Source organism: Pavona decussata, unplaced genomic scaffold (assembly GCF_977016875.1).
Source record: "Pavona decussata unplaced genomic scaffold, jaPavDecu1.1 SCAFFOLD_94, whole genome shotgun sequence".
Taxonomy (NCBI): domain Eukaryota; kingdom Metazoa; phylum Cnidaria; class Anthozoa; order Scleractinia; family Agariciidae; genus Pavona; species Pavona decussata.
In genome coordinates, this window is record NW_028145511.1 from 477358 (window position 1) to 546948 (window position 69591).

The 69591-nt window shown below is 39.8% G+C and overlaps 8 protein-coding genes across 8 annotated transcripts; 4 read left to right on the top strand and 4 right to left on the bottom strand.

Moving 5' to 3' along the window:
* Positions 1-520: 520 nt before the first annotated feature.
* Positions 521-5459, bottom strand: LOC146473220 (uncharacterized). The gene is made up of 3 exons (XM_085118658.1): positions 4955-5459; positions 3197-3362; positions 521-936 (listed from the first exon to the last, which is right to left on the bottom strand). The coding sequence occupies exons 1-3, from the start codon at positions 5429-5431 to the stop codon at positions 536-538; spliced, it is 1044 nt and encodes a 347-aa protein (XP_084974784.1). The 5' UTR covers positions 5432-5459; the 3' UTR covers positions 521-535.
* Positions 5460-9733: 4274 nt separating this feature from the next.
* LOC146473221 (uncharacterized) lies at positions 9734-16350 on the top strand. The gene is made up of 5 exons (XM_085118454.1): positions 9734-10034; positions 14214-14241; positions 14608-14838; positions 15819-15931; positions 16115-16350. The coding sequence occupies exons 1-5, from the start codon at positions 9897-9899 to the stop codon at positions 16271-16273; spliced, it is 669 nt and encodes a 222-aa protein (XP_084974580.1). The 5' UTR covers positions 9734-9896; the 3' UTR covers positions 16274-16350.
* A 2373-nt stretch (positions 16351-18723) lies between these two features.
* LOC146473222 (uncharacterized) lies at positions 18724-24043 on the top strand. Its single transcript, XM_085118659.1, has 5 exons — positions 18724-19070; positions 21217-21244; positions 21509-21739; positions 22279-22391; positions 23260-24043. The coding sequence occupies exons 1-5, from the start codon at positions 18933-18935 to the stop codon at positions 23419-23421; spliced, it is 672 nt and encodes a 223-aa protein (XP_084974785.1). The 5' UTR covers positions 18724-18932; the 3' UTR covers positions 23422-24043.
* Positions 24044-26601: 2558 nt separating this feature from the next.
* Positions 26602-40322, bottom strand: LOC146473223 (mediator of RNA polymerase II transcription subunit 17-like). Its single transcript, XM_085118456.1, has 14 exons — positions 40177-40322; positions 39016-39183; positions 38695-38830; positions 37573-37768; positions 35312-35503; positions 34606-34703; positions 33876-33947; positions 32932-33006; positions 32079-32278; positions 31152-31208; positions 30538-30675; positions 28875-28989; positions 27762-27910; positions 26602-27184 (listed from the first exon to the last, which is right to left on the bottom strand). The coding sequence occupies exons 1-14, from the start codon at positions 40305-40307 to the stop codon at positions 26977-26979; spliced, it is 1935 nt and encodes a 644-aa protein (XP_084974582.1). The 5' UTR covers positions 40308-40322; the 3' UTR covers positions 26602-26976.
* Positions 40317-47797, top strand: LOC146473224 (uncharacterized). Its single transcript, XM_085118455.1, has 2 exons — positions 40317-40430; positions 43825-47797. Exon 2 carries the CDS (start codon positions 44075-44077, stop codon positions 47264-47266), a length of 3192 nt encoding a protein of 1063 aa, XP_084974581.1. The 5' UTR covers positions 40317-40430; positions 43825-44074; the 3' UTR covers positions 47267-47797.
* Positions 47798-49175: 1378 nt separating this feature from the next.
* On the top strand, positions 49176-52096 carry LOC146473225 (tRNA-splicing endonuclease subunit Sen34-like). Its single transcript, XM_085118473.1, has 2 exons — positions 49176-49395; positions 50319-52096. Exon 2 carries the CDS (start codon positions 50381-50383, stop codon positions 51686-51688), a length of 1308 nt encoding a protein of 435 aa, XP_084974599.1. The 5' UTR covers positions 49176-49395; positions 50319-50380; the 3' UTR covers positions 51689-52096.
* Positions 52097-57365: 5269 nt separating this feature from the next.
* Positions 57366-59106, bottom strand: LOC146473226 (uncharacterized). The gene is made up of 2 exons (XM_085118476.1): positions 58563-59106; positions 57366-57884 (listed from the first exon to the last, which is right to left on the bottom strand). The coding sequence occupies exons 1-2, from the start codon at positions 58847-58849 to the stop codon at positions 57491-57493; spliced, it is 681 nt and encodes a 226-aa protein (XP_084974602.1). The 5' UTR covers positions 58850-59106; the 3' UTR covers positions 57366-57490.
* Positions 59107-64380: 5274 nt separating this feature from the next.
* On the bottom strand, positions 64381-66853 carry LOC146473227 (uncharacterized). Its single transcript, XM_085118477.1, has 2 exons — positions 66249-66853; positions 64381-65596 (listed from the first exon to the last, which is right to left on the bottom strand). Exons 1-2 carry the CDS (start codon positions 66284-66286, stop codon positions 65011-65013), a joined length of 624 nt encoding a protein of 207 aa, XP_084974603.1. The 5' UTR covers positions 66287-66853; the 3' UTR covers positions 64381-65010.
* Between the last annotated feature and the right edge of the window lie 2738 nt (positions 66854-69591).

A 69591-nucleotide genomic window follows, 5' to 3' on the forward strand; every position in this document is an offset into this window, starting at 1 on the left:
AAAGAAAACTGGGGGTAGCCACACATTTTTTGTACAAAGGGGAGTTTAAAATATAGGACAATTTATGGCATTTTCTCTCGAAATTGAAGCAAAATTATAAAAAAGTGTGGTTATTCCCAATTTGTTTTGGATTCCAACAGCCGTTGCTAATAGGCCATTTCCGAGTTGCTTTTACATTCATTGTTAACACTCAAAACCCTCTGGCTTTGAGTGGCATGCATACATTTTATTTGGGAAAAAGCTGGGCAAGTGACAGTGATTAATAACCTGTGATCTAGTATATTTCTCTTTTGTTTGGTTTAATTAAATCAACCACTTCTGTGGGATATACGGGCAACATCATTGCTAGGGAATATAACACGAAAGCAACATTAAGCCTGCAGGTTACTGCAGGTTAAGGAATTTATGTTGAGTCAGCAACATAAGTTTTAGTCAAATGACTTTGTCACCCACTTCCCCAACCCCCCCCCCCCTCTCCCCCCTGCCACCCCAACAGAAAAGAACACCGAATGCCAGTGGGTATAATTAAATACTTTTAATTAACTCCAAAAGGCAGCTTCTCCCCCTTCAAGCCAGCTCTTAAATTCATCATAACCACTTCCATCATTTTCATTCTTGTGTTAGCAGTCGCTGATCCAAAGTGCGGTGTAAAAGTGACATTAGGCAATTTTAATAAGGGATGGTCTCTTGGAAGAGGCTCTGGTTCTGTCACATCAAGTGCCGCAGCCTTTATAACTCTAGTCTGCAGTGCATTTGTCAAGTCATCATGATTGACAACTCCACCACGTCCGATATTGACCAGTGTCGCTGTTGGTTTCATTAAACATAGTTCTTTTGCTGTTATCATGTGCTTTGTTTCAGACGTCAGAGGGGTGCACAGCACTACAAAGTCTGACTGCGGCAAGAGTTCTGTTAATGTGCTGCAGTACAGGGCACCTTTAAAACACATACAACACTAAATTACTGAGAAATAAGGTTTAGCCAGATGGGTGACCAGGTCTTCTGTGAGCACTTTTTTTTTTTGGAAAAAATCAGTGAAATTTCACCCAAAACTTTTTTGGGAGACGTGCAGGACAACCAGGTTTCAATAAATAAATATCATTTCTGGCTAAAAGAAGGCTAAAACCTAGGACTGAGACTGATGCTATAAAATGGATAGCTCTCAACCACTCTTTCCCTTGTAAACAGTCTGGCGTCAATATTTCTAGAAAAATTTAACAAAACTGGTCTTAATTAAAACATTAATCTACAATATGAACATAGTTCAGGCGGTGTGCGTCACCACCCACAAAGGGTGTTGGGTAAAAATATGGAAATGGCTCATTTGCCTCTGGTCACGATCGAGTAAACATCTCCCGAACGTAAGACTTAGGTCGACTTACAGTCGCACTGAAACTGGGCATTCATAGTTTGCTTTCTTTTCCAAAAACTATCACTAAAGACAGCAATTTGGCAAATTTTAACGGTCTAGTGGCAGTGGTAGATGCTTCTTGTTGGATATTGACAAGGCAATTTCGTTGAGTTATTCCCGGTTCGGAGACAATCGAAGGCAAGAATTTTTTTATGTTTATTCTTATACTAGTATTAGGTGCCGTCGCGTCTGCTTATAGACGCTTTTTTATACATTTATATTTAGACCGCGAGCGGTCGAGCGGTCTCTTTCTCCTAAGTTCTGTAGCTCAGAGTTCATTTTTGGAATTTGCATAATTTTACTGTCACTTCTCGCGCGTAATCAGTGAGGAAAAAGTCCGACTCCTTGCAGTCTATTTTTCATTGCTTTCGCTCATTTTTAGTTTGCTTTTTTACCTCAGGGTGAAAGTGATCTATATTTCCTTCTTGGATTTCTTGAAGAGAAATAGCATTTGCCCGTTTGCTTTTCTGGTCGGTTTCCCGGGATTTGAGCTACTTGGTTTACACGATCTCTTCATAGATTCTTTATTAGTTCAACAGCTTCCAACGGAAAAACCATAAGGGGTAGACCCGGGTAGACCCCGAAAATTCCAAAGTAGAAAGGATAAGCTAGCTTAACGTGCAAAATTATTGGCCAAACCCAGCAAGAGTAAGTAGCTTTAGCCTCAAGAAATGCAGTAAATCAACGACCAAAACAACATGGCGGCAGGCGCGAGGTCGTCACCTTTGAAATGGCTACAAATGCGAACAAATGCCTCAGTTTAAAAAGTAACCTGACCAGCATTTCGCCAAATTGTTCCTCTAACTTTAAAACAAATTTAAACCGGGAAAAAATGTCTCAGACTTCGTTAAGGACGAAATTTTCGACAGGCTGACCTCTCCAGACTGATGTTCTTGGGCGCGAAGACTACTGATCAAATAACGCATTCTGATTGGTCGAATTTCGTGACGCACACCGCCTGAACATAGTTTAATGGCCATAGCTCACACAAGTCTCCTGTAGCTCAGTGGTAGAGCATCCAAACTAGTAATCTGAAGGTCTTAGGTTCAACTCCTGATAGGGGTGCTTGGATTTCCTATTTTCTGAGTATGCCTGTGTCACTCACTGAATAATAAATCATTCTCAATAAAAAGATTATTTTACCAAAATTACTGCAAATTATTCAACCACAAGATCTCCTGCTTATTTTTTTAAGCAACTCCCCGTTTTTCACGACACAACAAGGCTGTTGGCTAACAGGAACTCGGTAGCCTGGGGCACCAAAGAAAATGCTCAGGCACCTAAATTTTTTGCAGGAGCACCTAACACTTCATATGTTGGGCTCCTAACTTCTTAGCCTGCGAGCAAGCTCTCTTGGGGGTGGGGCGTGGGAGGGGGAAAGGGGAGAGGGTCTCAGGATGTCTCAGGAATTTGTATACAACCCCCAATACTCTCCTTTTTTCCCCTCCTGTCCCCCACCCCCAAGAGAGCTTGCTCGCAGGCTACTAACTTCTTGGCTTTTGGCCTTATGGGCTCCTTGAAATTTTTCTTAGACAACAGCCTTGTGCAAATTTTAATATCAGTCTTTTGAAATTTATTCTGTTAATATTCCATATCACCACTGCCACGCTAATAATACCATGTCGACAATTCAGTGTCAACAATAAAATCACTGATGGCTTGGTAAGGCCATTGTTCTACTTTTTATATCCATGTTTAAAGAAGAAAAGATGGTACAGAGCACTTCCTCAAGCTATATTTCGATTCAAATGCAAACTGAATGGAAACAAATAACTCTTAACTCACCAAATTGTTTCTCATCTGTTTCTCGCCTTTTCCTGTTGTGATAGATAACTTTCATGCCAAAGCCGTTGGCTCGTCTTGCAACAGCATACCCAATCTTTCCCATGCCGACAATTCCAATAGTTGATCCACTAACCTCAGCACCGTAATAGCCATGCAAATGGCTAAACTGTTAACAACAATTCAGAGGTAAAATACCAATGATCAAATTATTAGATGGCCTAAAATTAGTTTAATGGACAAAATATCAGCACATGAAAATGTATCTGCCTCTAATACACTGTCACGTTTATTATTACCATTATTGTTACGTCATTCACTGTTTTTCTTTTCTTTTCAATGCAAAAATACTTAAATAATTCAGACTAATTCAAGAGCTGAGAAAGGAAAAATATAATGTTGGTCAAAGACTTGAATGCTAAGGGGAAATTTGGGCATGAAATTCAAATTGCTCTAAATAAATATATGTTCTAGATAAACTGGCATACAGATCAATAATGTCATGTTGAAAATGTTAAAATTTCAAGAACTATAAACCCACTATATGACTTTTTGTTGTGGTTTTTTGTCAAAAAAAATTGGCCAGTTAATTCTGTGAATTTAAGCCTCAAGCTCGAGTTAGAAGAAAATGAAAATTAACCTGAAACTACATTTCTTGTCCAATAATGCTGGTCTGTTTGCCAAGAGTGATCGGAGAGAAGTCTGGAGCAATTTGAATACAGGGTCAAATTTCCACTTAGCATATACTAGTCCTTGCCAAACACTTCAACGTGGCCGAACACAGTTTTCTAGTATACAGGTGTTAGTAAGCATTATTTGTTGTTGAGCTAGGTCCCTTTGCTATGGCAACACAGTGAGCTATTGACCATCTACAAACAACAGTTTTCCTTCATAATTTTTGAGAAAATGCACTTGTTAGGTTTTTTTCCATTTTTTTTATCTCTTAACAAACTCACAACATACTGAAATAATGACACTTCTTTCATGTAACTTTAACAGATATACGTTTTGCACTTTAATGTTTTGTGAAGATACACTCGGTCAGATTTGGATTTTTGTCTGCAGGCAAGTCACGCTTTAAGAGAACTACTGTATTGCTAAATTTCACGAAATTTTAACGAGTGGTTCCTTAAAAAACAGTTCATTTCCACTAAAACAACCAGTCACAATTTTTTGGTCCAATGCACATGCGTGGCTTTTAATTGGGTTTTTACAGCAAAGATTAAAAGTGTGCAATAAGGCTTCGCTCTTCGTGAAATTGCATTTTTGTTTGATGATGAAAGAAAAAGGTTCACAAATGAGCTATCAGAACTTAACTTTGTGACCCATTTAATATAAAATTAAGGGATCATTTTATCAATGCCACATTTTGCTTACCACAACCCTACCGCATGCTTACTATCATCATTAAAAGAATGACCCTCTCAAGCCTGCGCAAACTGTGTTGGGCCACCTTTAAAGTACTGGTCAAAGACATGACTTTGTTATGGGCCAATGCTGAAAACACTTTCACATGTGTGAAAATGCCGGTGTGCATGTGTTCACTGTGTTTGCAGACAAGAGGCAAGCACAAAATGCGTAAAAAAATAACGCCCTTTCTGTAAGGCTAAGAAGGTCACACCAAACACCGTGACGTCAATCAACGTGACTACAGCAAAGTGGTCACGCATATATGAAAAAAAATATCCATTTATACGGTTCAAGGTATTTTTCGACCATCGAGTGCCAAAGCTTTTACTACGCTATATATAGAGCGAGTACCTCCTCAGTTCCAGGACTTCTTGCAATTCTGTCTCCTTCAACTACATTTCTAGCAGAAGCCAACAACAGAGCGAATGCCATGTCGGCCGTACAGTCGGTGAGAACATCCGGTGTATTTCCAACAGCAATTCCACGCTCGCTAGCGGCCCCTATATCGATATGATTTACACCGACCCCACAGTTACTTATAACTTTGAGTTTTGGAAATGAATCCATCAAATTTGCGTCGATGTGGTAATGCCCTGGTGAGTAGTGTACCAATCCTTCAACTTTCTGGGCGAGCTCATTGCTGATTTCCTTCGCATTTGCTACTATCATGTCGAAATCGTTATCGGTTTTGTCTACGATTTGCTGAAGTTGAGGAGGAAGTTCGATGGCGGGAATGCGGGCCACTAAAGGTCTTACTCGAGCTGACATCGTTTTAAAAGTTAACAGCAGTCGGGATAAAAGAAGCCGCGTTAAATGGCGAAGCAGCATAATATATTTCGACTGCTTTGAAACTCATTGTAGATGGCCGAGAAAAGCTGGGCGCGCGTTCAACTATAGGCGCTGGGGGGTGGGGGGGGGGGGGGGGGGGAGGGGACCGGCAAACGTCGCTTGAAAATACACGTTTGTGTTACTTGTACTACTTTGCGCTTATTCCAATGCGTTCAACTTCTACAATGTGGCCGAACTATCCAGTAACAGAACTTGTGGTAACGGTCTTCAAGTTAGCATAAAGAATGAAAATTTACTGTCATGGATGTGCTCACGTTCTCCATCAGAAAGCTTGAATTGGGGTATTTCACGTTGTTGTTTGGCCGAGGATGGTGACGAAATGTATCAAAATTTGTAATGCACGTGCACAGCATTGTTGCCGTCGGCGTCGTGTTTGCGTAAAGTCTCTTCTCTTTTGGTCGAGAGTCCGCGGTCGAATCCGCAGGGAAGAACTCTAGTCACGCGCGAGAGCGGTAAAGCCGCGAGTAGCGCGGGCGCCGGCGCAACTCGCAAAGTCTTTTGCGTTCTTCCCTGCGTATTCTCGGGCAAAAGAGTCTAGGACCGACAAAGCCCGCAAAAATCCCGTATTAAGGACGGTGCCTCCAAATATTTTAGCTGATTATAATACCGAAGTATTTTTGTGCGGTTTATGACTATGCGGGAAAAGCAGAGCAAGGGCTATTGGAATCCAGACCGCCCGACAGTCTCTGATCCCTCAGACTGTGTACGTAGCAGTCTTTATTTCAAAGTTCCCGTTAGATCACTGTACTCTAGAAAATCAATCCGGCTGCGTCGCATTCTTCGTGTTCTCTGCAGTAGCTCAAAATACTCTACAACATTGTCGACAAAGAGAATGGCCGGTTTGATGTTCAACTCGTTACGAGGATCAGTACAGCACAAAGAAAAACCCTGATGTTCCCCCACGGGAATCGAACGCAAGACCTGTCCCAGTAATTGCATTATCCGCCCGATGAGCAGAAGATCATGGGTTCGATTCCCGTCGGATCGGATAATAATAGGACTTATTCTTTGTTTTGCGCACGTGGTTATCTCAGTTCCGGTCGAAGTCTCTAACTGTCTTTATTATGACACGAGCGAAGAGCTTCGCCGCTCGTGGCGTCGGGCTTCCGCCAGCAGCCGATCGATTCCGATGGCAAGGGTAAGAACGTGTCAAGATAACATTTCTTCTTTTTTCCGCTATAACTTGTGTAATCAATCAGAACCAACCTATTGTTTTTTTGTCCAATCAGGTTTAACTTTACTCAGTGCGCCCTCCACGTTAATCCTGATTGGTTATACTGGTTTACCCTCTATACTATGCAAATCATTTTTGCGGGTTTTGGAATTAGCGAATCAAAATTAACCTGTGAGTTGTGGTGCTGAATTGTCATGTAAGTGGTATTGAGATATTGAAGAGTCACTTTAAAAAATAGAAAAGTAACTAATAAGTTGAAAAGAAAGGGCGTGTTGTAACTGTTTCACTTGCTTAGCCGCTTTGGAAGCCTATATTAAAAGTTTTCGCAAGGTTTCGACATGTTGGAAATCGTGACGAATAGTCGGCAAAACTAACTTGTAAATAGAAAAACTTTTGAATTCAGAGGTCCACACAACGCAGGAATTAAACTTGCTGGTAATTTTGCCGGATCTCTCTTGTGAAAGACCTCGTGTCAGGCGTCACTTGAACGTGAAAATACAAAACTGAATGTAAGGCAGAGTATAGCTCTGGCCCTGAGGAAGACTGATTCTATTAGTCGAAATATTGGTCACTAATAAATCTGCTCTTTTCCGTAGTGCCAGTCTTGCATTCAGTTTTGTATTTTAACTTGTAAAGCTTTGGCGAAAACATGAGAATTGCGAGAAACAATAAGTTCAGCCAAACAATAGACAAAAAGATGACCGAACTCAGCGGAGGGTCTTAACATTTGTGTTATGGCAGTAACAAATGGATCTTCACGTCAATCGAGGAAAAAATATGATAATCGCACTTCTCCTCCAGAACACCCGTCAGTCAGGTGGTAAGGACGGTGCCTACTAATACCGAAGTATTTTTGCGCCGTTTATGACTATGCGGGAAAAGCAGATCTTAGCAAGGGCTATGGAAATCCAAAAAGAAAATTGGAGGTAACCACGCATTTTTTAGAGATAATTAAGCAACAATTATTCTAAAATGCAGTAAAATACAAAGCAATGTATGGCGTTTTTTTTTTTTTTAAATTAAAGCTTTATTATCTCTGAAAAATGCATGGTTACCCCCAGTTTTCTTTTTGGATACCGAAAGCACTTGCTAAGTTCCTCTTTCTCCGAATAGTTTTAAACTGCGCAAAAATATCCCTGTATTAGTGGCCACCACCCATAGGAAACTGAGTATCACGAGATCTGCAGAACGTGTGCGCAGTAACAATAGTAGTTGAGGTTTTATGAAATTGAATATGAGTTTGGGAAGAACTATGTTAGAGATAAAAATGTTGTACCGACCACCAGACAGTCGGCCACCACAAGCTTAAGATCACCATGTGAGAGCAAATTCCGGGGTTATCAACAGACTCTCTAATGTTCATTATGGCTTCCATCTATGATTATTAACCACAAATTTTAATTTCATCACTTTAAAATCTGAAGTTTTCTTAATTTCCCCCAAACTCATCATTTTCCGCTTTTCTCTTCTTTATATACAACTTAATTTTTTCAGTTCCGTTTTTAATCTGACAGATTCATATGGCGCCGTGTTCCCTGCCGTATTATGGCGCCATAGAGCTTAAATCCTCTAAGATATACAAAGATAAAAGGCTTGAAACTTAAAAGAATCCTAGCATGTATCCAGAATGCGCCCTATTAAGTTGTATCAAGGGTGATGAGGGGGTTTGTCGTGCACAAGTCCACACCTGTAAGAATAGGCAAAAAGAATGGACAGGTTTGCATTGGAGTTCAACCGGGAGGCATGCAGTAAAAAAAGTTCTATAGGAGACAATGAGGTCTTATTTTCTGCTTTTGGCATAATTACTATTTTGCTTAAAAAGTATTTGAAGTTCACAGTTAATTGCAAGCTAAAATTAAAGTGGATTTCTTAAGTGAAAATATTGGACTTGTCTTTTCAGTAAGTACTTGTCAACATCGTAAAAAAAATTCGAATTACAGAGTAGATAAGAGTCTTATTACGAATCTCGAAACCAAAAAAGTAAAGATTGAGAATCTTGGCATAAAAGAAAGTATTTTGTGAACGCACATGACCTTTTTCTTGTCATGTGTGAAACGCATAGCAGTCTAAAATGTTTAGTTTTTATGACGTATATGCTTAAAAGCTGCGGTGAAAAATCTTGACATGGACCAATTCACTTTGTCTGGATAAAGCAATGGCCGGACCTTAAAAGCAGGAAACGTAATTATTAAAACCTTTTTTAGCGCCGCATGGCAAGTATAATGGCTTAATTTGTAAGAGAGACAAAATATTTGTCTAGTTTAATTTGTTTCCATTCATTCGACCGAACATTCAAATCACCTGCGATTAAATTTCGCATCAAAGACATACCTCCCTGGCTGAGATATCGTAGTTATATCAGCTGTCGGTTTTTCAGTCCCTCTTTGGTGAACAACCACAGGGGATTTTTTTAATGAAAACTGGACTAATTGGACTTCTGTCGCGTCAAAATACTCTACTAAGGATATTGACAACTGCATGCAAGATATTGGATTCTTATAAAATTTCGTTTGTCTGGTTTACCTGTTTGTTCGCTCACTCAAGAACAGATCGGCAAACAGCTAAAGTCAAAACGGGCGAAAATAGTTACCGCGAAGAAATTGAAAGTCTAGCCTTTTGCTTCATTAAAAACATGTCGGCGAAGGAGCGACTTCCCTCGGCGAGGATGTAAAACCACAAAAACCCACAACACTGTCACCTTTTACATTTGTCTGAGCCAGTAATACAAGAACAAGCAATAATTTATTCAGACGTGGATGTTTTAATTGGAAATAGTGTTCTCTTAATTTCATACCTTACTGAGACGAAGACATATTAATTAATTAATACACGATCCAAATGCGTGAGACTTCCTTTACTTTTTTCATCAATTTGAAGTTTGGAGAAAAATTCTTCAGATACAGAACATAAGTTTACATCCGACTTCTTAAAAGACAAAGAGGAATTAAAAATATTTTAAAGCGTTAAGTACAACAAAAACGAAGTACATGAAATATATATTGGCCAATCAGATTTCAAGTGAAAGAAAGCAGCCTTATTGGTTGCACCGCGTCTTCCTTTTCACTAACCTTTCACCTTCAATCCGGTTGGTGACATTAAGAGGCGAGCTCAGACAATCATTATTCAAATGAATCAAGGCATCCGCTTTTAACTAGAAATCCGCGTCGTAAAGAACCACTCGAGGTTCCAGTGTCTTTGAGGAAGCTAAATCCACCCATTTGTCCCAAGGAAGCAATTTCTTCAACTCTGCCCAGCCTGTTCACAATCGCAATGACACTACTGTACTATTTCGAGACAAGCTTAGACTACCACGGCATGACCTCGAAGGAACTGTACAAGTTGTGGCTCAAGCATGCAAAGTCCGCATTTAAATTATACGATCAAGGAATCATGAAATACGCTTTCAAGGTGGGTCAGTCAGATATTTGAATATTTGCACGGTGCGAATTGTTAACGCGCAAATAATGTAGCGTGTATATTTTTTTTCTAGCCGGTAGACAGTCGCACCGGCTAACATGAGATTTTGTTTTAAATCTGTTTGTAGTTTATATAGCATAAGGCTTAAAGCAAAACACTTTGAGCGCATATATAATTTTTTATAATTGCCGAGATTGAAATAGTCTAGTAGTTCGCACTCCAACATGAATATGCGATTTTATTTAAATCTGTTTGTAGTCAGCGTAAAGCTTAAAGCTTAAAGCTAGCTTAACTTTGTTTATGTAACTGGGCCGGCACTGTTTGTGCTAATATTTATTCACGATAATCTTTCACTGCTAATAGAAACGTTTTACAGACTTTAAGGAATCTGCGAACTTTGCGTGCAAATATTTAATTCGCGCGAACTTATTTTTATCCGATGATATCACAGAGAAATACTTTTATTAGTTTTTTTTTCTGAAATCTGGCCAAACAGTACATGTATTACAATAAATCGATACGGTCGATAGCCGGTTATTTGGCATGACCTTAACCCTCGAGTAATTTGTTTCTTGTTTATTTCAAGAATTTATATTGAGCAGAGCGGTCAATCTGATGTGCAATACTCATCGGTATTGACCGGGTGGATGTTACTAGGATTTAATAATTCTATTTCTGTTCGATAGCAAGTGTATTTGTTTTCAGCTATCTTCGCACTAAGAACGTTGAAATTAAACACTTAACTTGCTGCAAATCGGATTAAAATTAGTAGGTTTCCTTCTTGTCTTGAAAGTCGTGATCCCTACTAGAAAAGTGACACCTTATCAAACCTACTTACGTCACTTGGGAAACTGGTATGAAAAGAATTGAGAATCCAGAAGGTATTTAGCGATAAACAACAAACATTACAACTATATCAGAGTTAACCTTCATTGTTCCTTAATTGACGTTTTTTCAACAGAGCCTGAATAAGCGTTTAATAATATGTGGTGACATAAATTTGAATCAATCGAGCGTTGTTAGTGTCGCCAACCCGCCGTTCCGGCGTTCTGTTGCCGGTATACGGTACAAGGGATTTCAAACCGCATGTTTGGAAGGTCATATATTTGACTCGGATTTCTTTTTCCGAGTATGCAAGTGTCAGTGACTGATAAAATGCATCTTTCTCATGTATCCTCCTACTTTTTAAGATATCAGTTGTTTATGTAATCCACTGTTTAATCTTCTGTTTATGTGCTAGAGGCCCGGCCCCAGTTGTTCAAAGAGCGGATAGTTTTATCCACTGGATAGGTTGCTATGCGGCAAATAAATGTGTGCAAGAATTTCCCTATAGCCCTATAATTTGTGTATAGAGTAGATGTGTACACCTGTATGTCTAATTTAAGTATGGAATTGTTTGGAAACTTGCGAAAAGCGTTGTTTGGAGTACTTTTGGAGAATTTGGTTTGGAGCACCACTGGATGGTGACTTAGTTTGATCCACCCTTTCGGACAATCGGGGCCTGGTCGACAGAACCATCAACTTCACGACTTTGTCCAGGGGAGGAGGGAGGAGGAACGAGGGGGATACTATTCTAAAAGCTATATAGGTATATGCAAACGGGGTATGGTTTTTGAGTCCTTAAGCTCTGAAATAAGGTATAGATTTTGACACATTTTGGTCTGAAATAGGGTAAGGTTGGCCTGGGATTGCGTGTGGTTTACACGAGTAAAATGGCCACTTCAGGCCTGCTCACATGTTTGCCGCTTTCACGCTCGCGCTCGGCGACTAATTTAGCTTCTTGTATTTTTGTAGCAGGTTAACGTGATAATTTGTAGGATTTGCATGATCTCAAATAGGATGGGAAAAATCACATATTTTGGTTTCAAATAGTGTAAGGGTTTCAAGAAGCGCCCTCCCTTCACACCTTGAATTGAATGAGCCCGGTGATAATATTATATTGCTGCAATTAAGACAATCCGGAAACTAATGAGATCCATTTTAAAGCGGGTCTAAATTCCTCCTAACGCACAAATCGTAGGAAAGGCGGTGTTTAAGTAATGTTCGCAAGAAACCACCGTAAAAGAGAGATAACCGTGACATGACTGATAAGACATTATCACGGCATTAGCACGTCATCAAGAGATTTTGCCAATAAGGATAAGATCAGAAGTCAGTGTACAAGTTTCTACAAGTTGCGACATCGCTAATCTAATTCTCTTTATAGTCTGCCATGGGCTCCTGTCTGTCCGTACTAGCAGAGAAATAATAAGATTATGGAAGATATTTCTTGATGTGCCATAGGTAACAATAAAAGCCGGAAATGAATGAAGATCGATGAAGCTAAGCAACACTTGAAGGGGCAGTGCCACGAAGATTTTGCTGCATGTTGATCAAAATTGATCAAATACTTGATAAGAACCCCTTCTTTAACATGAAATTGCCCTAAGAGCACCGGGAGGAAAATATGGAATGATTTCTCCAAATACGATGGTGACGTTGGCATTCCTCATTCCTCATTACGCTCACATTACCCTCAGGAACTTCAAAAAATAGGTCGATGTTGTTTAAGTTGCAATCTATTTCCATCCTAGCTAGCCATCCGCAACCAAAGATGAATAATACTAGTGCGTGTCTGTGCACTTATAGGGTTATTGTTAACAAAACTGGGCGCCATTATTTTAGCGTTTGGATCCATGCAAATATGTTTTTTGTTTATCCAAAGTGACACGAAAAATAGGTGATACTGCGCCCCGCGCGTTTTATGGCCCGGGAAGGGGAGGGGGGGGGGGGGGAGGAGGGTGACTTACATTACGGTGCACATTTGGAAGAGAGTGTGGTTTGAAGGGAGTTTAAAAAAATGAACACTTCCAGACAGTTTCGCCGTCATAGTTTTATGTAGCACACTGGCTTGGTAGCATGAACTGTCTGGTAATTGTCTGTTAATCGGTTTTCATTTTTTAATCACCTTAATATCTTAACTATCAGTTACTTCTTCCTATAAATTGGTAACGCTCAGATTCCCTTTTTTCTTCTGTTAACAACATTATTTGAAAAAAAAAAATTCAAACATGTACTGCACCATGGACTACAACCCACAATGATGGCGGCATGTATTGATGGAATGTTATCTCGCCGAGATGAAAAAAAAAAGTTTAAGTGCTGAAACATATAAGAGAGAGCCACTTGACCAGGATGCCCCTTACTACAAAGTTTTAAATTACCCTTTTATATACCATTTTTGAGAGAACACGCAACCCTTTCATATACCTTTCACAGAAAATGGCACCTCTTTCACATACCCACAGAGGAAACACTGTGCACATCGCTTTGCTATACCGTTGGCTGATTACCTGTTTAAAAGGCCCTATGAAATGCCTCAGGAGAGGATCAAGGGTAACCCCTTGATCCTCTCTTGAATACCTAAATGACAGTTTACTCTATCCTTTTCTATACTTCAACTCGTGTAATACCTGCCCTACCTTCAGCCTGAAAATGGTACCCCTTTCGGGCGGAGACTTCCCCTATAGTTCGTTATAAGGAGTACACCCCCTCCTCTCTCTAGGTTTCATGGGTCCATAATTTCTCAGGAGGCTCACTTTATCATTGCAACATATTTTCTGTGACGACTAAGATAGGGAAGCGTCATGTTGGCTCACTTTCCATTTCTGACAAGGCGGCCTTTGGCCTTTAGTTTACAATGGTTGGCATGATAAAATATTTTAGCTTATGTACTCCATATGCATTTGGGTATTGTTCTGATAAAACACACGATAATTGTGCAAGATTACTTTATCATAATTCGACGGTCAAACGTTGAACTAAGCCAGATCGGCTAGAGATTCAACACAATGTATAACACTGGCACCAGTGTTATGAAATAGTATGAAATAGATGATATGTATACGGTGAAAATTCTCGCCCTTCGCCCTTCGTCCTTTCGCAGAATAAGAGGATGAAAAAGGCACCACTTTCTGATGGAGCCTCCCCCCAGTATAGCCAGCTATATCGATTGACCCCGAGGGGTCCTCCCTTGTTAAGTTCCTCTTGACAAGCTACACTGCGCATGTTTCGCTCCTAAGCCTCCCGAGTAACCAAAAGCCAAAAGCGGCAGATTTCCTCGTTGCGGCATGACAAAAAAGAATGTGAAGAATTAAATTAATCTTAATCTTTTATTTGCTTTTATTTCAGATTTCTGGAGAGAGAAACGTCCTTGGTGGTAAGGATCTCATTAACTACCCTTTCTTTCAGCGACACAAATAACTTGTTAAAACTTAAAAAAACGATGCCAGTGCTGAATTGTTTCCAAATGAAACGTTTTCAATCAACAACCAAACTAGGTGTCCCTTGCGGTAAGTAAGCGATTCTTTGGCCAGTGTACATACATACAATAATTAGTTTACAACAAATAGCATGAGCCGAGGCGGCGTGCTGTATTTACAGGCTGACTACTAAGCGGCTAATAATAAATCGTCCTACTTATTTATTTGATGCTATTAATATAATCGGATAAGAACTCGCAACATGCTGTCTCCAAGTCAGTGTTTCTTCTAAGTTATCCAATCTGCGCCCGCTGTTTTTCCAGTGATGTCAGTGGAATCTCCCTCGGTACTGGACACGTGCTTTGCTGACCTTCCTCTTCACCAGACCCTTGGAGACCAGCTGCACTCACGGTTTACGCCCCTGAGGCAGTATGAAGGATTCGCCTCCGATGTAAGTGAGAGGGCTGGGAACGACACAAAGTTTGAAGAGGAAAAAGTGAGCTTGAAGAAAGGCTTGTTTTATCTGCTCAAGTTTACTGTGGAATATGATCCGGGTAAGATACGAATATGTTATATATCAGCCATAAAGGAATTAGGAAACAGGATGAATTATTAGCTAGAGCAAAATATTCTTAGTTTATTATCAACTGATATAATGGGAAAACCGGCACGGAACCTCGGCAGAACAATTCATTGGGTTAAGGAAGAAGTATAACCGTCGACCGGTTAGCTCAGTTAGGAGACCACCGAACTACCACCACACCGGGGATTATGTCCCCTACTCTTTTCGAACAGTGTGTCCCACAGATTATTAGAAACAAGTGTTGTGAGACAGGACCTACGGTTCATGTATCGCCCTTATCCGAGAAGACTAGAAAGTCTAACCGTTTGCAGATATCATTACAAAGACACTGAGCACTTTCTCCTCAGTTATTTAAAAACCCTGAGTGTTTGTCCGGCCGGAATTTGAACCCGCGACCTCCCGCACGGTCTATCTCTACTTCTGATTTCATCTGTCTTTCACATTCATGCGTGCATGGGTTGGTGGGTAGGTGAGACTCAAAACCGATGGACTGATAGCAGCTGCCAGTGGCGCCTTTACACGCTGACGCCCGATCTCACCCACAGAATAATTGTAGACGTTAAACCGCCATGAGACTAGGTGATATGTGCGGTACACAAATACATGATCATAGTCCAATACTTGGAGAGAATAGACCATTTCCGAGTTGCTGTGAACCTCATTATGAAAGCGAGGCTAAGTGCAAAGCTTTTTATAAAAAAATAGTTTTGTTTGCATATGAATGAAAACTAATTTTCATAACAAAAACTTTGCTCTTAGCCTCGCTTTTACAACGAGGTCCAAAGCAACTCGGAAATGGCCTACTGCTATGGTCACTGTTTGGTACCTATCCTAGTATGCAACGTACTGATTTTTATTTTGCTCTTGTTGACTGACTTACGAGTGTCATTTATCCATAAATATGTTATCTTGCCCACAAACTAAAAACGAATGATTTTTTTGGTATTACAGGAATGACACAACAGGACCTCTTAACGGTCTGGGCCGAGGAAGCGAAAGCGGCTCTGGGTGCCAAAAAATCTGGAGTTGTACTGGACTTGTGGAAGGTGGTAGCAGAACGTAAGGTATCAATGTCCATTAAAACAAAATGAAATCGTCTAATTTTCCCCTGGGATTATTTTCGTGACGAAGATCTTTGGGGTTTATGTCGTGGAGGGCTTATTATAATGGTGGGATTTTTTTGTGTTTCGGTAGTAATAAACTTTCATCACTGATGATATTTTTTTTCTATTTTTCTCGTATAACAGGTTCTAGCAGTTGTTTGTGTACAGGATCCAGCGGAAGTTGACAGGATGTCCTTGGACCTGCCAATCATGAAAAGGATGGGAGATAGGGTACACGTCGAGTGCAAGTCAATACGACCGGTGGAGGAATGGGTCGAGGACCTTAAAAAGCTAGCAGAGTAGACAAAAGATTATTGGATGTTACGTGTTCAACTGATAGATTAGTGAGATAAAATAAAAAAGAGTAGTGTGAATCTTGATATTGTCGTGTTATTTTCACAAAGCGTTTGGTTCCTAGAGCCGTGAATTTTCGATCAGATTCATCGGGCGAATCAGATCGAAGATAAAGTTGTGTCATGCGTCGGTTGAGTTGATAACGTAAATTACTGGCTGCTGTAAACTGAATTAAGAGATTCTCAAGCTCACGTTTCGATACTAGACCTAGCTATTCGTAAGACGGCTGATCGATTCATGATTCTTACGGCGAGCTAGCGCTCGAAACATCAGCGTTTGAATCCTTTACGGCGGCTAATTTACCCTTTCGTGTCTCACATTTTCACCACAGCATCACAGTCAACTAACCTCTGAATCAGATTGAGGCGGCTAACGCGTTCTTCACTCATCGACCGATGCAACATTCGAAAGATGGTTTTATAAATGTATCTTACCTCACAAGCTCCGTTTTACATTTAATTTACCTACACTCTGATAAATCGTTTGTTTCAAAGCATGGCTCATGTCTTTCAAGACATTGAATGAACTGAATGAATTGAATGAATGAATATATCTCCAAATCTTTATGCGCGCTCACCGTACTTAAGTTATTAATTGTGGGAATAGTACGCTTAGGCACATTAACATCATGTGCTAGTGCCTAAATATCGTTTCTGAAATTCCGCAGAAAAAATTTTAAACATCCGCCAAAACTCTCTAAATATCCCAGTCTAGCCTAAGCTGGTAAGGACAAAAATAACTGCACCAGATTCTGTAGTCGAGGATCTAATCAGCAATAAATTGTAGAAAAATAATACAAAACAAAGCAAAGTTGATTTCACAGAGTGTGGTAATCAAGCCTATGGAGGAGGGGGGGGGGGGGGGAGGGGAGAGAAAAATCGGTGAGCTGAGCGCTTTCTGGGGGAGCTCGATTTTTCTCTCCTCCCCATACCCCCACTTGCATGGGAGCCTGTTCACAGGCTACCCAGCACATGTTTTGTTTTGCCGTTGGAGAAAATACACATATTCACTTGTAGGCATTTCAGAGATACTCTTGGAATCAGCTACAATTTCAAGGCCTGACTAAGCTAAATGCGTGAAATTATTTTAACAGCGACTAAAAGAGAATACCGCCAGGGACTAGAACTGTCTCTTTTTCACCACCGTTCCTGACAAGTTACTTCGGTTATTTCAGTTAATCAGTAAGAGGGTCTTAATGGGAGGATAGCTTTGACGGTTGACAGTTAAATCTTAAGGCTTTTGACGGTTGACGGTTATCAAGGGGAAATTTCATCCATGAGTTAAAGTTAATATTAACTTTTATGTCTTTTAATATTAAAAGTTGTACTTCCAGACGGAAGTTAGTTGTGATGTCACTTTAGACGCAAATAAGTGGAGATCATAAGATGAGTATATTTGGGAAAATGGAAATTTGTTTACCAGTTACGAACGATTCTTTGAGAGCCAGAAGTCCGGGTTGAGCAGCTGAAATAGTGATACAGTCGAACCTCCTCTCGTAAGCGACCACCTCTCTTGAACGACCAGTTTTCCAAAAATGCCAACATTTCTCCAGTCAAATCACTAAAGTTGGAACCTCTCGTAGGCGACCGCGACCACTTTTAGAGACGACAGTTTGCAATTTTCTTTTGTTTTTAACCTCCTGTAAGCAACCACTTGTCACATACGTCCTCATATCTATCCCCTGTCGGGAGTTTGACAATTTGCCTTTATAACATAATCACATGTACATTCTAGGATATAACAGGAGACATGAATGTCACAAGGGAGGTACCGGGTTTCCCGAGATAGACTTGTCCCATTCGCCGTATTAGGTGATTTTCCACAGGCAAACCATTAACTTGGATACTGAAATTATTTGGCAACTGATAATTTTGGAAAGTTTAAAAATGTTTTCAAAATTCAAAATTTAGACCCCTTGTGGTCTGACCTCTCGTACGCGACCACCTCTTGTAAGCGACCATCTAGGCTTGACATTTTGGGTGGTCGCTTACGGGCGGTTTGACTGTATTTGAAAGACCTTGAAAACGTTTGACGGCTAATAACGGCTAATAACTGCTTTTTTAACGGTTGACGGTTAAAGTTTAGGCTGTTTGACGGCTGATGGTCAAATGTTAGGCTGTTTGACTGCTGTCGGTTAACCCCATTGACACCCTTGTATAAACAATTTGAAAATTTACCAAAGTTGAGTCAGTAAATGGAAACCTCGATAAACACTCAAGACTGAACACGGCATGAGTCGTACGACGTCTTTCTGGTCTTTGACAAACAAATCAAATATAGCCTGCGTGCTGTGTAACGGGCATAATTTGGGAGGGGGAGCGAGATAAGTGGGAGAATAAAGGGTCTCCCTCCCCTCCCTCCCCTCCCTCCCACCCTCCAGATTACGTGCAAATATTGAAATTCATTGAATCAATTTACGGCCGCTTTGTATTCTCAGTTCTGAGGAAACTTGAATTGGAAAGAAACCGGGACCAGTTAGTTACTAGTAAACTGGTGATAGAAGTCTCAATCAGTTACAGAAAAATTATCCAAATAACCAGTTGACTTCTTCTTCAGTTTGATAGTTTGTATCCAGCCCTTTTAAATTCCACGGTTGTTGCGTTTCAAGATGAGTTTGTTGTATTTGATGGAAACTAGCGTCGAATACAAAGGAATGCCACAGAAAGAGTTTTGTAGGATCTGGGCAGCAGATGCAGAAGCTCTCTTAAAAGCTAAGGAAAACGGTAAAGTACTGCAGATATGGAAGGTAAATTGAATTTGTAATTTCGGCGATATCGTTTGGCAGTTCAGTTTTTGTCAAATCATCTTATGCTGTTAGCTGTAGTACAGTGATATTCAAATAGGCAGTAATTTGCTTATGAACCATTAAGGCACTGACCTAGTTTGAGCTTTGAACGAAAACAGGTCAACTATAACGACTATTTTCAGTTTTACCTGCTGGCGGTATGCGGACGAAGGCTTTTCACATAATTAATGTATGAGCAGTATTTACGGTAAATACTGATCATACAGTCATTAATTATGTATACATTTTAACAGTCAAACTCTGCAACTTAAGCTAACTGTTTGTTAAGAGGGCTAATATCCGCAATGACAGTGGACTGGTGCATGTATAATTAATAACTGACGTTCTCAAAACAAGCTAAAAACATTTCCTGTGAAATGTGAATTTCCAGCTGATACTCGGTGATTTTAATACTGACTTTGTAACCAAGACCAGAAATGCAAATTATGATAGATGAAAACTCAAGGGAATTACCCACTTTTGTGATCTTCAACAAATTGTCATAAGGTGTTAAATTCTTTCGCGTGCATGCTTCAAGGTAATTTATGCAGTTTCAATGTAATTTATGATTCTAGAAAGGTGTTATAGCGTCAGTTGTAAGACGTAGGATCGTAGTTAACATCTCAAGTATTAAAGGCTTTTCTTCCCAGTTTACAACGTTTTCCTGTGCTGTTATAATACAAATCAACAAGAACAACAACAATTTATTTGGTATTCCCACATGAGTACATGGTATTACCTAAAAAAAACATAAAGGGTTTCTCACTAAATTAAATAATTAAAGTCTGCATGTCTATAATCCATACATGAATGGATATAGGCAGCTGATAAGTCTGCAAAGAGTAGGATCAACATTGTTTAAAAGAAAAATAATCTAGAATTATCGTCAAAATCATTGAAATGGGGATATTTTCTTATTATGTCTTCGAAGAACTTTGAACGTAAATTACCGTAAAGGTGAAGCTTATTGACTGCTCCGATACACGTCACTGAGAATTCAGCAACACTGATTGATTTGATGTTTACGAATATCCCGACGAAACTACTCGAACCAAATCGATCGTTTCACTAATCGAACATAATCGAACTCAATCGAACCTAATCGAACGATTGATTTCGATTGAGTTCGGCAATCGAACACAATCGAACTCTCACAAAAAAATTGGAGCAATCGAACCCAAACGAAACCTTGCATGATTGAGTCCGATTAGACAGAGATTAGGTTCGATGGTCGAGGTTGGCATACATTCCATTAAAAATGGGAGATATATAGGAAAATTGCTCGTGTTTTGCTGAATGTGGCAGCTTCTCAGTTTACCTCACGTTACCTCGTACCGATACTTAACAATCCAGAATCCAAGATCAGATTGTCCCCATCAAATTGGCGATCTTGTATAGTACAAAAAAAACCTCAGTAGAACAGACAAGGAACAACAACAACAAAACGTTATCCTGTTGAATCAGCTTCGTTTCAGTTCATTAATTGTTCGGCTTGCAAGATGACTTTGTTCTAAAGACTCTATAGGATAATAAGTCAGCTTTTTTTTAGCATTGCTTGACTCGTTTCATTGTTACATGACTTTGTGCTAAATTGACTTTATATGATAAGCGTGGTGGAACATGCATAAAATGATGTTCCAGTAAAGCTACATCAATCCGTTGTTCGTTTCACCTTATTTTTGGTTGTTCTTGCATGCTTAAAAAGACTTCAAATTTCAACATTTTTTGTCAAGATGCTAGAGCCTAGAGCATCTCTTGCGCTTTTCTCGTACTCCACTGAGGGGCCTCCGCTGCCCGAGTGCATCATAACTCGATATACGCACGCTAAAGCATTGGCCAATGATTAATACATTATACCATGCCCTAAAAATAGGAGCCATTAAATCGTCTTTTCAGTGTTCTTTCTTCCAAAAAAAATCAGCGAGACCTAGGTTGGTTTTTTTTCTATGTTGCTTTAAATAAAACAGTTATTTCACTCGAGCTTGCTGGATATGGTATGTACACGCTTCGTTGGCTATCGACCTAACGCACGCTTGTGGAACAATTGTTCAAATTGTAACTAAGTCCTCGAGCACATTCTCAAGAAATTGTCCTTTTTTACTTTCAGGTAGTTGGAGAACGAAAAGTACTTTGTGGTAAGTTTCGTTCTTTATTTGTCCCCGGAGTTTCTGGATCTTTTAGTAAGATCTCAAAAGAGTCGGCTTGTACCACTACGATCAAGATATGAACTCCACAGATAATGTTTCATTCCTAGCCTGGGCCCAAAGACTGTCACAAATTTAGTAACTACCTATTTCCATTCATGAAAGATAAGTTTTCTAGAGAATTCAATTTTAAGCTTTTACGTATTTTCAATCTTTCATTAATAAAATTAACGCCCTGATTTGTTTTGTATCCAGTAATGAAGGTCGACAGTCCAGATGACATGGACAGACTTTCATTTCAACAACCACTGTCCAAAGAGATGGGAGACCAGGTTCACATTGAGATGACACCATTACGGTCTTACGAGGGTTTTGCCACAGACCTCAATAAAAAAATGACTGGTGATGAAACAACATTCGAGGACTTACCTACCGTGCCTAAAGCAGGGTTGTTTTACTGGATAACGCTCCATATCGAGTACCCAGGTAAGACTGGTGTTCAGTTTTACCTTAAACCGGCACTGTTACGGAGATTTTGCTGCATTTTGATCAAAGCTACTCAAATATCTAAACAGTAGAACCTTTTCTCTAACATAAAATTCTTCGCAGAGCACCGAGTCTTCGGAACTCTGTTGGGTACTTTATTTATGTTCCTTGGTTGGGCCCAGAACAATAACCGACATAGGCCCGAGGTTTTCCGAGCTTGGCCATCAGTAAAGCAATAGTATTCGGAAACCTGGGATATTCCGGGATCCGTCCACGCGGACGTACACGCGCGTCCGGAATATTCCGGGAAGCGCACGACAAGGGTTAAATGACTTCTCTAATGAAGAACAAACTATAAATCAGTTTTAAGCAATTTCTCCAACTGATACACAGGAAGATTGAAAAAATTGACCAATTTTTGAGGTTGTAACTGTATTTGCATCCGAGCCATCCGCAGCAAAAGATAACAAATACTAGATTATGTATACTCGTACGGTAATTGTTAACAATGCTGTTTTAACATTGTATTGTATTGTCAGGAAAAACTCAAGATGAACTGCTGACCTTGTGGCTCCAGGAAGCCAAAGTTGGCATGGGAGGAAAGAAAAAGGGAAAAGTGGTAGACCTGTGGAAAGTGCTAGGTGAAAGAAAGGTACAGAGAATTATTCTAACTTAAAGAAGACATTTCTCCAGTACTGTAATACCTGTAAAATGTCCCCGATTGCTCTCTGAAATTGTAATCAGGAAGCGCGCGGTATACCGATAGTCCGCGATGATCGGGAATGCTTTTCCCCACCATCTTTTCCCCACTCGCTCAAAGACCTTTGGACTTATGCCTGCGTTGCTACCTCACTCCGGCCTAGAGCTCGAAGTATCCAAAGTATAACATTGGCCTAACATAAGAATCCTCTCCACAAATGCATATACATTCCAACAGCCAGACCTGTATCAAGAAAAAGTGTAAACTTTCGCTCGTAAAATTTTCGACTCACCTCAACCATCTGACCCTGGTTCTCCGAGCGTGCGCACTCAGCCAATCTCTGAAAAGTCCTGCAATTTTTTTCGTCTTGCTGAATGTGGTGTAAAGGAAAACCCTCGCGACTTTGGGTCTGGTCATGTTTGTTTCTAGCTACAGTGAAATCCCGATAATACGAAGTAGTTCCAAGGGCTGTGAAACTTTGCGTGTTTGATTCGCTACAAACGAAACCTTCTTATGGCAGGAGCCATAATCAGGGATGGAGACCGTAACAAGATGCCATTTTGACTCGTGGGCTTGTCCCCATGTGTTGTACCAAAAAATCTATTTTTAGAAAAAATTGCGCCAAACCCGCGTGCGTGGACCCCACGCGTACGGTCTCCATCCCTGATTATGGCTCCTGCTTATGGTCAATCTGACTGATTTAATTTTTAAAATAATTTTCGAGAATTTGATAGAACTGCTACTGAAGAAAAAAGATGATAAAAACGGCATAGATGTCACTATTTATAACAAGTTTTTTTTTGGTTTTACCCTTTTGCAGGTGTATATTCTATTTTGTGCTGACAGCCCATATGAAGTGGATCGCATCTCATTTGACCTCCCTATGATGAAACAGATGGGTGATAGTATTCACATGGAAGTCAAATCCGTCAGACCGTACGAAGCTTTCTACGACGACCTCAAGAAAATGGCGTCTAGTTAAAATCTCTGGGAGCGGGGGGGGGGGGGGGGGGGGCGTAACAGACCTTTAACTAGGTTTGTTCACAGTTATTTATGCTCAATGCTAATTCTTTATGCTCAACAAATTTCAGTATTATGCTCCTGATGCTCCCTAAAACTGTTCTTTTTCATGATTTTCCTGGCTTGATTGTTGAGACAACTCATCCGAGGAGGCAGCGACAATGTTGTAGAACTGGAACTGCTGAAGGCCATGTTTTTGTTAATTTATAACCAGGCCTGGTCTTAAAATGTGGTACCTGGGCCGGTGTCTTGTGTGGGAATTCCATGCTTTTGGCAAAGTTTTTATCAAAAACAAGGAGTCGAAGAAACTTTGCACTATTATCCCAGCATAATGCTCAATTCTTTTGCCTCACTATTGTGTTCAAAACATTTCCCGGGAAAATGTGGACAACCCTACCTTTTACGGCATTTGAGTGCAAAAGGCACGATCATCTAAGCAATTCTAGGGGCATGGTGCTTTAATCACTATGGCGCTTAAATGGCTGTATTTTGGTGGATTCTGATTACAAAACTATAGTTTTTACTAACTAAATCTATTTCTATGACAAAACTAGCGAAAGAAAAAAAAACTAACAGCATCAACAGTAACCGCGGGCATGAAAATTGCCGATCCGTGACATCAGGCTCACAGCTGTGGAAATGGACCACACATGGACAGTAGCCGACATTGTAAAAGAATAAGATTAACAGTATATAACCCTACGATCCTTTCATCAGCCTTTTGTGTAATAAACGATAGTTAACGACAAGTTGGTACAAAAATCACAGCCTTTATTGTTTGCCGGAAAAATCAAGACCGCGGAAGAGGGATAGGCGAAACAGGAGGCCACCCCCCTGATGCAGCTCGCGGGTGGGTTAGACTGTACTAGCGAAACTCTGCTATGTAATGCCAAAAATATGCGACCTCAGTCACGCGAACGCACGCCACACTTGCTAATGATTAACTGACACTACATATGCGACATATTATATACAACCATTGGTCGGAAACCAATATCCGCGGGGAGGGAGGTTTTAAAATGCCCAGAGCGTGGGTTGACTTTTAAAAGATTTTAACTGCCACAATACCAAAAACAATAGGCCATTTCCGAGTTGCTTTGAACCTCATTATGAAAGCGAGGTTAAGAGGAAAGATTTTTATGAGAAGATTAGTTTTGTTTGCATATGAATGAAAACTAATTTTCATACGAGAAGGTTTGCGCTTAGGTTTGCTTTCATAATGAGGTTCAAAGCAACTCGGAAATGCAGCCAATAAATTGCATTTTTCAGGTGTACATTCTGCTGTGTGTTGAGAGCCCGCCTGAAGTGGATCGTGTCGCATTTGACCCTCCTTTGATGAAACATAGGGGTTACAACATACACATAGAAGTCAAATTAGTCAGACCGTATGAAGCTTTCTACGAGGACTTCAAGAAAATGGCGTCCGATTAAAAGAAAAAGTAAACAGCATTCAAAGGCCGATTTAGACGGTACAACTTTACAAATGCTTACGACTGTCACATGCGCTTTCTAGAGCGCGCACTGCTCGCGTAATGCAAAAAATCGCACACAACTCTCGTCATTCAACATTGCCTATACCTACGATTGTCGTAGGATTTTGAAACATGTTTAAAAATCCTACGACATTTTTTGTGACGTACACGACAGTCGTAAGCGAGTTGTAGGTTTGATTTACACAAGACAATTCGTGTCATAGGCCTGTCGTGAACTAGTCGCATGCGACAAAGTCGTACCGTGTAACTCGCCCTTAAAGGAAACGAGTTTCTGCTCGCGATAGCCGGTAGTTGGTTAGTTCCTAGGCCTCTGTCTGTCTTTTATCTCGGTCAATTCGTTTCGGGTCCCGATTTATTCACGAGGGCCTGGGAGAAAGCCGTTCAGAGACAAGACAAGGCCAATAGTAAATTATTGTAAACAGCGTACAAGAGAAATGAGGTTTTGTTTGAGATAGCGTTTGTTTTTTCTTGTCCTTGTTGGTAAATTGTTATTGATAAGAATTCCGTGATTAGAAAACATAAAGGAAAATTATGAATAAAAGTGTCACCAAGTTGCATCAACACCATTGCATTCTTTTGTGCGACAGAGAAGTCATATCAACAACTCCTGCTTCGACAGCCGTCTTTTTTAATCAGAGGTTCCAGACACCTCGAAACAATAAAACCTCCTGGCCGCTTTCATCTGTTTCTCGGTGTTTTGAACCTCCGATGAAACACTCGCACCATTGTTGATGTTTTACATAAAATCTCTTTCATATTCATCTTTCACGGGTATATTATGAGCTCACAATATGACCAGCTCCCAGTTGGCTTGATAGCTCAGTTGGTAGAGCACTGCACCGGCATCGCAGAGGTCATGGGTTCGAATCTCATTCAAGCCTGAATTTTTTCAGGCTTTTTTCGCAACTGCTTAAGTTGCGTACTAACTGCGAGGATCTTTCTTCTATTTGAAAAAATCTCTTTTGAGAAAAGCGCTAATGAATCCATTGGCTATGCAATTTTTATAGCACTTGCATGTAGTCGGTAAAATCTGATGGTCAAACGGTGCATGGCCCACTCACCGACATTTACATGCAGGAAGACAGAAGAAGCGGATAACATAAAGTATCAAGTCATTCAGGAATGATTGGAGTGGAATTTGTCAAGGCAAACATCGACGGATAGAGTGAGTTTCAAAAGAATGTCGTAACACCAGAACCAAAGTAATTTCTCTAGTCAATCACGTCAAACGTAAACAATGCATTGAACCAATCAGAATTCGAAGGGAATACACGTAACAGGCGCCAAGCGCGGGAAAACGCGTGCGAGAGATTCACGATTGGTTTTGGTTTTTAATTCTCATTGGTTGATAAAGTGGCCAGAGTTTTGTCAACCAATCACGGAAAGTATGACAGAGCCTAGTAAAGCAAAACCAAAGCAAACGAGAAAGTATTTCCGACACTCAAGTGAAAACCGCTCTTGCCCCTTCATTTATTCGGGCACTTATCGCGCATGTCGTACAACTACCCAGAGCCCAGAGCTTACAGCATCCACTTGTCTGGTTTAAAAGCACGTGGTGGAAGCCACACAGCTGGGAGCCAGGAGAAAAGGTTTCCATTAAAACCGGCCTAAAGAGAACGTGGTAAACAGCAAAAGAAGACGATCACACAAATGTTTAAAAACAATTTAATGACTTCTTCTTTTTCTATTATTTGATACTGTACATTAAGATGCGAATACTTGGATTTCATTTTCTCGACAGCCATTAACAGGCCGTTCTAACGCTGCTTGTTGGGCGACACCGGTGAAGACATAAGTCCGGTTGCACAAAGCATCTTAAGAGAAGTGACAGTTTTTAGCGAGCATTTTCTGCGTTATAAAATATTTTTTCTCGAGCGCTATATTGGATCACTCGGCGGTTTACTGAGAACGGAAACAACCAAAACGCCAGAGAATCCTTTGGCATGTGAGAGAACGACTACAAAAACTGCCACTTGTCTTAAGTTGCTTTATTCAACTGGGCTCTGGAGACGTATTTACGAGTATCAGTACATTTCAATAGCCAGTAACAGAAACAGTTTCTGTACAAAAGTTCTCCCCGGCATCTTTGCATAGTGCACCTCCTTGAAGTCTCCACCTAAGCTCCCCCAGTTCATGCTCCCTAGTAACTCTGGTGCCACTCCATTCGGAACCTGAGGGCGCCTGACAAGAATAGTCACACCGCTGGCCGGTCCTGTGCGGACTGCAATAGATCTGAAACAAATAAAAGTGACGTAAAATCATTTTCGGGGTCTTTTGAATTTGGCAAGCGAAGAGTTCGCCTACTTATTGCGTTCGACGTAGAAAGAACGCACTCCTAATACAGATTGGAGTCGAGATTGTATGGGACAGTGAATCAACGAATGAATGAATGGCATCCCCCGCAGATTTTGCAGGGGCGGATGACATCATCACCAACTTGGCAAAGGAGAGAGAGCCTGGGATCGAGATCATCGAACGCACTCCCCAATCTTTGATTATTACGAGTTCTACATTTGAGCGGTTTCAATTGAGAGTCGTAAAACCAAAACCAAATTAATTACTTTGGTCAATCACAACCGACGTAAGCAGCGCAATGAACCAATCAGAATTCGAAGTAAATACAAGTAACCGGCGCCAAGCGCGGGAAAACTCGTGCGAGCGAGGCACGATTGGTGTTGGTCCTGATTGGCCGAGAAAGCGGCGCGAGTTTTGTTAACCAATCACAGGGCGTAGTAAAGCAAACCAAGGCAAATGCAAATTACTTTCGACACTCGACTGAAAACCGCCCTAAAAGGGTATTAATACTTACTTAGCGCCATTAGGCGATTTTACCATCAGTCCTCCAAGGTTACCCTGTCGCTCTTTTGGCCCAGTACCCACGTGACGACTACAGTGGATCACGTGCCAGCCCAGGCTCTGCGCAACTGATTGGGCCACTGACAAGCGATGATTGCAGACCTGTAAGAAGAGTTAAAGCATTTTTGACATCAGCTGATTGCTTGGTTGGTCGTGGATAGTAGCTCTCAGACGGTAAAAATACCGAAATCAAATGATTCTCAGCAAGACGACTTCGGGATATTATCTGACCCTGAAATGCTCTCGACCTTGACAACATTCATTCACATTACCTTGGGGTCTTGTCACGTTGGCTTTCCAACAACATTAATATTGATAGACACAGGCATACTTGGATAAAGAAAATCCAAGTTCTCCCAACAGGAGTCGAACCTAAGACCTTATGATTACTAGCTATGATGCTCTATAACCAAGCTACAGGAGACTCGTGGGAGCTAAGGCCATTAAACTATGAGGTTCATGTGACAAACATCCTGCATACTGCTAGGATTGGAATGTCATGTGCTGCATATGCGCAATGAAATAAATGTAATGGAATATGTTAAGCGTGGTCAATAAATAAGAATGATGTATAATCAGTAAATGACACAGGCATACTCGGAAAAAACATCTGAGTGTTCCTATCAGGAGTCGAACCTAAGACCCTCTGATTACTAGTTCGGATGCTCTATAACCGAGCTACAAAAAACTTGTGGGAGCTAAGGCCATTTAACTAGGTTCATGTGACAAACATCCTGCATACTGCTAGGATTTGAATGCCAATGAGTGGCACATGTGAAACAAATCTATGTTACGTTTTTAACCTAGGTAGTGAGTTAATGATAAGTGACACAGGCATACTCGGAAAACTGACTGAGAAAATACATCCATCATTATATCTTATTCACCAGGCTAAGCACATGACATCACGTTTCTTCCACAACATTAATACAACATTAATATTATTGAAATAGCTATATGCAACATTTTGTATGCAAATTCATGGGTGGACACAAGGTACATGGAAACTGCATTTGACATTGCACTGGAACAACAAATGCTAACTACAAATGGTAATGTATCTAACCTGGCTAAGAATAAAATCTTCAAGATCTTGAGCATGATTAGATAAATCTAATGTCATTCCATCATCGTTAACAGCATGGATCCCTTGCACTCCTAGATGCAGCTGAAAAGATGATCTAAAAGCCAAACAGCAAATCAATTAATCAATCAATCAGGCCTGCAATAATTGGCAATAACAATAACACTCAAACTTCTGTGGAGCATTTATATGGTGAAACAGGCCAACCAACAAAGAAATTACTGCTAAAGGGAACCTCTGCTCTGAAAACAAATGGACGGTAAATTGTTGGAAATAGTGTCTAAATTCTAACTTTTAGTTTAAGAAGTAGAAACAACATTCAAGTGTGCTTAAAAGCAGATATGATTGTCACCTATTTTCGCTTTTAAATTTCCCATGCGCGGCCATCTTGGATTTCACGACACCATTGCGTTGCCGTTATTGTTAGTAAACAGAGGTTCTTTAGTGTGAAACAATAGAGAACAATAGCGGCAACGCAATGACGTCATGAAATCCAAGATGGCAATGCTCAGGAAATTTAAAAGTGAAAATCATATCTAATTTTAAGCACGCTTGAATGTTATTTCTACTTCTTAAACTAAAACTTAGAATTTAGACACTATTTCCAATTTACCGTCCATTTGTTTTCAGGGCAGAGGTTCCCTTTAGTGCATAAAAATTCGATGACTTGTTCCATTTTTGTTCAAATTGGGTGTACTTTAAAGTCTGGCCTAAAAATGTACACAGGCCCTTTTTGCACTCAGCCCTTCAATGTTTTTGTGAAAATTCCCCTGCGAGTATCCGGGCTCGAGACTAACAGTAGCTAACCAGCCACAGACTAGTAAATATTCAGTTTTGGACAGTAAGTTTTGCTCTCTCACTAGCCATTTTGGCTGGTAAAAATTGTACAGCAATGCAAGATCAAACAAAAAACAAAAATTATTAACGCGACTCGAGAGAAGGGAAACTAATTAAAACAAAGACTGTTGGCTGATTTCACAGACTTCACTGCTTTAATTAAAATAAGAAGTCAAACCAGTTATAATGGAAGAAAACGATTCACTTTTCCAAGTTTTCATGTTACAAAAGACGACATATGGCAGAATATTTATATTCTTCCTGCCACATGTAAATGAAAAGTAAATTGTTTTGGCTAGTAAAATCAGACCTGTTACAGCTACTAGCCACTGTTAATAACATAGCTGGAGATGTTCTTGTAGAAAGTGTGAATCCATTTAAGGATACTCGGGCCAAAGTTCATGAGGTCTAGCACCTTGAAAAGGTAATCCCATTCTAAGGAGTCAAAGGCCTTTTCAAAGTCTAAGAAAAGTATCATACCCTCTTTATGTTCACGTTGTTCAATTATATCTGAAATTACACAGATGTTTTTGCCGATATATCTACCTTTGATGTATCCTGTCTGATCCCGCTCTATCAAATGCGGAAGAACCTTCTCTAAACGCCTTGCAATACATTTGGTTGCTTATTTATAATCTACATTTAAAAGCCTGATAGGGTGCCAGTTTTTCTATTAAAAATTGTGCTGTTAAAAAAAAAAAGCTACTAGCCCCTGGGCTAGTGAGCTAAGAAGTTAGCCTCAAACCCTGAAGTATGGATCTCCAGTGCCTTGCCGCATAACTGTTACCCTCTCACATACAGTACTAACCTTGCAGTATGTCCAACCTCCTGAGATGTGATATGAATGGTAGCTAATGAAGTTGTGTCGCAGCCAATAACACTCCAGTGACAAGTGATGCACGGATCAGATAGCCGTGACTTCAGTGAATCAACCACTTCTACAGTCCTATTGACATAAATATATAATTATGTTATACGGTTAAAATTTTTGTTTGGTTTGGAAATTATCAAACCAGTTTTGGTGGTTTTGACCTTGTCAAAGAGCTTAATTAGTTACACCTGCCTTTGTTATCGGTCATGGCTCTTGTCAGTGTCAAGTTTTCCCTGGGTCAACATATTGTACTTCTTTCATTTCAAAGGTCATTTGGGGTCTCTCTTTGACAGCTTTACCCACCCTTACCTCCCAGGGAGGGGGGGGGGGGGTTATTTCTTCTCGTGCTTGTCATCAATATAGTTTGTTTTGCCCCAAACTCCTCTGCAGTGTATTTCTTGGTGTGGACTTTAATGTTTACCTTCTCTTGCCTTACATTCATGATCATCATAATATGGAACAGGGGAAACTAAAATTTAGGCTGGTTGTAAAGTTTCAAAACAAATGTACACCACAGCATGCAACAAGAAGTGTCAGGACCTACCACCTACCTTTTCTGAAGGACTTTATGTCTTGAAATATTAAGCACTGCTTCTAAAAGACCCTCACTGCCAAGACAAAAGAACAGAAAACAACTAGGTTAACAATACATGAATTACCATGTTTCAGGAGCTTTTACCCTGGAGGCTTTAATTGAAGCATTGCATATCATTCTTCAAATTAAAGAGAAAAAAAAACAGTCCTTACAGACCTTCCTCATTTACCATAAAATTAGTAAAAAGGCCAAGTCTGAGTCTTGTGAAGTCTGATAAGTTTATTAACGTTTGTATGAAGACAGGCAAGTTTTGCACAAAATCTGCAAAAATTCCTGAAGTTTTGTAACTACATCTTCCCTATTTTTTTAAAAGACAAGACTCTGTTGTCAAATTTTGCCTTCATTGCTAATTTTAAAGTGCTCTTTCCAGCAGTATCAACGGTTGTAACTAGTGAGTTATGTAATGTTTAAAAAAATGAGCAGGAGTGTTTTATCGGGTTTTAAACCACAAGGCGCAGCCAAGTGATTTTAGACCCAATAAAACACGTGCTGTGAGTTTTTTTTGAACAGCTTCAAAAACATTCGTGGAAAAGCGTGTGTCAATAGAGTTCATAACAATTATGCTTTTGTGAACATTGGAAATAGGCATACGAGAAAAACACCGCATACTAATGGCGAGTGTTTTATCAGCTGATAAAACACCGCATACTAATGGAGAGTGTTTTATCAGCTGATAAAACACCACATACTAATAAGGAGGAGGTTTATTGATATAAAGTCACTACACGTGATGTATTATCGACCATTTGATAGGTCAATGGGCTTATGAATTATTAATGAGTTTCTGAAGTATGTATGAAGTGAGCACTTTACATGCAAAGATGGCCATGTATTTAATTATTATTATTTTACCTACCACACAGGACATCTACATTGTACACACCTTTGTAGATCTGGAGCGACCTCAGCTGCCGTCAGTCCTGATGCCCCGGCCAGACACAGCCTTTTGCTGCCTCCCTGCATGGGATAGGCAGTAACAGGTCGAGGGGTTGGCAGTGCATGAGCCTGATGATGACGCTTTCGGAGGAGAGAGTGAAGAGCGTACTGCAGAGACTGGTCAGAAGGCACTGCATCCTGGCTTACCTGTTTCATCGGAAATATTTAGAGAGGTTAACGCCAAGAAAGGTGTTAGTTTTTGTGGTTTGAAGTGAAAGCTCAAAATAATAATTATTATTTATAATATTTATTGAAGGGCTCAGAGCAAAACCAACCTATAGTGCATTTCAGATTGCTTTTTGTTGTTTCAGCTCAGATTCACCAAAGGTTTTGCATGTGGCCTTGAATTTCCTCACGAAACATTGCTCCAATGTTTTATCTCAGTGCTGCTTTGCGCCTTCATTTGCAATAAAAACCTATGATTATGGGAAAGATTTCTGTTTTCCTCACAAAACAAAGCGCAAAGCAGCGGATACATGATTGTATAACATTGGAGCAATATCAGTTTCCTGAAAGAATTCAAGGCCATATGTAAAAACTCCAGTGAATCTGAACTTAAACATCAAAAAACGATCTGAAATGTGACGTAGGCTGGTTATGCTAAATGAGCCCTTCATTACGTCTCATGATTGTGTCACATATCATACACTGTAGGTGTGGATCATGAAACAATCGTGAGACAAAAATAATGATTAATTTTAAGCTATCTAAAAGAGTTTGAGGTTATTTTATATTTAGCAAATGAAAACTGTTACGTACATGTAGATATTTACTTCAAACCAGTTTGCAAATTAATGTACCTTTGAAACATGTTCCTTGTCCGGATCATTTTTCCGTGAAATGTATGTTATACAAAGATCTGTTCCAGGAAAAATCTGATTCACAAAAAATACTCATGATTACACATTCAGAATTTATAGCACTTCAAACATAATAATTATAAACAGTTGAACCACCCTGTGTAATCTACTCTTGAAAGCAAAACCTCCCATCAGTGAAAAATTAATACCAAAATATTAACATTTGAATCATTATTAAATAAATATTATTTGGAACCTCTCGCAAGCAACCACCACAACCTTTTTGGCTGGTGGTTTGAAATTTTTTTATTGTTTTAAACCTCACATGAGAAACCACTTGATACAGGATCAAAATCAAAGTCACAGAAAGGAAGGGTGCTTATCTAATAGAATTAGTACAAGAAATGTTACCAAATTCTCCAAATTCATGAAAATTTACTGAACATTGTGAAATATCACCCTTCTAAAAATCATAATAATAATAATAATAGTAATAGTAATAATAATAATAATAATAATAATAACAACTACTTATATGGCGCTTATCCAGTTCTGTTCTAAGCGCTTTACAAAGTTTTAAAAAATCATATCTGTTTAAAATAATTCGAAAAAAGATGAGTCTTAAGTTTACGTTTAAAAAGATTTAAATTGTCACAAGAACGGATGTCGACAGGTAGTTTGTTCCAGAGTTCTGGGGCTGAAACAGCAAAAGCTCTGGAGCCATACGACTTTAGATTATAGTTGACATGGCACAGGCGAAATGCGTACGACGACCGGAGCGTTCTTGAAGTTGAATAGCGGCGTATCAGGTCTAATCATGAAACTAAGGGGTCCTCAAAACATTTCCAAAATATAAAGGTATTTGTGAGATGATTCAGCAGTGCTTTTGTTAGCAAGGTTCAAGACTTGATAATGTGTTTGGAGCTAAACCTTTTCACACCCACCTCTGCTCTGATTTCATTTGCCATCACAAAGTGTGGTCTGCTTTCTTTTGTGTTATATGCTTCTTGCGAGAGCTGGAATAAACCAGATCATAATGTCATGTCTACATCATTGAACAGTTTTTACAACCAGGAAACCCTAACAAACATCAAGACAATAATTTTCAACAAAAACAGCTGGGGACCATATTGTTGTTGTCGTTTTTCAGCTACAAAAGAGGGCCTTTTATTTAAGGAGGGAAAATTATTCAAATGAAAAAATTGTTTCAGATATTCTTGCTTTTAATCAAACCTCGTAACTTTTAATTTTTATTAAAGCAAAATGATTAGCCATTAAAACAGAATTATAGAGAATTGGATCATTGTATAATGCAATTCATAATCTAATTCCAGGGATTTAATTGGTTTATCAGACATGGTATATGAGCCATTATACTATTGCCTGAGAAATAGCGACCATTAAAATATTGTCTTCTGGTTGTTCTTGCAAAGCAAAATCAGCGAGATATAGCAATATTTCTTGTTTTTAATAAAACATTATTAATTCCACTCCCGCTTATTGGATATGAGATGATTATAGACAACTCAGCACTACCTGCCTCACTGGCTGTCTATCATTTGATATCCAACGCGCTCTCATGAAATAATAAAGTGACGATTACTAATTGGGTTGGAAACGTAATCAACAATCGACAATAACAACAACAGTAACCTGTGAATCTATTTATCTCACCTGAACAAAAAGTTCTTTACAAAACAAGTTGGACTGCGCTGACTCCAGCTTTCGTTGCCAGGACGGCATAACTGTTGACAGGTTGTCACGGTAACCACCTAATAGAAATGTGTAAAAAATTAATCCTCATAAACTTAAAATAAGTAGGAGGTTACTACAACAGTTTCAAACTGCTTGTTTTATGCTTGACTTCGGCTTCTTCTTCTTCTTCTTCTTCATTTTTTTTTTGGGAGGGGGGAAGGTTAATAGTAAGCTTAATGTTTCAATTTTATGCCATTGTGAACGCTCATTGAGTATTAATATCCTCCCAAAGGAAGCACTAGTATCAAGAACAATAATTGTTCTTAAGTAAAACATGTACAAATTATGAAACAATAATGCTTTATGACACAGTTGGTGGGCACTAACATGCTGTCATCATCATCATCATCATCATCATCATCATCATCATCATCAGTGTCAACCTCACTGTTGTCATCATCCTTTACTACCCGCCTAGATTAGCTCTAGCTACTTGCGGGTTAGTGTTGTCTTTGAATTTTATGTTAAACATTTTTTAATAAACTTGAAACTTGAGAACTTGAAACTTGAAACTTTATACACTCAGCGTCAAATACAGTGCCAACAAAGTTGGCCTAAAGTACAACTAACCAAAAGAAGACCTTGCAGTACATAACTGGACTCAAAAAAGAGTTTGAATACTTACCTCTCACAGTGGCAGTTTCTATCTGCTCTCCAGATGTAACAATAGCAACTCTGAGTTCTGCCTTCCCCTCCAAATCACTACCAACTGTCACCTCTAAAGCTCTGCTAAGTGCCATGGACTGTTCAGCACTGTCCTCAGCTTTGGTCGCTTGAGTGACTTCAAATAATCCTGGATTTCTGAACTGTGAACCAGCTGTACAGAAAAAATGACCCTTAGTAGTAGACAATGTACACAATACATGTACAAAGGCTTTGACTGTTCACAAACAGATCTCTTAAATCTTCAGTTTGGTGCAACCTGTAATTAAAGGGCTGATGCCAGCTCTTTAACCCCTTAACCTCTAAATATCAAAGAACAAATTTTCTATCTTGTCCCCATAGTGTTCTTATAAAAGTACTGGGTCAGGAAATTATTACAATATCTTGGGTGATCATACAGTAAATTCTCATGACCTCTGGGGTCAAAAGGTGATTTGGACGCTCACATTTAGAGGTCGTGAAAAATTTGACAAATCATTTTGTTTCAAAATTCTTGGTATAGTTTGATAGCCAGCTCAATCAGGGTTGTAGCTAAAAAATTTGTCTGCCGGTTAGCTGAGAAATTGAGCCGGCTAAAGAAGGCGCCAAGTGCCTTCTACCATCGGCATAGCCGACGGAGGGGTAGGTATGGGAGGGGGTCACCCCCTCCCATTAGGGGGGTAAGGGGGGGCCTCCCCAGGAAATTTTCAAAATTTTAATTCAATTTGGTGCACTCTGGTGAAATCTAGGGGCTCTTTTATGCAAAAAGAAACAACCATTAAAGAGAAGGTCAGCTGTGGTGCCGCAGTTTGAAACGTGTGGTACGGAGATTCACCCTGAATTTATTCAAAATTTTCTCCCTCGCTTTGACGTTTACATATTTCCTTCGTGTGGCTTTCGTTGTTTGGCGTTCCTTGACGGCTCTCTACCAGGTCTGTTCACTGTGCCCCTAAGGAGAATGACAGACCCTCTGAGTAGACAGTGCTTTGTTTTACTTCAGTTTACCAATCTATGCTGTTTTCTTAATTCTCTTTTTGGTGAGCTCACTAGAAGAATAGTTCTTTATTTAAACACGGTAAAATCCATCAGGAGTATAAAAATTAGAAATAACCTAACTCTCCTAAACAAAATTCAAAACCTAACTACAACTAATCTAATCTAACTAAAACCCGTTTTTCATGAATGCCGTGTATACTCTAACGTTAAAAGTGAAAATACGTGCGTAAGATTTTCAATATTTAGTTAACATTAAAGTAATGAGAACGAAAGCTACATCGCTTTCCATTCATTCCGAAAAGATAAGTGCTATTACGTTTGCACTAGAATATCAGAAAATCGATTCTTATAAAGCTTAGCACTGCAAACAAAAGAGCTGTCCACTCGGTCGTTCAGCTGTTCATCCAGTTTCGCGGGTTCGTTCACTCGGTTTCTCGTTCGTTCGTTTTCGCAGGCGAGCACTCGGCGGACTGTTTACGTCTCTGGTTTTTGGTTTCTGGTTTGTTCAGTTGTTCCTCCGTTTGCCCAGTTCTTCTTGCTATTCATGAGCATAAGCATGTTATAAACAATAAAATTTAACCAATTAAAAGCTGTATTAAAACATTACGAAGAAGTTCCTCATCCTTCTTCTTTCTCCGATCTGACACGAATACCTGGTAACAAACTCGTTCCCAATCTTTTGCAACGCCTTGAATGCGGCCACCAAGCTTCGTGTTGACAAGATGGCGGACGCAGAAAACGGAAAGAGGACATGGTAAACAAGTTCTCTAAACAAGACTTTATTTTTATTTCTTTATGGCATCGATACTCAAAGTAGTCAGGAGTTTATTCAACCTTTTCACATAAAATATATTCTTCTAAATCGAACTATTGCTAGTGGGTAACTAAAGAACTGTTCATTGCCCTTTTAACCGAGTGTTTGCCACCCAAAATTCAGCCGGCGATGACCTCTTTCCCAGCCGGCGAATTTCGCCGGCAGCCGGCGCTTAGCGACAACCCTGCTCAATAAGCTTTAATTTGGCCTAGGGGTTTAGGTATCTACAGTTTAAACCGGACGCTCTACATCGCTTGGACACAAGACACCTTTAAAGGTATACGGTAACCTTAATACACAGTCAGGTAGTTTCATAACTGGCTCAGGTGAGAACTCCATGTTGCTCCAGTGTGATCTCATTTCTCTTCATCCAGAAGGGGATAGATCATGTGACACTGTACAAGGTTGTATTCAGTATTGGGTGCTAAATTTACCTGATCGGTATGTCAAATCTCCCATTATGGATGCTCCTGTTCTTTTTAATCTCCATCTCTTTCGTAACATCATGAGTTCAGAGTGGAAGTCCTTTACACCACTACCCTGTCCCATGCTATGATCTGACCTTTCCTTCACAGCATCCTCCATTCTCTGGGCTCCTCGAAGGAGGACATCTGCAGCACTGGTTAGATTCTATAGAAAAATGTGCCGTCAATTACCGGTATATCAAATAATCAGTATTCAGTTATGGTGAAGTTGGTTGTTACAAGTAGCAAGGCTACTGCCTAACAGAAGTCCGGTAGCCTGGGATGCCCACGAAAATGGTCTGGGTGCCTAAATGCTTTGCAGCAGCACCTAACACTTTTACATTTTGGGATTTTTACTTCTTGGCTTTTGGCATTGTGGGCTCCTTGTCATTTTTCTAAAGGCAACAACCTTGCAAGTAGTCATGTGCCATCATGCGGGTAACATTTTAAGCTCGGCCATGAACAACAAAAGTGTAATGTTCAGTATATTAACGCCAAGTATCACAAAAATTTGATGTCATTTCAAAACCCAAAAATGTTGTTTGACAACAGAAACAAAAAAAAATAATTGTCTAGTTTTGTTATAGTGCAATAAAACTGTTGATTAGTGCCTCTGGCCAGAGACAGAGTATGTTGGAATGGATTGAAACTTGAAAAATGTTATGCTAATACAGCTGTATTTTTCAAGTTTTAATTTTGTATTTTTGTTTCCAAAATGTACTAGAACAGAGTACGAGTTGTTCCTGTCAAAAATTGAGCTGATTTCTCTCCTCTCATTGTCCTAGAATTATTTTGAAGCAAAGTGAAAGTCTTATTATTTTCACCATTGTTAACAAAAGAGGTCAAAAATCCCATGATACTTCCCCTTTAACAAGCACATGTATGTTACAAGCATGTGACAAAGAAAGATACGAGTCAGTGTTCTCTAACTACTGGGCTACAGCTGCTCTCTGCTGACAAAGGAATCAAGTAAATGGTCTCGCTTGCCATTCTATTGGTAGTAGTGCACTAAAAAACACAGAATTATATGTAAATTATGTACTGATGGTACAAACATAAACATATTAATATTTTGTTTTTTATATACTGTACCTTCTTTTTGGTAATGAGAGAGAGTGTTGGTTTAGCAGTGGCTTGGTTCTGGGAAACTGGATCCAATACCAGGTATTTCTTGTCGCGTACTACATTTAGCACATCTGATAATACACAGATTTCTGTTAACGATTTCCTGTGTATAGAGAGAATAATACAACTTAGAATGGAGATACAATGTACCAGAATTCTTAAATTTTTTGTTTTCTTGTGCTAACTAGAGCTACCGTTATTTATTCCCTACTAGGATTACAAAATTTAAAACAAAATGAATTCCAGTAGTTGTACTCAAATGACACCATCATGAAAGTGGCCTGTTACCTCAAGTTTTCTCTGACAGAATCCCACGGCCAAAGAGATGGCTGAAAGGTTACCAGTGACCTCTCCTCGTCCTCCTTCTCTTTGTCGACCTCTTCATGCCCTTTCACATCTGATAAAAAGTCAATCTTGTGTGCCAACTTAGCCAGCTTCTCTGACATGGACAGCTGCCTGTCAGAGATAAGATTATGAGATTAAAGATCATATATTGACGGAATCCCAAGGTCCTCAAATGCTCAGTAGCAGTTTGGGCAAAAACAACCAAGACCACATGCCAGTATATACCTTGAAGGCAGTGAAAAAGGTTGTTGTACCTGCTTTGTCCCAAACCCAGTTAGCATTGTCTGAGGAGGGGGGGGGGGGGGGGGTTCAATGACTGGTGTACCAGGGTGCATTCTGTGCACGTCCCACACTGAAGATATGTCGAGAGTTTCAGAGTTCTACACCAAGCAGCTATAAACCACCTAATAGACTCTAAATCTTACACCAGGAGAGAAATACTGGATATTTTTGGATAACAACAGTCCATTCAACGGCAGAAGTTTACAAAATCCTAGGTAATCTTATGTCAGGTACTACATGTACCTCCACCTTATGCTGCTTTACGCCAAAGACCACAATTGTGCGCCAGTACGCCAAGTGATCTAGAAACCCACGCTAAAGATCTTTGGCGTAACCTACATAAAATGCAGTCAGGCAGTGGTGTATAAGGTCCCTGGATCCCTTAAATTCAGAAATTACTATCTGGATCATAACTTGGTAAGCTGGTGAATTTGCTCAGACACAATCTTGCCCACAGGGGAATTAACTCACCTGCACCATATAATCACTCAGAAAAGGGAAACAGTCAAATTTGGCATCATTAGCAGCTTACATGTATCAATTGGCAAATATGTTATTACTTTCAATTTGTCTCACATCTCATTGCTGGTGTTTTGGAGAGAATTTCTCCCTTTCTTCATGTGGGTAAGTTAACTGTTAACTGGTTACCGGAACTATTTCAAATTTTCTTTAGAGATAAAGAGATCACTGACATTGACAGCTAAGAGGAAGGGCAAATGTTTCTATGTACTGATCTAATCCGACTTTAGAATCACTCAGAAATCGCAACTTCCAATGGTCAAGCAGGCACCATATTACCCGGATCAAACTGCTATTACTTACGGTACATATTTCTCTTGTCCATCTCTAGAAATCTCTTCCACCTCGTTTTCTAGAAGACTTTCAATAGCAATGTCTACAGCCAGACGAGACGCCATTTTGAATTCGGGCAAACATGATGCACTGTTGCGCATGCTTGGCTCCACAGACGCTTGCTTGTGGTATCGCGGGCTCTAACCATGCCCGCCTGCAAAAACAATATGGTGGAAAAACAGGTGTTAGCGGTACGGAGGGGTTTCCTTGTGGGCGCCTAGGAGGTAAGCTTAAATTCACTGCTTGGGAAAAAATGAGATCATTTAAACAGTGTGTAACTTGTGTATTTAGTACACAGAAGCAATGTTTTCGTCGTTGTCTCATTCAACACTAAATCCTCCGCGATTCATCAATGTCTGCCTGTTGTCAACAGGTGTGGTTGAAAATGTATTTCCGCCTTTCAAAAAAACTCCGCACCCGCTTTTCTCGTTATTTTTCTCTTATGAGAATGTTTTGCATACTTTTCATTCGCCAAAACCCAAAGCATGAGAAGGTAAAAAAATATATATTAAATCAAAAATTTTATGACTGAAATTAAGGGAGATCAGTATTCGTACGTGCAAAATGCTTTGGAAATGTTGGTTTTAGGCTTGGCGTTCAAAACTGTAAAGCTCAGAATCCAGATCTTTTATTCTTCTGAGAGAATGCAAAGATCTTATATAAACTTAAATAAGATCTTTGGTGATAAAGTGAAGTAAAAAACACTGCGAAGTTTCAAATGAAGCCACGATTTTGTAAGCTTATTTTAATTCAAATTAATTATACCGGCCACTGTGATAAAGAACTATACATTACATCCCCCAAAGCACAATTTCTCCTGTGCCATTATTGTTGCCGGTCACATTCTGTTTGAAAATACTGATAGCTTGTTATGGAGTTTATTACTTTCAGTATAGAAGTATTGTCTAAGTTAAGCCTTAAAAAGCATCAAAGGTGTTTTGATCCAAAGATTGAACAATGATTCTTCAACGTCGTTCTAATTGTAAGAAATATATTGTATTGATCAGACCTATAGGAAAATATGCTGAATAGCCACCAACATACTAAAAAGAACTAGACTACAATATACACTCTTTTTTTATATATATAAGAACGTCTAATTTTTTCATGTGTCATTTTATCTGTATTTATGCTGTTCATTTTAAAAATATTTGGTTGGAATAAAAATGTTCTTAACTGACTCTCAGCCTGGGTAATGTTCTTAGTATGTTCTTAAATTTTAGTGAATCTTACCCTCAACGTTATTATAAAAAAGGCTCTTATAAAAAAAAGAGTGTAATAAAGTAACTTAACATCTTTAGAGGAATGAACTGCTCAGTAGCCATTATTTCAATTGGTTAAATTTTGGCTTTTTTTTTTTTTGTCTTTTCAAAATACATAAAGGTGGAAGCACCTTGCACAACAGAATAAACAGCACCTGGGAACTACTTTAAATATATATATACACCACTGTTCGGGTTCCTTCAGATTATTTCCTTGGACTTGGTAATATGGTCTAGCTGTAATATTCAATAAAATTGTAACAGATTAACAGACAATGAGAGCCCATAATTTTACTGTCGCTTTGCGCATGTGATCTGAGGAACAAAGTAGGACTGCTCGCAGTCTAATAAGTTCTTAGAAGATATATATTTTTATTTTCACTAGATTTTATTCAGTAGTTCAATTACATTTTCCACTGTTGTTTTGGACTCCTTGTCAGTGGGGTTCCTCTTTCTCTTGTTTCTCTGACTTTGAAATCACATTTTGACTTAAAAGTGAGAGCATTTTATCTAAAGTTAATCATAGGGCCAAGTATTATTATTATTATTATTATTATTATTACTGAAAATTCTGTCTGATGACAAGTTATTATTATTATTATTAAATTAATTTGTTAATTTGTTACCGTGAAAGTAGCAAATCCTGTATTGCTATCACATCTATACTACCCCCAATCTCCCATTTTTGCGTGGCATTCATGATCCCACCAGAAGTGAAATTTCAATTTTTTACACAATTTAATTGAGGACAATTTTTTTTATGATGTTCATACAAGAACAAAAATGAAGATTTGATCACGTAAATTAAAAAAACTTTGGTCATGTACGTCACTTCAACGTTAAGATTAGCAGTAGTGAATCTGTTCCGTTTTAGTCTTTTGGGGGATGGTGGAACCAGAGTGTTGAGGTTTTAAGTCACATGTTGTTTATTGATCAACCACCTCATGACAGACATGAGTGTTGCTGAAAAGAATTACTTTAAAAATTTAAAAGATATAATATACATGCTGAGGTCCAAGGAAAGCCTAAACTAATCGTCAAATTCAGTTTTCTTTCAAATTACTTGACTGGTTTTTGGAAAGTATAAATAGATTTCTTTGGCTGCAGATGGCAAGCATGGAAATGGGTTCTAACTTGAAAGGAATTGGGGCCATTTTTTTTTTTTTTTTTAATATTATGTCTCGGAAAACTCCATTCATTAAAACTGGTTTTAGCTTATAATTTCTGCCTCTGAGAAAATCATTTTAATAATAAAAAAAATACCATTTCTTCCTCAAGATATTCAAGGAAGTATATTTGGACGATTTCATCATAGTAGCTCTTTTTCTTTTTTTAGTTTTTTTTTTTTTGGCTTTCTTGTGCTGGCTAGAGCTAATGTTGTTTATGTCCCACTTGGAAAATGAAATGAATTCTGGTGTTTGTAGTGAAGTGTTGGTACCATGATAATGGCCTTGCACAATTTCGTTTTTTGCAGGCATATTTATACACAATTTACCTTCCCTAGGTAATGTAGAAGTGATAACCAGTTTAAGATAAGAAATATATCAATAAATGGCCTTCAAGTTAAATGGCCGGAGATCATAACCTATTGTTTTTTCAGTTTTATTGGTAACTCAAACTGGTTATTCTAGTTACATGAGTATTGTAATATACCAGCAATTTATAAGCGATTTATCTTTTTTTGGCAAGGGAGGAGCTTTGAAATATAAATTTCAACTTATATATGAAGGCATTTTGCCAAAGTATAATCTGGAACAAGAGCATATCATTCTGTATCATTTTGTTTTTCTTTAATAACATTGTGCAAATTTTTCCAAACCTGGAACAATTATTTGAATATAAATTTCTTATATCATTTTAATGGCAAAAAGGTGCAGTATTTTGCAAATGAGAAAGTTGTTTTTCCAAAAGGGGATTCAAAATGTCTAAGAAAATTTCTTAGTTAGATTTGTTTATTTAAAAATTTTACATTAATCTGTGAGCATCTCTTGTCAATACTTGTCTTATTATTTTCCGGGCTATTTTTAGCCGTGACACTTGTCTTGGGTTTATTTCAGCACTCTGGGAGGTCACACCACCGGATAAATTGTCATTTACGCGAATAAATTGGAAAAGTGACTTGAACTGAAACAAATTATCCAAGAAACAAAGCCGAATTTGCATTCTCCTATAGGCAATTGTTTATAATAATATTGAAATAATCAAAACAAATCAAAACATGCCCCCGCGTACAATCCTTCATTTGGCACAAACTTTGAAAGGCAACCCAAATGAATGCTTTCAATGGATGATATCCTTTGTTTATTGTCTTTCTTATAAACACAATAACATTTCCTTCTTATCTATTTATTTTCAGACACATCCATTACTGAGTGAACGCCAAAGATCAGTCACCGGAAGCGATCAACTGGAACCAATAAGCTGTTGAGTTGGCGCCAAAATCGTGAGTGGAACAGCTGGAGGGTGTGCCACGTGACATGATTAAAAACAACACATTTCAACGCTATTGTGTAGGTCATTTCAAATTCAAACACGCAGTAAAATGAATCGCTGGTGATCTCAACTGTTGAAAAAAAAAAACGCTTGTGTTCATATTTGCGACCGACATGGATGGTTTGTATCTTAAAATAACCCAGGACTTCGCGCCGGATCCGAAAGAAGCGAGATTCGGTGGCAAAGACGCGCCGATGGCTGTTGAAAAGGGTGACATCATTTTTGATGTTCGCAAACGCGGTGATGGATGGATGTACGGCAAGAATTTAAACAGTGGAAAGACGGGAAAATTTCCTGAGAGTTGCGCGGCCAAATTGTCGGGGAACAAAAATGGCAGCGGATCAGACAGCCCTGATTCTGACAAGAAGGTTGACAAACCCGCTGCGAAGAACGAAACAAGCAAGCCCGCGTGGCTTCAAGACCGAGCCTCTAGCACGCCTACTGCCAAAAAAACACCAATTTACCCGAAACCTTTCGCCGGAAATATTAGGCAACCTCCAGCGAAAAGCGATGAGACGAAGGAAACGTCGGGCGATTCAGGAGTGGTGGAAGATTCACCCGAAGGCAATTATTGTAACGCTGATGACGGGCTAAAACCACCGAACCGCGACGCTCCAAAAACCGGAAATATAAATGTGAAGGACGATAAACAGAAAGAGCTTAGGAGTGTGCCGAGATCACTGGCGTCGAGTCTTCAGACGGTTAACAAACAAAAACCAGAAGCGGTTAAAGTCAGCGAGCCAGTGAAAGAGGAGAAGGAGCCTGTGAAAGCGACTGGAAGGCCGTTTAGGTTGAATTTGGGCAAGAGTGGTGAAGAGTCTAAACCCACAACTACGGAATCAAAAGCGCTTCCGAAGGTTACAAGAAATTTTCTGCGATCAACCCCCACGCCACAAAAGGCGTTGCAAGAAGATTTGGACGAGAATTACGAGCCTGTTGAAAAGAAGAGCGACAAGAGAGGACCGCTGTTGTCCAAATCTGCGCCTAAGTCGTCTCAAACGAAGAAGGATCCTAAAGCAGCTGATATTGGAACGGCTAAAATTAAACCGGTGGAGAAAACGAGCGAGGAAAATCAATCAAACGTGACCAAAACTAGCGCTGCTGGGGGTGCTGAAGTTAATATTCAAGACAACCCACTTTCGAAAGACGAAGGCAGTATTTACCAAGTTCCCGGTGTAGTTGGGCCTCCGAAACCCGTTCGTAATCTCGCGTCAAGCTGTTCAGAGTGCAACGAGCCGCATATTTACGAAGCGCCGATGCATTACTCAACACCGCCAGGGTCGCCTTCAACGGATCAGCGAGACGGCCATGAGATGAAGGTCGAGAAACCGAAAGAGAGAAAACGAAAAGGCGGCTCGACTAGTCTGAAGCCAAGCTCTTCGGTGATTAGAAAAACCAAGGAACAGATCAAGAATCGAATGGCTTCGTACGAGGACATTGAGATGGAAGGAAGGCGTTCGGAAGAGAGTTTGATGGAAGCCGAGCGCGCCGCGAAAGAAACCAAAGAAAAGTTACTCACGCCGAAGAAGCGACCGAAGATGCGCATCTTACTCGGCATGCTTTTGGGCTTATTGCTGGGTGTGTTCATGTTTTTGACTTTGTACCTACTGGCCAAATTACACGTTGTCTCTTGTGTCGTTGTTACTGTGATAATCGGCCTTGTTGTGGCAACAATCTTCGGGTTTCTCGACAAGACACGACTACAGTGCATCGTTCTACTCGTCTTTCCAAGTTTGTTCGGCTTGGGCGGGAAAATTTCTCTCTGGCTGCTTATCACGTTTTTCATCGTTTCCGGACCGATGTGTAACTTCATTGAAAATGTACGCATCGCTGCCGTGAGCCGAGGCTGCCTGATGAGCTCGGACATTTTAGCAGACAATAGCAGTGTTAATCCTTCAAGGATTGTCATTGTGAATAAGAACAATCGAGCCGTTGTGCAGCGAGTACAGAAGTACGAGAACATATCGCAAACGCTTCAGAATTACATCAACTATTCTCTATTGCTTTCATCATTTGATAGGCAGGATTCTTTGACGGGAGATAATAATTCATCATCTGGGGTAATTTGCATGAACTATCTTCGCCGTGCGCATAACATCTGCTCTTCTGAGATCAAAAACATGCACAACGAATGTACACGGTCGCCAGCGTTCGCTGGAATTGGCGATTTGAGAACAAAATGCGAGCTCATCTCGCCGAAAAACGCGTGCGATCATTTCTCGAAGGCTCACATTGCAAGCACGTGCAAAGACATAAACACCGTGAATACCAACACGTTGTTGCGAATACAGAAGATAATGAAACAGAGCCCTGAACGAATGTTAACAAAAGAAAAACGACAGGAGGAAAATCCCGCTGGTATCCCTCCAAGAAAGTTTTGTGAATTTATCGCGATCGTCGAGTTGCTTTTGCCGTTGTTATTGTTGCTGGTATTGTACGAAGCGTACAGGTATCACAAACTCTATATCTCCTGCAATGAATTCGACAATCACTACCTCACGTTCCGTTTCAAGTCCATCGAGGACATGCGCAAATCGAGCGGCGCCGCTGACCTGCTAGTACCGCTGAAGAAAGCCGAGCTCCAGCAGTTTGTTCAACCCACAGCCTGTCAACTTGCAGAGCCAGAGAAGAAAAGCTTGCTCATGTACCTACTGATATATTTAATTTACTTGCTGTTTGCATTGATGGTAATTCTCCTGGATTATTTCTTCTATGTTGTTATCACCAGGGAAGAGCCGCAGTCCAATATTTCCGAGCAGTGTGATGGAAATCTCAAGAGGCCTCGAGAACAGTACACTATCATCCTATCAACTCTGCTCGGCGTATTGTTGCTGATCATTCTCATGCAAGCCTTTGTTCTTCGTTTGCGCCGTTTGATCTCATCTCGTTTCTACCCCAGACGAGAGAGAAAACGCATCGCCTACCTGTATTACAAACTGCTCGAAGAGCGCAAGAATTTTTACAAATCTGTCATCGAGAACATGAACAACTTCTCTGAGGAAACCGAAATGCTAAACAGACTTGACGCAGTTTTGGTTCTCTGCAATAATTTCAGCTGGATCAAAAGACTGCTCGAGTTTGTAGGCGTGAATCTTCGCCGATGCGCCGTTTGTGGTGTGGGCCTAAACAGAAAGTATTTACTCTGCGATACAGAAGACTGCGATGTCATCTACTGTCGAACGTGCTTCTGGGACTTGGAAAACAAGTGTCTTGGGTGCATGCGCAGTAGCAAGATGACGTCAAGATCGTCGAGTTTCAATGGCCAATCACAAAGGAAGAAGAATGATTACGTCAAACCTGTGTGAAGATACAGGAGTCCCAGAGAAACATTTCAGCCAATCGCGATCATCTCGCACAGAATGTTGCTCTCAGCCGCTTGCTTATGCCTTGCACAGTCGCTGAAACTGAAAAAAAAAAATTGTGAATATTTAAGAAACTGAGGAAAAGGACATGGATTTTAACGTAACATGCGTCAAAAACCAACAAGAAAAGAGTCTCCTATCACTCGTTTCGCTCTTATTTAATTCTCAAGTGACAATGAAATTAGCTTTGTTTTGTTTTCGTTGCTCAGGTTTTTAAAACTACAGCTCAAACTGAACTCAGAGCGTGTAATGCTTGCAACTAGCAAAGCCAAAGAAGAATCGAGTTTTTGCCGTGTATGTTAGAGAACAAACAAAGGATAATTTTAACGATAGGAGCAAGAGAACATTTAATGCGGAAGGCAAAAATCATATCCTGCCCCCAAACATTCTATTTGCGAACTAGATTTCTCAGTTCTTTGACAATATTTCGGGGAAATCGTGTGAAATAGAGTTCAATAAACAGATAGCCCAGAATCCAAGGTACTCTGCACTCTAAAGTCAGTTGTTTCTGTGGTTAGAACGGTTTTCAATTGAGTGCGATAAAACCAGAGTAATAGGCCATTTCCGAGTTGTTGTGAACCTCGCTATGAAAGCGAGGCTAAGTGCAAATCTTTTCAATTGAAAATTAGTTTTGTATGCATATGAATAAAAACTAATTTTTTATAATAAAAACTTAGCCTCGCTTTCATAATGAGGTTCAAAGCAACTCGGAAATGGTCTAATCACAACAGCGCAATGAGCCAATCAGAATTCGAACCAAATACATGTAACCGGCGTCAAGCGCGGGAAAACGCGTGCGTGTAAGTCGCGATTAGTTTAGGTTTTGCTTCTCATTGGTTGTGAAAGTAGCGCGAATTTTTCTAACCAATCACAGAGCGTAGCAAAACAACCAAAGACATTCGATTGCAACCTGCGCTACTGGACTGATTTGCAGGGGCTTACACTGAAATACGATTTATGAATTGGGGCTGCAATTACGGTGCTAATGTCGTTCGAAGAGTACCCCTGTTTAGCAAGGCCTGAAACTATGTTGCAGAATAGGCCATTTCCGAGTTGCTTTGAACCTCATTATGAAAGCTAGGCTAAGTGCAAAGTTTTTGTTATAAAAATTAGTTTTCAAATGCAAGCAAAACTTAATTTTAGCACTTAGCCTCGCTTTCATAGTGAGGTTCACAGCAACTCGGAAATGGCCTATTGAATAACAAGTCCATTGTTCACTGGTACCAAAAAGCATTTTGGCGGCGACTATTGGTAGCATAAGAAGGAAATACCCTTGAGAGAAATATCTGAAAAACTAAGTTAAATAAAAGTCAGAGCTGTAGAACTCTTCATAGTCACTTAGCTCAAATATAGTAACGAAATCAAACCGTAAAGGTGCTAGTAAAACCCCCCAGTCTGAGTCAATTTCGTTCCTGGAGCTCGCGTTGCCCGTTTAGCCACCGATAAGGACAGCGAGAGCTTGGGAACGCGATTGTTGCTTCACAGACATGGAAATAGACACGCGTTTTCTCGAGAGCTTTCCTGGGAAAAGTGCACCTCTGGGATGGGGAATAGAAGAAGTGAAAAGAAAGGTGGTACGGACAATCTCTGCGGTTCACCACCTTGATTAATGCGGTTGACAAAAGCCTCTTTACGCAAGTGCTGACCATTTTGAATAATTACGCAGTGAACTCACACAAGTCTGGAACCGAAAAAGATCTGGAAACCGTTGTCGGGAGCTAGGGCTCGTGAACAGAAACTCGAGAATTTTTCCACAATCAGGGATAGGGAGCTATTTGTGGTTGGCAGAGAATCCCATAAAGGTCATTCACCCTTTCTTTCTCGACCTGTTTTACACTACACTAATTTGATCCAGAAACCATTGCCCTCCTGTTAATCCTAAAAGTGACTTATTATTAAAATACCGGAAGTCTGGGCTGGGATTCTATCACTCAAACAATTAATCGAGACATTTTGAGAATTAAGTAAACAGATGATAAACTTGTCATCAGACAGAATTCTCAGAAATCCAATACACCCGACTTCCCCAACCCGGCACGCCCCAGCAAATCCGGCAGTCTGGGGACGAGGCTGTTTTATCTGGGGTAAGAGAGGCAGAGACCGATACAACGTAGAATTACGGTTTAAAGGTTACTATATTTCGGCTGGCCAAACCAGCCTTCTTCAGGTATAATGAAAATTTACAGTGGGACACACGCTTATATAGCTGACAAATATTTGCGCAATAGCGGAACTACGTAAAACTAAATTGATTGACAGTAAATATGAAGCAAATGAAATAGTAGTAACAAAAAATAAAAAATAATAAAAGGAAAAAGCTAGTACATTTCTTCGCGAATATTAAGGCCATGCGGAGAGAGTGTTCTGCCTTTTGAGATTAAAAAGGCTTCCCTGGCCTTACGGATTGAGTCTCGGTTAGAGTAGACTTTTTCTATGGGGATTAATTGCATGTCGTTAGCGGTGTGGTTAGGAGCGGTGAGGAAGTGTTCTGCGGCTGTGGTGGGTTTAGATTTAGTGTTAGGGTTATCTATGGTGCGGCGGTGTTCATTAAAGCGGTCTTTTAAGCGTCGTTTAGTCTCTCCTATGTATTGTAAATTACAGCGGTTACATTGGATCATGTAGATTAGATTTTTTGTTTCACAGGTCAGGTTAGATTTGATAGGGCGCGTTTCACCAGTGGAAAAGAAGGTGTAGTTAGTGAGACCATCGGAAATGTATGGGCAAGTGGCGCAATTTTTACCGCAACGATAGGAGCCGGAAGGGAGTTGTGGGTGGGGATTAGTCGAGTTAGAAGAAAGTTTAGCCGAAACCAGTAAGTCACGTAGGTTAGGAGATCGTCTGAAAGCCACAACAGGCAAATTTGGAAAAACCTTTTTGCAGCGGTCAGACGAGTGCAGTAAATGATAATGTTTTTTTATGATGTTGGAGATGTGAGGAAGCGATGGGTTAAAAGTCGTAATAAAAGGTACACGCGTAGGTTTGTTCATGTCTTTAGTTTGTAAAGCGGGACCGCGAAGCTAAGCTCAGCGGTCTTTTCATGAAACTTCAAAATCCAATATGGCGGACGGTCAGCCAGCTTTGGAGGAGTTGAAAACTGAATCTCCAGTGAGCCTTTTTGCCTGTTATGACAAAGTTTACGTCTGGGATGCAGACGATGTCTTCAAGTTACGGTCCAAGCATCGCATAGTTGGCTCTCTGATCGGTTCGTTACCTCGCAAGCCAAGACAAAACATTGCTTTCTCGTTACCTCTTCTGCTCTCACAAGACGAAGCCACGTTGTTACTGGACAAAGGATACGCTAAAATCTTTGATGTGCCAAAAAATATCCCGACACCGTCGAGTGAGGAAGTTGAAAAGTTTAATGAGCTACGCCAGGATAGCATCGTGAAACAAATTGAACAATTTCAGAGGATGCAAGAAGAGAAGAGAAGAGAATTAGCTGAAGTTATAGAGGAGGGAAGGCGAAGAAAACGTGAAAGAGCTGTTGTAGAAGCCACAGAGGCGATAAAGGAATCAAACAATGAACTTGAGGAAGAAAGGGAAACAAAAGAGAGGAACGATTTGGATCAGTTGAATGTGGTTTCTAATGAAACCGACAACGTGAAAGCAAAGAAAGAGAGAAAGAAGGAGGCGAAACGAAAATGCAAAACGGGAACTGATGAAGAAGAAGGCGTGCTGTCAAAAAAGCTAAAGAGCGAGGAATGGAATGATGAGGCTTTCTTTCAGCATTCTGAAGATGGGGAAACTAGAAAAATGGAAGACTGCAGACAGTCAAATGTGAGTTACAACAAAAGCTGTGATATCAGTATGATTGAAAATAAAGAGGAGACATGTAGTACAACTGCTTCTCTCCAAGGAACTGAAGTTAACCTCTCCAGTACAAATACTGAACTGCAAACTGAAAACAGCTTTTCAGAAAAGACTGAAATTCCAAGCCTGTCAACTGATTCAGAAGTTAATATTGAAGAACTGAACACTTATTCAGAACTTAGAACTTTGGTCCATATTCCAACAGCGATGCCACAAAGACTACAATTTCTGCCACCTGCAAACTGGACTTATCCTGAAACAGATGGTGAAAAGCTACGTTACCGCGTGTTTTTAGACCTTTGGGAAAGGGGGTATTATTTAACATCGGGTGTCAATTTTGGAGGGGATTTCCTTGCATACCCAGGTGATCCTATGAGATATCATTCATTTTATATTGTGATTATTGTTCCCTGGGGCAAGAGGATCACACCATTCGAGATGATCTCAGCTGGAAGACTGGGTGCTAGTGTAAAGAAAACAGCACTTCTTTGTTCAGTGAATGGCGACACTGATCAAATTGTGTACACTTCTGTCAAGTGGAGTGGAATCAGCTAAATGGTGATAAAATTTAGCTCTTTCTGTCATGACATTGAATGCGTAGTATTTCTTTCTCCATTTACAAACCCCAAGTTAAAATGAGAAGCTACTAAGGTGTTACAGTGTAACGCGCCTTACCGTGGCCACCCAACAAACTTTTTTTTACAAGTTAGCCATGAAATACAAAACAACATGTTTTTAATAAATTATTTGTTGTTGCGTCACTTGCCTGTTAGACCTTGCAAGGAGGCGTGACCATCAATCAAATTCGCATATCGTGATTGGCTAACTTGTAAAAAGGGTTTGTTGGGTGGCCACGGTAAGGCGTGTCGCACTGTAAACTTGCATCATTATTGAATTACCAGCCTCACAATTATCCTTACCACACCACTGCACAATCAAACATACCAGTCTTGCAATGGGAATTTAAAAAAATGATCACCATAGATACAAAATTTAAATACTTTGGTGTTTAAACTAAGTCTCATATGGAAAACTGTGAGGAGTTTGTTGCTATTAGAGCTTCAAGGGTTCAGAGCTTTAGAATGGTAAACTCTAGAACTATAAACTTTAAAATGCTGAATCTTACCAAAAATCTTGCCAAAAAATTTTACTCTTCTATCAAATATGAGCCAAATACATATGTAGTAAATTTTGAACACATAAACTACACCTGACCATAAAATTTCCAATATATGCTTTGGGGCCTCTGTGGGTAGTATTGAATTTATTTTCCCCATTGAGGATGTTTTCAACTTAACTCATGCAAGTTTGCCAAACTCCAAGATCTAAGTTTTTATCTAGAGATTTTAAGGTCTTTCAAAAAGTGTCAAAATACATATAATAATGTATGGCATTTTTTCCAAAATATTGAAGCTTGATTACATCTAAAAAATTTTTGGTTACCCCCAATTTTCTTTTTGAATTTCAATGGCCCTTGCTAAAACCTTCTTTTCCTGCACACAGTAGTCATAAACCAGCAAAAATGTCTTTTGATTAGTATTTACCATAGACATGTTCCTTAAGTAATTAGAGGTTCTCAGAACATCCCAAGATGCACAGAACATGTTTAGACGCTGTGGTAAAAAGAGGCAGCATCCTTAATGTGATTGCAATTTGACTTACATGTGAGGCCCTAGTCTTCTTGCTGAACTCTTGCCAGCTTGTACAGGATACCCTAATTATTGTGAGCCCATTTTGTACACTGAAGAAATGGAACACTCTTTAAAGTGCCCATATCGGAAAATTTTTTATTTTCTTATCTGAATCTAAACATCACCCTAAGAACTTCAGTGAAAAAATTTTTCGATTTGCATAAAACGCGAATTTTTTATGAATTTTACAAATCTTTAAAATCCTATTTTATTGCGGTCCACCCGCCCCGCTGATGAGAATGCCGACAGGCTCACAATAGGGCCACGTGACATGGTCTGTGACGTACATTCAGGAACTCTCGAGTCTATGCACTCACTTGACCTTCAGTAAAGTACATTCGCGGCAGAAAGAAAATCGTCAGATTCACCGGTAGGAAGGAAAAACCTAGCTCCAAATAAGTATATTCCATGGCAGAAAACTTATCTGACACGGAAAGTGAGCAAACCGCTGAAGAAAGCAGCTAGGACGAATTTGAAAGCGTCGAAGTCGAGGCGATAGATGGCGTCCACGAGACAAGTAATACGTGTGAAGATAATGATACACTCGAACCGTACGCGGACGAGCCGATAGCAGACGAAGAATGGCTAAAAAGATATCGCAAGGAACAAGAGGAGAAGCGACGACTCGAGGAAGATTTAACGAAACGCTTGGAGAATAGAGTGCGTGTTAGTGGATGGTAAAGTTCTCACCTTGCATTTTGCATACGCGCTCTTCATTATCATCTGTCAAAACTATGGCCAAGTACTCACAAACATTCGAACGAATTATTTTCCATGTAGATGTACTTGTGGTAACTGTAGCCGTGATCTGCTAGCAAATATCAGCGAGTGCTACTGCTCCAAGGAACTCGAAGGCAATTGGGAAGCGCTGACTAGCGACATTGTTCTCGCGGAACTACAGGAAGGACACGTGTTGAACTGTGATAATAATAGCTTGTCTCGTTCTCTGAAATTTCGGCCGTAAATTTAATTGTAGAATGGAAGTTGTTAGCTTGTCCAATGAACAGGTTAATTTCCTTTTTGTCACTGTCCCACAGTTTACAAAATCCATTGTATCTTTTAGGCGCATACGTCTTGCGAAATGTTCGAAGTCTAACAAGAGTTGGCGTCTAATGTAATTCGTGTCTGTCACCGGTGTCGGGACAAATTTGAGCCCTTTAGAAATAACGCTAACAGGCTGTCGCAAAGTTGTTTGTTTGAAAAATTCTTCATGAATTTCTCGTGTTTTTCTCTTTGTATCTCAATCCATTTTTTTGCCAATTTTTTTCTGCGCTCTTTGCGCTTGTTATTTGTTTTGTGCCCTTTTTTATTTTGAACCCCCGTTGTGGTGGTTAGGTTTTCAGAGATAAAGCTGTTATACTTTTCAACATTTTTATTGTTTGCAGAATTCTGCAACACATGTGCGTACAATATTTGTTTGAGCTCGTTGAATTCTTGCTGCAGTTTATCTACCTTATCTACATCGTGGTTTACAATGTTTTCTGTGTCCGCCGAGTGCGACCGTTCTCGCATCGATCTATTTACATCAGTGGTAGCATTTGTGCTAGTATTTTTTGAGAGCTTGGTCTCAACGAAACTTCGCGGATCTCACGATCTATGAGAATATATACCAAAACAATTACGCTATATTTTATAAAACTTGCGACTGAGTTAACAGTGAGGTCAAACTATAAACCTCAGAAGGTTACAACGCTTAGAATGTCACAAGCGGGTGTGAATATTCAGCATCGAAAGCTTACCATTCGCTTTTCCCTGCTCCTCTTCGAAGGTGTCTCTCGGTCTTCGTCTTCCTTTCGCTTAGCTGTTTTAAAGGATAAACACAAACGCGATGTCATCCTACTTCAGTTCACGTTTTAAGTTTAAACCTGAATTCATCAGCCTTGTGAAATCCTCGTCATTGAAGTGCATCGAGCACAAGGACGAGGTCTTTCCAGGCGCGCGTCCACATCTTCCTCCGCTCCAGCATAAAATCGATCCATTTCTTTCGCCTCCTCAGTCTTTGCGGGCATGTAGTGCCAAAGAAAGGAATCCTGTGCATGCTTATTCCATTTGCTTCGTCTTTGATGTTTCCACATCTCGCTGCAACACATCTTTCCGGCATTTTCGAGAAACGTGCAGAAATACCGCGACTTGTTTTCAGTGAGATCCAGAGAAAGGCTGAAGTCACGTGTTCCTGAATCTACGTCACAGCTCTTGCTAAACCGAGAGGAGACTAATGCGAATGGTGGGCCAAAATGGCGGCAAATTTGAACGTCTTATAAAATTCATAAAAAATTCGCGTTTTATGCAAATCGAAAAATTTTTTCACTGAAGTTCTTAGGGTGATGTTTAGATTCAGATAAGAAAATAAAAAATTTTTCGATATGGGCACTTTAATTTCTGACGTTCAATCCTATAAATGTGTGGATTACAACAAATCATTGCAGCATATTGTGCATTGTGACGATCCTTGTTTAATTGGTAGTTTTTCTTGCTCACTTTCATGTGGTGATTTGCCCGCGCCCAATGCAACTTAAAAATGTTGAAGCAATTTGAGATTTAAGGGTTTTTTCTGTCACACAATAAACCTCAGATTAAAATTTTTTGTGTGACACAAGCATTTTAAGTGTAATTGCCGTTATTTTAGCCTCCTACACCAACGTTCTTTGGATCGTAACGTCACGCAATCCTCCCCACGTGGGAAGGATTGCGTGACGTGACGAGCCAATGAACTCGTGCGTATAGTAGGCTATTATTTTTTAGATGTGGAAAATATTGGTGTCTACAATGCACGAAATTCTTGCAGCAATTTCACGTTTTGACGGCTTTTTGACGGTGATGTCTGGTGGCATTGTTATGGATTTGGAAAATTTGTTGGAACTTTCGCCCAGTCAACAAACAACTCTTTTTGGTGACAACATTTCTATAATGAAAAAAAAAATCAACATCAAACCTTCGCAATATATTATTACAACCACAGCACACTCAGTCATCAAAGATGTACACCAGAGTAGAAAATAATGTTTAATTTCAATCATATGATGCGGAATGCTATCTCACTCTATTAAAAATATAGTCCATATACATGATCATTTGTGCACCGGTTTGGTCAACAAATTGTCTTACAAGCATGTCTTACAGATCCCAGACTGTCATGTTTTGCAATTGAAGTCAGGGTATGGTAAAATAAGGAGACCACGCTCATTCTCTCACATCTTCCAGTTGAATGATTTTGTGAGTTCAGTGACCTTTTCTTCGATCTACTTTCAACAATCTCTTTTTGAAAATTAAATTTACTCTACTTCTCTCAGACTGCGATTGGTCCCCTTCTAAACAGTTGGACAGGTGAGTTATGACTCGAGCCAGGGAAAGAACTGAGTGGAGCACTGGAGCGAACGAACCGAATGGGAGTTGGGCTCTTCTCGTTTTTTCTTTCATGCATGATCAGTTGACCTCCAGCCCCGCCCCCCTCAAGCCTTAGTGATCTGCTAAGTCGGTCAACTAAACTGACCGATTGCGCAACATAAAGCAATAGACGTGTTGATAACACCCAGAATATGATGCTCTAGAAAGCTTTGCAAATGAATGTAACATTTCATTCACTAGTCATCATTTCACTTACTTTGCCCCTTGTTTCGCCTGGTTCAACGACTCTCCCGGTCAATTAACTATTCAGAACGGAATTGCAGGTAGTCTATGCTTTTCTTTCTAAATAGCTTGCGTAAATTATGATTAAATCACATCATACCGGCCCGAGCCTCGATCAAAATAAAAGATCGAGAAAACTAGTAAAAGAAAAAACTAAAATATAAAATTTGTCATTTAACGAAATTCACTTGCGTAGCTTTACCTACATAAAAACGTATCACTGTTTGGTAAAGCTCTACCAAATAATTATACTGTGCCATACTTGGCTAATTTTATCAAAACTATCGATCAATGAATAAAATACCGTTTTAGCCGGTTTTTACCTGTCCACCTAAATGCAACCAGCCTTTTAAGTTACTTACTGCTCTCGGTAGTGATGTCACATAACAACATCTAAACAAATGCAAAGGTACTGGGTAAAAGTGATGTCACATGAAACGAGTTTTCGTTAAAAGTTGTTATCAAGTAACATAGCGCGCAGAAAACACGATCGCGGCTTATTCGCGGAAACACATTACAAGTCTTTTATTCATCCGAAAATACTTGCAGCAACCTGCCGAAAGAAAACGTTTCGAAAAGCTACGTGCCAATGTGCTATGTTGAGTTAAAAATCGTGGTTAAAAGTTATTCCCTGTACAAGACCTTAAAGCTTATCAACGAATTCCATTTGACGAGAACTTTGAATTAACTAGTGACAAACGTTTTTGCTGATACAGTACCAGTAAGAAATACAATTATAGGAGAATATTGAGGACACACCCTCTCCCCCCGCACCCTCCTTCCAGCCCCCCAGCCCCCACCGACCCCGGGCGTCAGTTCTAAACCTTTTCATTTGGACTACCTGCTTACTTCCACGGCCAAGGACTAGTGAGGCATCGTGGGTAACCTTTGTACCGTGAGCAGGAAAAGCCGAATGGTAAGAGACAATACGTACTGAACAAGTCATTCCCACAACACAGATCATGCTCGTAACAGCCACGATTCCAACAGCAGTCGCCACAAACCCATTTCCAACACCAACACCTCAGACCGCACATTCCTAGGCCGAAACATTCGAATTCGGATCGCTCTTCAGTGACGTGCAACGCTTCTCTCGGTCATGCTGGCCAGTGGTCTTGTCTTCCATGTGAAGCTCAGCTCTAAGCTCGGATGGAATCTCTACATCTGACTGCTTTAAAAGAAAGAAGCACAAAACGTGGAATGGCTTGAGAATCTCCAGCCGTGTGGAGTTGTCACCCAACGCTGCTGACACAAGCTCCAGCAGTTGAACCTCTGGAATGTAATGCAGCTCATTCATGGCTTCTAGAAAGTGTGTTTTCAGAGCTTCGCGTTGTTTTTTGCCATTTTTGGACTTGGTGAACTTCAGAAAGGCTCTCAGCACTTCTGGCTCTTTCGGAACTTCGCCAGGGACGTGAAACATGGTAGGGGTGTTTCTGCGGAACGGGACAAAAAAAAATCGAGTTAGCTGGTGGACAGTTGGTGTTGAAGTTCAAGTACGCTTTGCTAACAATTAGAAAAAACTTTGTGGTTTTAATTATCTTTCCGGGGAGTGTGGGTGGGGAAGGTACTCCTCTATGTGAGCACTATAGCCGGTTTAAGCTGCCTTGGTCTCACTGATAGGGTACAGATTTTAACCATTTTCGGTCTAGAAGTCTGAAAATGGTTATGGATTCTAGAAACCAGGTCTGAAAATGGGTACCGAAAACTGTTTACTAGATTGCAAGGTCTGAAACAGGGTCAGGGTTTTGAGAACGGAACGCACACCCTCACCAAAAGTTACATGGTGTGCCAACTCCCCCCGGAATTTTCTCACAATCACTAGTCACTTTTATGGTGCAATTCTTTTCTTTAATAAAAGCCTTGGGATAAGATCGTTTAGTTTGGGATTTTTTTTTAGGACAAAACAAAGGCTGAGATCTAAGGGGCGACGTTTTTACTTTATGAAATAGAGTTCGACTGTTTATCTGAGTCAACTTGTGGCAAAGGAAAGAAAAATTATTAGCAGGGAGGTCGAGGTAGCTGATAATAAATGACTGAAAATATGGGGTCAAATCCAGAGTAACTTGAAGTTTTTGGAGTTAGCACAACTCTACTTTATTAAGTTAGCTCACCCTATAAAAGCCTTCTCCAAAACTTGATAGAAGAACATCCCTGGACCAAGTTCTTCGTAATACACGATAACTTCCCCTGTAGTTGTCTGTATCTTCTTGGAGCCCTTCTTCACATCAAAGCAAACTCCCAGAGTCTGATTATACTCATAGCACCCTTTGACTTCTTCCTCGGAATAACTCATCAAACGAAGTCGTTGTGTTACTGGCGTAGAATCAGAAATTACGACAATTGAAAACAGAGTGACTGTAGCTAGAAGCACTGATACGATAGGAGATAAAGTAGCCATCTTGAAGTCTGTGAAGTTCTCGAAGTAAAGTGGCCTGTATACTGAACAAGAAGTTAGCCCCGCGTCTCTTTTATAGTCTTCACACTACACAGCTTAATTTCCTTATTCTCCAAGACAACTGAAGTTATGGCCAAAACGTCCTCTGCACGACTTATGGCTTATACGCTTTTACCTATTTATGCACTTACGCATCACTCTTGTTAATGATCTTTATTACTGACTCTGTCCGTGTCTGCAACGATTATGGATAAAATAAATTTTATAGTCTATCAAGTTATGCAAATGTTTTGATATCACAATAAAAAATTACCATAGCGTGACATTCTCAGAAAAAACAGGAAGTTGTTTGGGGGTTTCCCTATGAAATGAGTCATCAAATTGCTTTTGTTTTCAGCCAACAGAAAGTGAAAGTGCCTGTTCAGTTATGTATTGTCTATTTTTTAAAGGGAAACATAAAATGTATTCAAGATATATTATCCTAAAAATAGTATAGAATGATGTGTATTAATGAAATTCGTGAAAATTTAGGTCAATTTGCTGACTATGCAATGTGCCCTTTTTGCCCAAACTTTTAATATCAAAATTAGTATTACGTAAAAATATTGAGGGGCCGTAGCCATATGAAACATTTTAACTAAAATTAGTTTTTGTTTGCATATGAATGAAAACAAATTTTCGCTTTCATAACAAGGTTCAAAGCAACTCGGAAATGGTCTATTACTCTAACCAATCACAACAGACGCGAACAGTGCAATGAGCCAATCAGAATTCGAACCAAATACATGTAACTGGCGTCAAGCGCGGGAAAACGTGTGTGTGCAAGTCTCGATTGGTTTAAGTTTTGCTTCACAGTGGTTGTGAAAGTGGCGCGAATTTTTCTAACCAATCACAAAGCGTAGTAAAACAAGACCGAATACGTTCGATTACAACCTGAATAACTGGACTGGTTAACAGGGGCTTAGACTGAAATACGATGTATGAATTGGGACTAAAATTGTACGGCACTAATGTCGTTCGAAGAGTACCCCTGTTTAGCAAGGCCTGAAACTGTTGCAGAATTGAATAACAATTCCATTGTTCACTGGTACCAAATAGCGTTTTGCTAAGAAATATCCTTGAAAGAAATCTCTGAAAAACTAAAGTTAAATAAAAGTCGGAGATGTATAACTCTTTATGACGAGGTCCCCGTAAACTCAAATCCCGGGGAGGGGGTACTCCCATATATGGACTATATAGGTACGTGCCGCGGAATAGGGTATGGTTTTTGAGGTTCTCGGTCCTTACATATGGTATCTTTTTTTACCCCTTTTGTTATATTCGTGCTCAAATTTATAGTAACGAAATCAAACAGTAAAGGTGCTAGCTAAATCCCCCAGTCTGCGTCAATGTCGTTGCCAGAGCTCGTGTTCATCATCATCATCATCATCATCAATCTTTATTTACCCTCGGATTGTAGAGTAGCTTAATGCAGCTAATGTCTCGTGCCCGTTTAGCAACCGATAAGGACAGCGAGAGCTTGGGAACGCGATTGTTGCTTCACAGAAACGCGTTCTCTCGGGAGCTTTCCTGGAAAAAGTGCACCTCTTTGATGAGGAATAAAAGAAGTGAAAAGAAAGGTGGTTCGGACAATCTGTGCAGTTCACCTCGTGGTGTCGAGTTGTCAATGCGGTTGACAAAATCCTCTTTACGCAAGTGCTGACCATTTTTAATAATTTACGCAGTGAACTCATCCAAGTCTGGATCGGAACCGAAAAAGAACAGGAAACCGTTGTCGGGAGCTGAGGCTCGGGAACAGAAACTCGAGAATTTTTTCCTCGACCTGTTTTACAGTAAATTTAATTTGATCCAGAAACACATTACGCTCCTGTTAATCCTAACAGTGGCTCGGGATGAAAATACCGGAAGCGGTGGGCTGGCATTACTTCTTCAAACAATAATCGCGACATTTTGAGAATTAAGTAAACAGAGCCTGAGGATAAACTTGTCATCAGACAGAATTTTCAGTGGGCTGGATACCTTAGAAATCTAATATAATTACGTTCAAGAAATAAAGACCGATGAACTGAGCTTCGCGGTCCCAAGATAAAATAACAGGCAGGTACAAAAGTCGGACCGGATCAACTCGGAACTGTTACGCTACGTGATCAATGTGCACAACACTCACCTCGCCCTCTTTGCTTTCTCACAAAAAAGCATCGCCTGCTGTGAACAATTAGCAAATATATACATTCTTAATTACTGAAACTATCATTTTGGTGAACGGATACAAATTCACTGACAAAGATGGCCTAGATTTTACCTTCATCTGGGTCCATGATCGTGGAGATCGACGCGGCGGGATCTCGAGACGAGTCCGAGAGGAACTGGAACTTAGAATACAAAATGGCGGCTTGACTACGTCACACAGCACGACACGGGGAAACGTCGCGAGTCTTTCTTAATTTGGCCCATTTTTGACCGGAATTTTAACCTGCAAATGGGTTAAAGTCTCAATTTCATTTAATTTTATGTTTTTTTCATGATCCGAGGCGATCCAAGTTGATCCGAGTTGATCCGACCCGGACTGGCAGTCGAGTTGATCCGGTCCGACTTTTGTACCTGCCTTAAAATAACCTTGTCCCCAGGCTGCCGGATTTGCTGAGGCGTGCCGGGTGGGGGAAGTCGGGTGTATTCAATCTCGATAGCTGTTAGTTAAATGAAATGATGTGGTTTTTAAGCCATCTTGAACTTAAATTAGATTTCTAAGGTATGCAGCCCACTGAAAATTCTGTCTCCCAGGAACTGAAGTTAACCTCTCGCGCGGAGTGCAAATACTGAACAGGAAGCTGAAAACAGCTTTTCAGAAAAGACTGAAGTTCCAAGCCTGTCAACTGATTCAGAAGCTAATATTAAAGAACTGAACACTTATTCAGAACTTAGAACTTTGGTCCATATTCCAACAGTGATGCCACAAAGACTACAATTTCTGCCACCTGCAAACTGGACTTATCCTGAAACAGATGGTGAAAAGCTACGTTACCGCGTGTTTTTAGACCTTTGGGAAAGGGGGTATTATTTAACTTTAGGTGTCAATTTTGGAGGGGATTTCCTTGCATACCCAGGTGATCCTATGAGATATCATTCATTTTATATTGTGATTATTATTCCCTGGGGAAAGAGGATGACACCATTTGAGATGATCTCAGCTGGAAGACTGGGTGCTAGTGTAAAGAAAACAGCACTTCTTTGTTCAGTGAATGAGGACACTGATCAAATTGTGTACACTTCTGTCAAGTGGAGTGGAATCAGCTAAATGATAATTAAATTTTACTCTGTCAGTGTCACAACATTGACTGCATGGCATTCAATCGCTATTCTGAAACCCCAAGTTAAAATGAGAAGTACTGATCTTTGCGTTAAACTTGCATCATTGTTGAATTACCAACCTTAAACTTTTCCTTACCACACCACTGTACAATCAAACATACAGGTGATGCAATGGGCATATAGGAAATGATTACCAGAGAGACCAAATATTAAATGCCTTGATGTTTAAACTAATTCTCATAAATAGTAGCATTACATCTATACAGAAAACAGTTAGGAGAATGTGCTTGTTGATATCAGGGCTTAGCTGTAGAATAGTAAAATCTGAAACTACAAACCTTAAGATGCCAAAAAGCTTAATCCAAAGCTTTAATCTTCTATTATATATGAGTCAAAGACACATGTAGCAAGTTTTGAACATGTAAACTACTCCTGACCAAGAATTTCCAATATATGCTTTAGTGCCTCCGTGGGTAATACTGAAATTATTATCCCTATTGAGGATGTTTTCAACTTGACTCATGCATGTTTGCCAAAATCCAAGATCCAAGTTTTTAACTCTGGGGATTTTGAGGTCTTTCCAAAATGTGTTACTTATAAAAATACATAACAATGTGGGGCTTTTCTCTGAAAAATGGTTACCCCTCCCCCCCCCCCCCCCCTCAATTTTCTTTTTGGATTTCAAAAGCCCTTGCCAAGACTTTTCCCACAGAATAAACCACACAAAATGTCTTTGAATTAGTAGGCATCTTCCTTAAAAATTATCAGAGGTTCTCAGACCATCCCAAGATGCGCAGAACATGAGTTATACGCAGTAGTAAAAAGAGGCAGCATCCTTAATGTGATTGCAATGTGACTTATAGGCTCTAGTCTTCTTGTTGAACTCTTGCCAACTTGTACATGATACCCTAATTATTGAGAGCCCATGTTGAACACTGAAGAAATGGAATTTTTTTTTAATTTCTGATGTTCAAACCTATAAATGTTTAGATTACAAGAAATCATTGCAGCGTATTGTGTACTGTGACGTTCTTTGGTTAGCAGGTAGTTTTTCTTGCTCACTTTCATGTGGTGGTTTGTCAAATGGCAACTATTAGATGTTGAAGTCATTTGAGATTTAAGGGTTTTTTTCTGTCACACAATAAACCTCGGTAATAAATTTGTTGTGTGACACAAGCATTTTAAGTGTGGTTCCAATTTTTTTACCCTCCGACGCAGACGCTCTTTGGGTCCTAACGTCACGCAATCCTCCCCACGTGGGAAGGACTGCGTGACGTTATGATCCAAAGAACGTGTGCTAAGTAGGCTACCATTTTTTAGATGTGGCAAATATTGGTGTCTACAATGCAGGAAATGTTTGCAGCAATTTTAACGTTTTGACGGCTTTTTAATGGTTATGTCTGGCGGCATTGTTATGGATTTGGAAAATTTGTTGGAACTTTCGCCCAGTCAACAAAAAACTCTTTTTGGTGACATATAAACGTTTTTATAAAAAAAAAATCAACATCAGACTTTACAATATATTATTACAACTACACCACACTCAGTCATCAAAGATGTGCACCAGAGTAGAAAATAATGTTTAATTTCAATCATATGATGTGGAATACTATCTCACTCTACATATGTGATCATTTGTGCACCGGTTTGCTCAACAAATTGCCTCAAGCATGTCCTACATATCCCACACTGTCAGGTTTTGTGATTAAAGTTAAGGTAAAATAAGGAGACCACACTCATTCTCCCGTGTCTAATAATGTTTGAGTTCAGTGACCTTTTCTTCGATCCACTTTCACTGAACAACCTCTTTTTAAAATTAAATTTACTCTACTTCTCTCAGACTGCGATTGGTCCGCTTCTAAATAGTTGGACAGGTGAGTTATGACTCGAGCCAGGGAAAGAACGAGAAGAGCACTTGCATGACGAACCGAGGGGGAGCTGGGCTCTTCTCGTTTTTTCTTTAAATTTTCCTTGCTCACTCCAATTTCGTGTGGTTCACGTCGCTCTTTAAGCTCTCCCGGTCCTCCGGGATCCAGAACGAAAATGCAAGTAGTCTACGCTTTTCTGTCTAAAATAGCTTGCACGAATTATGATTAAATCACAGCATACTGAGCCTCGATCATTTAAAAATCGAGATACCTGGTACGAAAAAATTAAAATATAAAATTAGCTATTTAACGTGGTTAACTTGCATGGTTTTACATATCACTCTTTTTTAAGTGTTCTACCAAATGCTGCGTCTTATAATTACATAAGTGGCTAATTTTATCAAAACTGTATCGATAAATGAATAAACTGCCGTTTTAGGCGGTTTTTATCTGTCCACATCAATGAAACCAGCCTTTTAAGTTACTACGCGGAGAGAAGAGATGTCACATAACAACCTCTAAACAAATACAAAGGTACTGGGTGAAGGTGATGTTACATGGAACAACTTTCCGTCGTTAAAGCAGCATTGTTGCGTTAAAACTAGTTATCAAGTAACTGATAGCGCGCGGACAACGCGGCTTATTTGCGGTAAAACATTACAAGTTTTTATTCATCCGAAAATACTTGCAGGAAGCTGCCGCAAAAAAAAAAAAAAAAATTCAAAAAGGCGTCCATGTGCTATGTTGCGTTAAAAATCGTGGTTAAAAGTTGTTCCCTGTACAAGACCTTAAAGCTCGTGAACGAATTTGAGTTGACGAGAACTTTGAATTAACTAGTGACAAACGTTTCTGCTGATACAGTACCAGAAAAAATACAATAAGAGAATATTGGGGAAGTTGCTCACCAATCAAACCCTCCACCCGCAACCGCCAACTAACCGACTCCAGGCGTCAGTTCTCAGTAAATTTTTCATTTGCGCTACCTGCTTACTTCCACGGCCAAGGACTAGTGAGGCATCGTGGGTAACCTTTGTACCGTGAGCAGGAAAAGCCGACTGGTAAGAGACAATACGTACTAAACCAGTCATACTCACAACACCGATCATGCTGGTAACAGCCACGATTCCAACAGCAGTTTCCACAAATAATTGACCAACACCAACACCTCGGACCGCACATTCCTTCACATGTATTCGAATATGGATCGCTCTTCAGCGACATGCAACGCTTTTCTCGGTCATACTGGTCAGTGGTCTTGTCTTCCATGTGAAGCTCAGCTCTAAGCTCGGAGGGAATCTCTACATTTAACTGCTTTAACAGAAAGAAGCACAAAACGTAAAATGGCTTAACAATCTCTAGGCGTGTGGAATTTTCTCCCAACGCTGCTGACACAAGCCCCAGCAGTTGAACCTCTGGAATGTTATGCAGCTCACTCATGGCTTCTAGGAAGTGTGTTTTCAGAGCTTCGCGTTGTTCTGTGCTATTTTTGTACTTGATGAACTTTAGAAAGGCTCTCAGCACTTCTGGCTCTTTCGGAACTTCGCCAGGGACGTAAAACATGGTAGGGGTGTTTCTGTGGAACGGGACAAAAAATAGTTCGAGTTAGCTAGCGGAATTGGTGCTGAAGTTCAAGTACGCTTTGCTAAAAATTAGAAAAAACTCCGTGGTTTTTATCATCTTTTCGGGGAGTGGGGGTGGGGGAGGTACTCCTCTATGTGAGCACTATAGTTTGAGCTGCCTTGGTCTGACTGATAGGGTATAGATTTGAACTATTTTGATCTGGAAGTCTGAAAACGGTTGTGGATTCTAGAAACCAGGTCTGAAAATGGGAAACTGATTACTAGATTGCATGGTATGAAATAGGGTCAGGGTTTTGAGAACCAAATCGCACACCCCCACCAAAAGTTACATGGTTTGCCCCCCCCCCCCCCCCCCCTTAGCTTCTTTAATAAAAGCCTTGGGATAACGATCGTTTAGTTTGGGATTTTAGCCAACGTTTTAAAAACATATTAAGGACAAAACAAAGGCAGAGATCTAAGCGAGCGACGTTTCTGAAATAGAGATCGACTGTTTATCTGAGTCAACTGAACTTGTGGCAAAGGAAAGTAAAATTATTAGCAGGGAGTTCGAGGTAGCCGATAATAAATGACTGAAATATGGGGTCAAATCCAGGGGAAATGGGATTTTTTCGAGTTAGCACTGTCTACTATATTAACTTAGCTCACCCTACAAAAGCCTGCTCCAAAAGTTGATAGAAGAACATCCCTGGACCAAGTTCTTCATAATACACGATAACTTTCCCTGTGGTTTTCTATATCTTCATTGAGCCTCTCTTCACATCAAAGCAAACTCCCAGAGTCTTATTATACTCATAGCACCCTTTGACTTCTTCCTCGGAATAACCGCTCATCAAACGAAGCCGTTGTGTTACTGGCGTAGAATCAGAAATTGCGACAATTGAAAACAAAGTGACTGTAGCTAGAAGCACTGATACGATAGAAGATAAAGTAGCCATCTTTAAGTCTGTGAAGTTCTCGAAGTAAAGTGACTGTATACTGAACAAGAAGTTAGCCTCGAGTCCCTTTTATACAACTGTTTATAGTCTTCACACTACACAGCTTAACTTCCTTATTCCACAAGACTACTGGAGTTGTTATGGCCAAAACGTCCTCTGCACGACTTATTGCTGATGCGCTTTTACCTATCTATGCACTTAAGCATCACTCCTGTTAATGATCTCTATTACTAACTCTGTCCGTCTCTGCAACGATTATGGATAAAATGGAATTTATAGCCTATGTTATGCAAATTTTTTGATATCACAGTAAAGAATTACCAGAGCGTGACATTCTCAGAAAAGCAGGAAGTTGTTTGGGGGTTTCCCTATGAAATGAGTCATCAAATTGCTTTCGTTTTCAGCCAACAGAAAGTGAAAGTGCCTGTGGCATCATTCAGTTATGTATTGTCTGGTATTTAAAGGGAAACATAAAATGTATTAAAGATATACTAGAAATACGTGACTCGCAAAACCTCGCGAAGCTGGGGCTGGGTGGAAAGCCCTCTTTACTCGTATTGTAGCATCGAATGAGGAGATTAAAAGGTTTTGTGAACATAGCAACTATTTTGATGAGCATGGTCTTTTCGTAGTTCCACAGGCTAGTTTGCGGTTTGCGGTTAAAAATCTATTTCTGACGAGATGAAATGTACAACGGGCGTGCAATGCTGTCGTGTAAGATGAATTTATTTCCCACGGAAAATTATTTTACCGCGGCCACAAAACGTGTAATTTCTTCAATGCAATCTTTCACAAAAAAGATTTCTGGAAGAAAGGGAAAAGATTCTGGAGAGATTGATCTGTATCCAGGGAATATTGATTAAATTTTATCCGACACGCAAACTTTCCCGATGTATGCAAATTTTGCTGCAGACGACGCCAGACAACCTGACGTCATTCATACTTTGTTTTGCACCGTTGCTAGGCAATATGCGGACACCTTCACGGAAATATATAAACATACATACATACATACATATATATAAATATATGTTCGGCTCGAATTTTCACGGCTTAGCTCCCGAGCGCGGCCTTCGGCGGGCCTTCGGCCCGACAAATTTATTAACCTCGCTACGCTCGGGCCTTCGGCCCTCGCTTCGCGAGGAATTATCCTAGATAATAGTATAGAATGATGTGTAATAATGAAATAAATGAAAATTTAGGTTAATTTGTTGACTATGCGATGTACCCTTTTTGCCAAAACTTTTCATATGAAAATTAGTTTTGTTTTCATACATGTATGAATGAAAACTAATTTTCATTAAACTTACCCTCGCACTTAGCACTTAGCCTCGCTTTCATAATGAGGTTCAAAGCAACTCGGAAATGGTCTATTACTCTAACCAATCACAACAGACGCAAACAGCGCAATGAGCCAATCAGAATTCGAACCAAATACATGTAACTGGCGTCAAGCGCGGGAAAACGTGTGGACAGAGGAACCAAAAGCTGTATTCGAAAGGTGTTTACCAGTGATGGCTTGCTTACCACAAATCCAAAGAAAATTTCGATGGAAATGCTTAAATCTTACTCGGATCTATACGCCGGAAACGACGAAGAAGTAGACGAGAGTCACCCGTTTTTGTTGAGACCAGAAATCCCTAAACTTACCTCCGAAATGAAGAATATTTGCGAAGGGAAATTATCAGTTAAGGAATGTTTTGATTGCCTTCAGTCGTTCGAAAATAACAAGTCGCCTGGTAATGATGGTCTTACTGTTGATTTTTATAAAACGTTTTGGAACTCCTTGGGAAACCTACTGGTTGATTGTCTTAATTGCTCATATGACTATGGTGAACTCTCAAGTACTCAAAAGCAGGCAATCATTAAGTTAATAGAGAAGAAAGGGAAAGACAAACGACACATAAGTAACTGGAGACCAATTACGTTGATTAACGTTGATACCAAGATTGGCTCTAAGGCAATTGCCACAAGACTGCAGAAGGTTTTGCCTAAAATAATACATTTCAATCAAAATGCTTATGTTAAAGGAAGAACGATCCTCGATGCCGTTAGAACTATAGATGACATCCTAGATTATACAGAAAGGTACAACATCAACGGAATGTTAGTAGCTATAGACTTCCAGAAAGCCTTTGACTCGGTTAATCGTGGTGTTGCGGACTGTTATTTACTGCGTGACATTCTTCTACAACTTTGTTTGTTTCGCATCCGTGTTTTCACTTGTATGTAGAGCTTTTCGTTATTTTGCGTCCCTAAGGGACTAATTAGTACAAATATATATATATGCAAGCGCAGGAAATTTAGTCGCTAGTTTTCACAGTCATTTCAGTTTGATGCTGTAATTTTCGGTTCAAGTTGTGAACGTGTTTCCCGCTTGCCAGTACAAACATTCGGTAAGATTTATTTCTGCTTGTACTTTTTTATTCGTTCCCGGTTTACGTTATTTCTATTATATAATCATAAGTTTTCTCGTTTTTCTTTTTCCCTAGCGAACCTCTTTCGTTCTGTTAAAAAGTGTTAAAGGAGTGTTCGGAATAAACAACTGGTAATCACGAGGGTTCGTCGTTTAGCGTTCTTGTCTGTTATCCCTCACACGTGGCTTCATGTTTAAGGTGCTTTCCATCTTTAACTTTGGTCCGTCTTTGATTCGCTGGATACAAACTTTTTACAAAAACATTTCCAGTACGGTGATGAACAATGGTTTCACAACAGCCCCCTTTGAAGTTGGTAAGGGTGTTAGACAAGGTGATCCACTATCCCCATATTTATTTATTATTTGTTTGGAAATTTTGGCTATTAACATACGTGTCAACAAAGAAATTAAAGGAATACAAGTTGATAATGAAGCGATAAAGTTAGAGCTATTCGCTGACGACTTGACAGTTTTTTTTGAGAAATCACACCCGGCTCGCTCAACGTATTATTAGACACTGTTAACAGCTTCACTTTGTGCTCTGGTCTAAAAATCAACTATGAAAAGACGGAGATAATGTTTTTGGGAAACAATAATCCAATATCGGCGACTTTAACAACCCCTGCAAATATAAGTA

What these genes read in the sequence shown, in the direction of transcription:
- LOC146473220 (XM_085118658.1), bottom strand. Translation starts at nt 5,431, where the DNA reads ATGCTGCTTCGCCATTTAACGCGGCTTCTTTTATCCCGACTGCTGTTA. An exon ending in GAAGTCCTGGAACTGAGGAG is followed by an intron (nt 3,363 to 4,954) that starts GTACTCGCTCTA and finishes TGTTGTTAACAG; the next exon opens with TTTAGCCATTTGCATGGCTA. An exon ending in AACAGATGAGAAACAATTTG is followed by an intron (nt 937 to 3,196) that starts GTGAGTTAAGAG and finishes TGTGTTTTAAAG; the next exon opens with GTGCCCTGTACTGCAGCACA.
- LOC146473221 (XM_085118454.1), top strand. Translation starts at nt 9,897, where the DNA reads ATGACACTACTGTACTATTTCGAGACAAGCTTAGACTACCACGGCATG. An exon ending in AGAGAGAAACGTCCTTGGTG is followed by an intron (nt 14,242 to 14,607) that starts GTAAGGATCTCA and finishes CTGTTTTTCCAG; the next exon opens with TGATGTCAGTGGAATCTCCC. An exon ending in AGGTGGTAGCAGAACGTAAG is followed by an intron (nt 15,932 to 16,114) that starts GTATCAATGTCC and finishes CTCGTATAACAG; the next exon opens with GTTCTAGCAGTTGTTTGTGT.
- LOC146473222 (XM_085118659.1), top strand. Translation starts at nt 18,933, where the DNA reads ATGAGTTTGTTGTATTTGATGGAAACTAGCGTCGAATACAAAGGAATG. An exon ending in GCTCCATATCGAGTACCCAG is followed by an intron (nt 21,740 to 22,278) that starts GTAAGACTGGTG and finishes TTGTATTGTCAG; the next exon opens with GAAAAACTCAAGATGAACTG. An exon ending in AAGTGCTAGGTGAAAGAAAG is followed by an intron (nt 22,392 to 23,259) that starts GTACAGAGAATT and finishes ACCCTTTTGCAG; the next exon opens with GTGTATATTCTATTTTGTGC.
- LOC146473223 (XM_085118456.1), bottom strand. Translation starts at nt 40,307, where the DNA reads ATGCGCAACAGTGCATCATGTTTGCCCGAATTCAAAATGGCGTCTCGT. An exon ending in CAAATGAAATCAGAGCAGAG is followed by an intron (nt 33,007 to 33,875) that starts GTGGGTGTGAAA and finishes TTTGTGAATCAG; the next exon opens with ATTTTTCCTGGAACAGATCT. An exon ending in GTCGCTCCAGATCTACAAAG is followed by an intron (nt 31,209 to 32,078) that starts GTGTGTACAATG and finishes TTGTCTTGGCAG; the next exon opens with TGAGGGTCTTTTAGAAGCAG.
- LOC146473224 (XM_085118455.1), top strand. Translation starts at nt 44,075, where the DNA reads ATGGATGGTTTGTATCTTAAAATAACCCAGGACTTCGCGCCGGATCCG.
- LOC146473225 (XM_085118473.1), top strand. Translation starts at nt 50,381, where the DNA reads ATGGCGGACGGTCAGCCAGCTTTGGAGGAGTTGAAAACTGAATCTCCA.
- LOC146473226 (XM_085118476.1), bottom strand. Translation starts at nt 58,849, where the DNA reads ATGGCTACTTTATCTCCTATCGTATCAGTGCTTCTAGCTACAGTCACT. An exon ending in TTGGAGAAGGCTTTTATAGG is followed by an intron (nt 57,885 to 58,562) that starts GTGAGCTAACTT and finishes CCCGTTCCGCAG; the next exon opens with AAACACCCCTACCATGTTTC.
- LOC146473227 (XM_085118477.1), bottom strand. Translation starts at nt 66,286, where the DNA reads ATGTTCTTCTATCAACTTTTGGAGCAGGCTTTTGTAGG. An exon ending in TTGGAGCAGGCTTTTGTAGG is followed by an intron (nt 65,597 to 66,248) that starts GTGAGCTAAGTT and finishes CCCGTTCCACAG; the next exon opens with AAACACCCCTACCATGTTTT.